Source organism: Phyllostomus discolor, chromosome 8 (assembly GCF_004126475.2).
Source record: "Phyllostomus discolor isolate MPI-MPIP mPhyDis1 chromosome 8, mPhyDis1.pri.v3, whole genome shotgun sequence".
Classification (NCBI taxonomy): Eukaryota; Metazoa; Chordata; class Mammalia; order Chiroptera; family Phyllostomidae; genus Phyllostomus; species Phyllostomus discolor.
The window spans coordinates 48,603,087-48,670,128 of record NC_040910.2 but is presented as its reverse complement, the minus strand read 5'-3'; the positions used below and the strand labels follow the sequence as shown (position 1 = coordinate 48,670,128).

Below are 67,042 nucleotides of genomic sequence, written 5' to 3'. Positions count from 1 at the left end.
CTTCTGGGCCAATGTTTGTGAAGTGGGCAGAACAATCAACCTGCTCCATGAAGTTCTGAAGAATAAGTTTGTTTACACTGTCCAACCCGCGGCCCACCACAAAATCGTAAATTTACTTAAAATATGAGATTTTTTTGTTGCTGTCTTCATTAGTGTTTGTGTATTTAATATGTGGCGCAAGACAACTCTTCTTCCAGTGTGGCCCAGAGGTGCCAGAAGGTTGGCCACCCCTGGTTACAGAGTAGTGCTTGGCTTACAGTCACTAGTGCCCGACGTGTTTATTATAGGTTAGGGGATGGGGCAATTGAGTCTCGGACCAGAAGGAAAGTGGCACAGGTGGGATCTGACCTAGGTGGTCTTCCTCTAGGACTGGAGGTATGAGTACTTTTTGTGGGGTCTCCCTTTTAGGTAACTGGGAGTTCAGGATTTTCCAAGCACCCCCCCCCCAACATCCTATTCTCCCATTTTGCAGAAGCTAAGGTTTAGAGAGTTTAACTTACTGGCTTGAGGTCACAGCCTTTTAAGGAGAGGACCTGGGTTTCTCCTCTCCAGACTCCTGACTGCTAGGCTGCCCACTTTGGGTTCCTCTGGGTTTTGCTACTGAGCGTGTGTGGCCCAGGACACAGAGCAAGCTGGGCTGGTAGGCATGTACTGAATGCTGACTGTACCCAGTCCTGCTCATAAGGTGGCTGAATAGCAAACAGGTACGAAGAAGGAATACTGTGTGCCCACAGTCCCTTGGCCATCAGAGTGGTGCCTCACCATCTGCATGTTCCCTCTAGCCCCGGTCAAGTGGCTGCCCACTTGAGACTTTTAAGAGCTGTTTTGGGGTTTGATTTTTAACTTCACCTGACACCACTTTCAGGCAGGCATTTCAGGAGGCACCCCAGAAGTAAGGGCTGATGCTAAGAGGGTGTCTTGACACAGTGGAGGCCAAATGCCATGTTTTGGGGGTAAAGCTTAACTATTCAGGAGAATGAGTCCCAATTTGGGTACCAATTTGCCACCCTGTGACCTCAGCCAAGTCTTCTCCACGCTTTGGCCTTTACCTGAGGTACTGTGATGTGGGTGCATTCATGTCAAGGAAACCTCTCCCAGGGCAGAAGTTGGAAATGTTTGGGGATTGAACAACAATGACGTGGTTAATACTCAAGTATGCCCTGAGCAGTTCCCAGCCTACAGAGAAGGGGAGGTCCAGGGAGATTGCGAGATCTGCACAGGCTATGTTTACTGTCCCTTCTGTTGCCAGTTGTGTGGGGTTTTTCCCTACACTAACCAATTCCCCAACTCTCCAGCCAGCAGCTGAGTTCCCTACAGTTTAGTTCTGAAACTGTTTACCTGGAATTGGCATAGTCCCCACATGAAGGGCTCAGTCCTGCAAGACTGCCCCCAGTGGTATCTATAGCTCAGTGGGTTGGGCATCATCCCACAAACCAAAAGGCTGCCAGTTTGATTCCCCGTCAGGGCACATACCTGGGTTGTGAGCCAGGTCCCTGATTGTGGGCATGTGAGAAGCAACCAATCGATGTTTCTCTCTCTTCCTCCCTTGCCTCCTCTCTAAAAATAAGTAAAAGCTGGGCTCCCTTTATGTGGCTTTGTGGATTGGGTGCAGGCCTGCAAACCAAAGGGTCACCTGTTCAATTCCAGGTCCAGGCTCATGCCTGGGTTACGGGCTGGGTCTCTAGTGGGGGTCATGGCAGGGGCAGCCCATCAAGTTTTCTCTTTGTACATTGATGTTTCCTTATTTTTCTCCTTTATCCTCTCTCAGAAAATAAAAATTTTTTATAAAAGTTAAAAATAAATAAAACCTTGAAGTTCCAACCCACTAATCTAGCCTAGATTTTTCTGGAGACCAATCTGCAGCTGGCCTCTTGTCCTGGCACCTCCCAGTGGCTCCCTAGGGAGGCCAGGCAGAGGCCCCTGGGCCAAGCTGTTGTGACTTTGGCAGGACCCTGCTGAGCTGAGGCCAAAATGTGTGTCAGCCCCAGCCCTGCCAGCAGTGATTCACACCAGGCCTCTGTTTAGCCCCAGGAGGTGACTGGGGATGGCAGCCTCACTTCCGTCTCTAGGACTGTGGCTAAGACTTAATGCCCATTTCCATCAGGCTGTGTGTAGATCCCAGGGTGTCTTGGGCCTAGCCCCACTCTGAGGAGACTCCATCCTCAGAGACAGACACAGATACCAGCTGGCCTTCTAAGAAGTCAGGCCCTGACTAGTGTGTCTCAGTTGGCTGGGTGTTATCCTGCAGAGTAAAAGTTTGCCAGTTCAATTCCTGCTCAGGGCACACGTTTAGGTTGCAGGTTCTGTCCCAGTTGGGGCGCTATGAGAGACAACTGATGGATGTTTCTCTCCCTCTCTTTTTCCCTCTCTTTCCCTCTCTCTAAAAATAAATTAAAGAATGTAAAAAGAAGTCAGTTTCCTTTACTCTAAACCCTGTAATGGCTTCTGGGCGCCTTCTCTATAAAACTGAAATTCTCCTACTGCTCTCCAAGGTCCCACCTGTGACCTCGCCTCACCCTCTTCTCTTTCCATCGATACCAGCTTCCTGTGTGTTCCCTCATTATGCTCAGCTTATTTCCATCTCAGGACCTTTGCCTGTACTGTGCCCTCCCCCTGATACCCAGCCCTTCACCTAGCTCTGCCACAGGCAACTCCTTCTCTGTGGGTCAGCCCATCCCACCTCCTTTGGTCCCTTCTAAGTTTCACGGCCCCAAATTATTTGAGTTAGTGTGTTGTATCCCCAGGCTCGGATCAGGTCCCAGCCTTAAGTAGGTGGTCAGCAAATTCCCAAGGGGTGAGAGACTGAGGCTGCTTCCAGACACATGGAGGTGGAGATTTAGGGGTCATTTCTGTGCTCAGAGCCCTAACTTCTCAGGATGGGCAGATTATAATACATCACAACCACCATGATTCTCAGTTCTGACCTGGGTCCCGCCCCCCACCGAGTCTGCCTTGTAGGACTCCCTCCAACTAGGAGCCTTCAGTGATTGGCTGGAACTTGGTTGTGAGTCACAAAGCCACCGTGGCACCAGGGCTGTAAGGCTGGTCATCCGGCTGGTGGGTTCAGCTTCAGGGGCAGGTGAGTGGGGCTAGTGGAGGGCTTCATGGTGGGTATATAGGGACCTGCTCATTCTTTGGCCCCCAGTGTCCTCAGAGTCCCCTTGGGCTTTTCAGCCTCTCTGAGAGGGTTTGGCATCCCAATCCCTCACAGCAGGGGCATTAAGTTTCCCTAAAGGCCTGATGGTGGGTTTGTCTGCCTGGGGGCCCAGCCTGGAAAGTCTATCACATCTTGGAAGCCTGGGAAAGTAGGCTTAGTGCATGTGACACATAGGGAAATGGGCTTAAAAGAGTTCACCCAAAATTGCCAAGCCAGTCATTCACCTTGTGTGTCAGGGGCCCCTATTCTTCCTTCTTATCCCCTGTAACCCTACTTCTCTTACTCTGTTGTCTGTTTGTTTGCTCATTCTGGTTGAATTCATCGAAAGGGCTGAACCATGTGGTTGATAAAACCCCAGGGTGGACCAATTAGTCTCTGAAGCTGCCAACTTCAAGTCTGAAGCTTGGGCTATATCCATCCATCTCATCTATCCATCCATCTATCCATCCTATCCATGCAAGCACAGATCCATCTAGCCATTTATCCATCCATAAACATCTATTGAGCACCTACTGTGTGGACTGTTCTAGACTCTGGGAATCCAAGAGCAAACAAAAGAGACAGACATCCCCACTGATGGGTAGCTCATAGTCTAATGGGGGAGGCAAATCAGAAACAACATAAAGAAGTAAGTCACAGTATGTTGGCTTCTCCAGACCTCAGTTTCCTCCTCTGTGAAATGGGGACAATGACTGTCCTCCTCTAGGGGAGCTGGTCTCAGGCCCATTGGGTCTTATGATTCAGTTCTCATTGCCCCTTTTTCTGAATGGGCCCTTCTGCCTTGAGGCTGGGGTGAAGACTGAGCATGGGGCTGGACATTCAGGCCACCACACAGGTGAAGCCAGATTGTTCATCATGAAAAGAGAAATGCATGGGCCTTTGAGAATGAATTGATTCTGGTCAGCCCTATCTCAAAATGTCTAGTCCATTTTCATCTCGATAAATGATATGGCAGATTGAAGTCTACCATTTTACTATTATTCTTTCTGTTGTACTTGAGTTCTAGTACTGTATTCTCCTTCTTCTGCTTCCTTTGGGTTATTTGAATCTATAAATGAACCTCTCAATATGTTCTCTGTGAAAAAGGAGCTCTTTTGATTGTCTCCTTCCAAGTGAGTGTGATGTTAACCTTTCTCAGTAGAGGGCACTGTTGAGACATTGCTGAACAAAGAGGCTCACTTGCAAGAAGGGCCAGTATGGAGACTCCAGGTGGAACCTGCCTCAGTCATGAGTACAGATCATCATTCCTCTGCAACTTTGAAGCCTTAACCTGATGGAAACCTTTCTCCAGCCTTCTTGACCCCAAACCAGAGCCCTCATGGCAACCCATGCACTGCAGGCCTCCTGTCCTCATCAGCACCTGCACTCCCAGCATGTGCTCACATTGTCAGTTGCTGATCACCTGCTTCTCCAACTTTTCCTTGCCCAGCAACTCCAGAACAGCTATGGCCTGGCCAAACCAGCAAATATCTCCACCATACAGTCTCTGCTAAACCACATCTCCAAGGAGGTCCAAATCTGCTCCAAATTTGCTCTTCCTTGGAAACACTCCCTCAGCTCTAGGAAACACTTAGAGTTTCATTTTACCTTATGGTTAGTCTTTTATCATCATTAACAATTCTTTATGTTAAACTTCCCTGCTTTAAATAGTTAACTACTTCCCTATTAGTTAAATAGTTAAATAGTTAACTATTTAAAGTAAGGAAGTTTAATATAAACTCTGTCTCCTGATTGGGTCCACAGCAGAGTGGTTCTACTGTCTTCTGGCTTCCATAGTTTTTGATAAAAAGTTGGCTGATCGATGAAGTTGCTCTACTGGGTGTTACATATTATTTTCTTCTGGATGCTTTCAAGATTTGACCTTTGTTTTTCAAGACATTGACTGGATTGAGCCCAGGTGTATAGTCTTTGTATTTATCTTGCTTAGGATTTCATGAGTTTTTTATTTTATTTTTTATTTTTTAAAATATTTATTTACTTTTAGAGAGGGAAAGGGACAGAGAAAGAGAGGGAGAGAAACATCAATGTGCCGTTGCCTCTCGTGCACCCCCTGCTGGGGACCTGGCCCACAACCCAGGCATGTGCCCTGGCTGGGAATCAAACCAGCGATCCTTTGGTTCACAGGCCAGCACTCAATCCACTGAACTCAACATCCAGGGCAGTTTTTTAAATCTATAAAAACATTTTTTCAACAAATTTTGGTCATGATTTCTTCACATATTTTTTTATGCTTTTCTCTTTTTGGGGGGACCCCAATTATATGTGTTAGGCCTTCCGATGTTGTCCCAGAAGTCCCTAAGTCTTGCTTTAAGGCCCATTTTCCTTCTCTGTGTTCTTAGTTTGGATAGTTTCTATCTCTTTATATTCAAATTCACTGACTCTTCTGTCATCTGCACTTTGCTGGTTAGCCTATCCAGAGAATTTTGAAATTTCAGGTATTGTATATTTTTAATTTTAGAATTTTCACCTGTTTTTTCCCCCGGTATCTCTTTTTTCTATTTCTCTGCTGAGATGCCCCATCTCTACACTCATTATGAGCATACTGGTATTTTCCTATTAATCATAATTATATAGCTACTCTAAAATCCTTGTCTGCTAATTCCAACATCTGGGGTATCTTGGGGGTCATACTCTATTGATAACTTTTCTTTTTCAGGAGAATGAATTGCATTTCTGTGTTTATTCATAGATTGAGTCATTTTGTAATATAGCCTAAGCATTGTGAGCATTATGTTGCAGAGGCTCTGGATTCTGTTATATTCTTCCAAAAAGTGTGGTTATTTTTGTGTTAGGCAACTAACCTGGACTCTTTATCACATGCATTGCAAACATTTTCCACAGTCTTTTGTCTTTGACCTTGTTTATGGCATCATTTGCCATACATTTTTTCTCTTTGTGAAGTCAGACATTTATCTTTTTCAGATCTTTTGAGTTTCCTGTTTAGGTTTATGAGAGCTCCCTAATTTATATGTTACACATTCTAATAAATACACACATTCTAATAAATGTTGTCATAATTTAAAAAATCTTCCCCTGATGATATATCCATTGATTTGAGGGAAGGGGTGGGAGAGAGAGAGGAGATCAATGTGAGAGAAATTGATGTACATGCCCTGAAGGGGATCAAATCTACAACCTCAGTATGTGCCACGATCAGTAATTGAACCCACAAGCTTTTGGTGTATGGGACGATGCCCCAGCCAATTGAACCACCAGCAAGGACAATGTTCTCATAATTTTTAAATTCATCTGGATTTTGTTTTTGGACTATGTTATGAGATAGGGGTCCAAGTTCTGTTCTTCCAGGTGAATTGCCTTGTACCATTTGCTTGTACCTCATACTATGATTTTTATCTCCTGAATTAAAATACAATGTACCATTGCTACACTGGGATCAATTTTGGTTTCACCGTTCTGTCTCAATAGATTGTCTAGTTCTGGGTGGGTACCATACTGTGATCATGATGGCTTTCCAGCATACTTACATGTCTGGCAAGTCAAGGTCCTCTTTACTAGTCTTCTCATCCATGATCTTTGCTGGTCTCATTTATTCTTTCATTTGAACATTGAAAACATTCCTTCCATTTTCAGAACACTCCCTGTTGGGGTTCTAATTGAATATGAACTGCCCTCTGTGAATGTGACATTGTATAATACTAATTTACATGACTTCTTTCTTCCTAACCTTGTGGTCTGTCTTTCAGATGGCTTTCATCTCCTTTCTGGACCTTCATATAACTCCTTTGGTTTTTGTGTAAAATTTGTTTCTATGAATTGTATAATTTTTCACATTATTATGAATGGTATTTTCCCCCATTTTCATTTCCAGCTGATTTTTTTGTCAAATACAGAAATGCTGTTGGTATTGTATGGGGTTACATGCCTAGGAAAGACAGGAGATAAAAATATATAGACACAGATTTATATAAATATATAAGCTATATTTAAAAATCAAAATATTAATAATAACATATTTAAATATAGAATATATAGATATATGAGGGGAGACTCAAAAAACCCTCGGAATTATCTTCTGGAGGTGGGCCCCTTGTGGTACAGACTTCCCCCAGTAGGTGAGTGTTATAGACCCCATCTGTAACAGTGTGCCAGCTGGCATTGTTGTGAGAGGCTGCACTTGGCTTCAGTGAATTTGTTTTGAAGACTCTTTCAGCGTGTTTGCCCATTTCATGATGGGTGATTTATGAGTGCACCTGCCCACACCATGCTGAACGTTCAGCAGTTTTTGACCCAAAACGACATGACCCTTGTGCCCCACCCTCCCTATTCACCCAATCTCGTCCTGAGCAACCTTTTCTTTTTTGTTACCCGGGATGAGAAAGCCCTAAAAGGGAAATGTTTGAGGTGAAACAAAAACAACAGAAGCACTAAAAGGCATCAAAATTGTTGAGTTCAAAAACTGTTCCGAGCAGTGGAAAAAAATGTCTTGATAGGTGTATTGTATCAGATAGAGAGTACTTTGAATGTGACTGAAGTTTAAACATGTAAGAATAAATACAGTTTTTTACAAGTAAATTACAGGCTTTTTGGGTCCCCCCCATCATATATGTTTATGTAAATATATATTTTAAAATTAGAATATCTTGGTTCTTCTAAGTAGACTATCCCTACACCAGCTAGCTCTCCTATTGAAATGTTTACACTAATCCTTCTAGTCCTTGTCATCTCACTTGCTCTAACCACCAAGAGTGATGCCTGCAGTGAGGGTGGCCAACTGTGCATCTTGTTCTTTCCTTTAATAGAAATGACTAGGATTTCACCACTGAAAGTGGCATTTGTTGTGGTTTTGTGGTTAGCCTTATCGTATTTATATACTATTCTATTTATTTTTATAAGTTTTTATTATTAGAAATAGCCATTGCAGACTCTGGCTGGCTAGCTCAGTTGTTTAGAGCATTGTTCTGATATGCCAAGGTTGTGGGTTCAGTCCCTGGTCAGGGCACGTACAAAAATCAACGAATGAATATATAAATAAGTGGGGAAACCGATGTTTCTCTTTCCCTCTTCCTTCCTCTGTCTCTAAAATCAATAAATAAAAAGTTTAAAAAATAGCCATTGCATTTTATAAAACACCTTTTAGGTACTTTTTGAAAAATCAATAGGCTGTCTTTTAACTTCTAGATGTAATGAATTACCTTGGGGATTTAGAGATATGGAACCATTCTTATATCTTTGCAATAAATCCTATTTGGCTATAATATTCTGTTGATACCTGGTCATGTTTCTTTAGGATATCTGCATCTTACCTATGAGTTTGCATTTTCACAATCCACAGAAACTCATGTGACTGCCCCTAAAGCCTCCTCATGACCCTTCCCAGCCACTCATAGCCTGTCTTCTAACAGCAGAACTTCACTTCCTCTGTTCCCTTTTTAATTTCCTATACTTGGAATAACCAATTTGTCCTTTTTTTAAAAAAATATTTTATTTATTTATTTTTTTTAGAGAGGGAAGGGAGGGAGATAGAGAGAGAGAGAGAAACATCAATGTACGGTTGCGGGGGGTTATAGCCTGCAACCCAGGCATGTACCCTGGCTGGGAATCGAACCTGGGACACTTTGGTTCCCAGCCCGCGCTCAATCCACTGAGCTACGCCAGCCAGGGCAATTTGTCCTTTTTTATCTTTCACTTAAAATAATGTATCTGAGATATGTGTATATTGCTGAGCTCATTCTCCTTGCTGTGTTGAATGGTATACATTGATTTACAAATAAATCAACATTCCTATTGATATTTATTTATACTGATATATTGTTAATATATAGTTGATATATTCATTTTTCTGTTGATGGGCATTTGTATGGTTTCTGGTTGGGGATGGGTATAAACACTTAAACCTCTTTAGTATATTTGTCAGCATGGATTGAGTTGCCTTCAAGAAACTATTTCCCCAAGTGGTCCATATTTTTAATTTTAGCTGTTCTTTTGGGACTAGACACCATTTCTGATGGCTGGCTAGCATGCTCCTGTACAAGTGTTCTATTGATGAATTTAAGAACCTCCTGTTGATAAGCATTTGAGTTGTTTTCAGTTTGAAAATAATTCTTAATCCTCACCCAAGGATTTGTTTATTGGGTTTTTTTAGAGGGAGGGGAAGAGAGAGAGAGAAAGAGAAACAGCGATGTGAGAAACACCAATTGGCTGCCTCCCATAAACGCCCCAAGAGGGAATTGAACCCATAGGTGTGTGCCCTGACCAGGGATCAAACCTGCAATCTTTTGGTTTATGGGACAATGCTCCAACCAACTGAGCCACCCAGCCAGGGCTGTTTTCAGTTTTTTCTCTTCTAAACAATACAGTGATGAAATTCTAGAACAACCTTCTTTATGCATTTGTAACGGAACCCCTGTCAATCACCTTTTTGGTTATTTCCAGTTGTTTTGTTTTTATGCACAAAATATCACTGGAATCAACTTTCTTGTATATTCATCTTTGTGGGCTTAAAAGATTTTTTGTTTTCTTGAGATTTTAGATTTTTTGCCTTTTTAAAAAAGATTTTATTTATTCATTTTTAGACAGAGGTGAAGGGAGGGAGAAAGAGAGGGAGAGAAACATCGATTTGTGGTTGCTTCTCACATGCCCTATATTGGGGACTGGCCCACAACCCAGGTATGTGCCCTGACTGGGAATCGAACCTGTGACCCTTTGGTTCACAGACCAACACTCAATCCACTGAGCCACACCAGCCAGGGCTGCTTTTAATGTCTCTTCTTATGTTGGTTTTGAGGACAGAGCCAGCCCAGGGAGTGTTGTACATTGCATCGGATGAAGGGCTGAAGGCTGGTTACTCTTACAAGCTGGCTTCGGAGATTGCACCTTCTTTTCCTGCTCCTCCTCCAACTCTATGACCCCTCAAGGTATGAAGATGCTGGACAAGGGTCTAGCTGGTCCAGTCAGAAGGGGGGAACTTTGGCCAAACATAGGCTCCAAGTTATGCATCAGGGTTGCTTGACAACATCCCAACTCTCTCTGCAGTAAAGTACTTCTGAAAACTACAGTCATCTCCTCATTCTTCCTTCTACCCATCCTTCCATCTGCCATTTATCTGTCAGTCATCCACCATCTATTCACTGATCCATTCATCGGTCCACCAATGGTCTCTTCACCAATTCCTTCAGCTCACTCCACTCACACACCTATTTATCTACTCAGATTTCATCTGTCCATTCACCCATCCATGTATCCATTCATTCATTTATTCCTCACTCCCTCTACCCATCCTTCCAATCACTCACACATTCATTTATCCATCCATCCATCCATCCATTCACCTGTCCATCTATCCATCCATTCACCAATCTACTCATCCATCCATTCATGTACTCATCTACCCATCCATCCATGTATCATTATTCCATCCATTCATCCATTCATCCATTCCTCCTACCTACCTACCCACTCATTCATCCATCTACCCTTTCATCCATCCATGAGTTCATTTCTTTATTTATTGATCTGTTCATAAATCTATCAACTTCATTTACTCATCCATTCTTTCACTGAACCTTCCATCCATCCCTCCAACTAAGGGTTCATCCACTGATGTACCTTACCAGTATTTAGTCATGCATCCATCTATCCATCCAACTTACTTTTTAAAAGATATTTTAAAAATTTATTTTAGAGGGGAAGGGAGAAAGAAAGAGGGAAAGAAACATTGATGTGTGAGAGATACATGAATCAGTTGCCTCTCGCACACCCCCAACTGGGGACCTGGCCAGCAACCCAGGCATGTACCCTGACTGGGAATCAAACCAGCAGCCTTTTGGTTCGCAGGCCAGCAGTCAATCCACTGAACCACACCAGCCAGGGCTATCCATCCAACTTTCAATTCACCCATTCATTTATTAGTCAAGTTAGTCACTCACCCAATACCCACCCATTCACAGCCTAGAGCCACACCCTATGACTGAGACGAGGTAAAATAAGTGACTCAGACCTGTTTCTTGCCCTCTAGAAATTTATAGTCAATTAGGAGAGGCAAATAACAATAACGCACCCACACAAACAGTATGATCAGTGCTGTACTCATAATATGTTCCAGATTAGGTGGCCAAGAGGCCAAGACAGAGAGGGCATGTAATGAATGGGAGAAAGATTGCAAGGTGCCAGGAACAAGGTCTAGGTCCTAGGATGAGCACTTGCTCCAGCCAGGACCCCTCTTGTCTGCATGACTCCACTCTCTGACCACCTCCCTGCCACCCTCCACAGGCAGAGTTGATCAGCCTAGGAACCAAGACAATGCAGCAAGCAACACAGTTACAGTTGTTACCCAGTGGACAGAGCTCCTCCCAGCCCCAGCCCACCCCCAATTTTCAAGACAAAGCGGGGACGCTGTGTTCACAACCTCAGTGTGAGCAGCCTGCATCCAGGGAGACCCCCCTGCAACAGCCAGATAAGGATAAGATGGTGCCTCGCCGCATTCCACGCCTCCGGGCCGTGGTCGAGAGCCAGGCCTTCAAGAACGTCCTGGTGGATGAGATGGACCTGATGCAGTCTCATGCAGCCACCCTCATCCAAGCCAATTGGAGGGGCCACCGGCTCCGGCAGAAGCTGACTTCCCAGATGTTGGCAGCTAAAGCCATCCAGGAGGCCTGGCGACGCTTGCATACCAGGCGCCTCCTCCGGTCTGGCAAGGAAGTGGAGAAAAAAATGAGCACGGACGAGGGAGATATCCCTTACCATCCCCCCCAGCAGGTGCGGTTCCAGCCTGCAGAAGAGGGCAAGCTCCTCCCTGCCCCACCTGTCATGGTGAGTAGGGAGACCCAGGCTCCTTCTGCTCCCGTCTCAGCTGCCTGCACCCACCAGCTGACCCTGGGGCAGCCTCCAGGCATTCCACAGCCTGGCGTGCAGGCTCCGTGTGCCACTGGAGGCCCAAACGTCACTTTCCAGCCACAACAGACTGTCTCCATGAGACTTCCATGTCCAGCGAGTCCAGATGCAAAGAACCACCCGCATCTGCCAGCAAGAACTATCAGAAGTACCAGTCTTATCCACACAGAAGGTGACACAATGAGAACCAAGCAAGTGATTACCAGAGCCAACAAGGGAGGAGCCCTGGGGCCACCACCATGTGGAAGGTGTGCCCAGGAACTTCACAGACCCCTCAAGACCCAGACCCAAGGCCCTGTGGAAGCAGAGGTCCTCAAAGCCCCACCCCAGACAGGCCAAGCATCCGTGATGACCAAGACCCCACTCCAGTCGTGTTTGGCATCCATGATGAACAAAACCCTACCCCATCCTTGCCCAGCACCCACAGTAACAATAACCAAGACCCCACCCCAGGTAGACCAAGCAACTCCAGTGGTCAAGACCCCGCTCCAGTCATGCCTGGCAGCAATCTTGAACAAGAACTCAGCCCAGCCATGCCCGGTACCCTCAATAATGATAACAAAGACCCCACCTGAGCCGTGCTTGGTGGCTCCAAAGACCAAGACTCCAGCTCAGATGCGACCAACAGCCTCGATGACCAACACTGCATCCCAGACACAACCAGCTGCCATGTTGGCCAAAATCTCACCCCAGATATGCCTGTTGACTTCAATGATCAAGCCTCCAGCTCAGACATGCCCAGTGCCCATGGTGGCCAAGACCCAGCCCCAGACATGCCAGGTCCCTGTGATGCCCAAGACCCCACCCCAGACATGCCAGGTACCCATGATAACCAAGACCCGGCCCCAGACGTGCCCATCAGCCACAATGGCCAAGACTCCACTGCAGACATGTCCAGTAGCTACAATGGCCCAAACCCCATCTCAGACACTCCCAGGGGCCTCGATGACCAAGATCCCTCCCCAGACACGTCTGGCAGCCATGATCACCAAGACGCCAGCCCAGTTACGTTCAATGGCCACCATCCTCAGGACGCTGTGCCAGACCCCTTCTGCAGCTGGAAATCTGAAGGCTTCACCTCCAGCAGTTGTGGAAGCTGGGATTCCCAACACTTCATCGCATACATGTCTGAATAGACCAAAGGCCAAGGCTGTGGTGACTGGGAGGCAGACAGCTGGCATGGTCAAAGTCTCATCCCATTCACACTTGACTGAGGGAAAGGTGAAATACTGCCCCCCACCACATTTGGGGGCTGGGGCTCCCAAGGCTCTGGCTAGGCCTTCTTTGGAAGGTGAGAAAATGAAGGCCTTCTACCAGAAACAGGTGAAAACAGCAACCATGTCTAACACCAGTGTGGCCAAGGACAGGAGCAAGGTCTCATCGCAGGCACAGCTGAAGAAAGATGTTGTGAAGGTTCAGTCCAAGGTGTACACGCCTGTAGAAATGAATGTGGTTCTACCCCAGGCACAGCTGGGCACCCGTCCAGCTAAGGCCCTGCCCCAGGCACAGATGGCCACCTGTTCAACCCCAGCCTCGTCCCGTGGACATCTGTTTGCCAAGCTGTCTGTAGCCCTGCCCCAGGCAAATCTGGGCACCTGTATGTCCAAGCCCCCACCCCAGGCACATCTACCTGCCAAGCTAAGTAAGGCCCGGACCCTGGCCCATCAGGGCACGTGTCCAACCAAGACGCAGTCCCGGACGTATCTGACCACAGGAGTGATAAAGGTCCAGTCTCAAGCAGATCTGCCAACCAGGCAGACCAAGGCCCAGTCCCAAGCACCGCTGGTCCCAGAAACAGCCAAGTGCCCCTACACTGCCCATCAGGCCACTGAAGAAGGCAAGACTCAGTCCCAGCCACCCCTGGCTGGGTTCAAAGCTTCTGCCCGGCCCTGCCAACAGGCTGGCCCTCTTGGCACTTTGTTCCGAGCCAAGCCAGAGGACAGACTGACCCAGCTCCCAGCCCATGGCTATGCCCAGGGTAAAGCCCCCCAGGGCCCACACCAGGAGGCCTCTGAGACCCAGAGCATGCTGGTGCCTCTGCTGGCATCCAGTGGACATCTCACATGCAATGTTGAATCCTGTGGTGACAGCGGGACTGCCTGGGCCCAGCCATCAACCACCAGCCCAGCTGTACCCTGTCAGGAGGAGCTGGTGGCCTCCCAGCTTGCCTCACTGTGTGCTGAGCTGGCCGCTGTGCTGGGCTCTCAGGATGACCTCCGTGATCTGCTGGCAAAAGCTCTCTCCCAGGGGGAAGTGAGGGCAGCACTGAACCAGGCCCTGTCCAAGGAGGTCCTGGGCACCATGATGGCCAAGGTCCTGCCCCAAGGCATGCTGGGCACAGCACTGGTGAAGGCGCTGTCCTGGGGCGAGCTGGGCGCTACACTGTCCCGTGCCCTGTCCCGGGGTGAGCTGCGGGCAGAACTCACTAAGGCCATGCAGGGCAAACTGGGGGATATGCTCAGCAAGGCCCTGACGGAAGAGGAGTGGGCCACCCTGAACCAGGCCCTGTGTCAGGGTGAGCTGGGTGCCATCCTGAGCCAGTCCTTGTCTCAGGCGGCCCTGAGGAGTGGACTCATCCTTCCTAAGGCTGCCTCGAAAACATTGGAAAGTGGGATGATGGTGACACCGGCCCCAGTGGAGGTGACCTACAGGGGGACCCCGTCAGCTGCGTGGGCGCCCACCCTGGGCTGTGTGAGACCACAGACCAGCAAGGTCAGGGTTCCCCTGGGTGGGGCCTGGGAAGGCTTTGTCACAGGCTGGCCAGCTGGGCTGTTGGAGGAAATGGGGGATGGGGCCCTGGTTTGGGGGTCACCCTGCTTGTCCATGGTCTTGGTGGGCACCTCCTTGGTCAGTAAGGTGATCACCACCATTCTTTAATTTCCCCTGATCGCTGGTTTGGACCCCACTCTGTCATGGGAGATGGGGCTCCCCAGGGAATGCTTGCACCCAGGAGCTGGCAAACTGGCATCCTATCTCAAGCCCAGGGCAAGTGATGCAGGCCCCAATTTGCCTGCGTCACTCCCCCTGCAGCTGCCCCACCAGCTGTGGCAGCTGCTCATTGCCAGTGGCACGATCCCAAACACCAGCTGGTCATTGGTGGCTGGTGGCATGGCCCCAAGCTCCCACAAGCCACATGTGGCCAGCAGGGTGGCCCCACATCTGTTGGTGTCATTGCGGGAGGACAGGGTAGCCCCAGACAAGCTTGCCAGCTCTACAGGTGGTAGGAGGGCCATCCCTTCTCACCAGTGTGCCACTGCCTATGGGGGTCCTGCTCGTTGCTCTCAACCCTCTGGAGTCACCTGGGGGACCCCTGGGGTGTATTGGCTATTAGCAGCCAAAAGTCTGCAACAGCCATTCGTGGTCTCTGAAGAGACCACGCAGAGGACTCAGTCCCTAAATCATAAACGGGCCTTTGTTGGGCAGTAGTGAGATGATCCACAAGGTGACTTCAGATCTGCTGAGGGCCACCGCAGTGAGCAATGTGCCCCTAACCCAACCACAGACCCTTAAGGCCTGTGACAGAACCCCAGCCCCTCTGCCTGGCTCCATGGTTCCTGGTCATCATGGGGCATCCAAGAGTCAGGGAGAAACCAGGCTGTTGGAAGCCTCCCCAGGAAGCTGGTTAAAGCCCACCCACACTGCCATCCCTGGGCAGGAGAAGAGTCAAACACAGGGTATCGTTTCTGGCCAGTCTGGGCCCCTGAGGTGGATTCAGATCTATCATCATCAAGAGTGAATGCAGTGGCCCTTGTCTGTGCAATTCGTCCTTTCTGACTGAAGTCACCTCAAATATACCACATCCATCTAGGGCTGGCAGCACGGGCCAGGGGCTGAGCCAGCTGTCTCTGGTCACTGGAGCAGATCCATGTCCAGATCATCTGATGGATCATGAGGTGACCTCAAACTTCCAGGCCCCTAGGCCCAGGGAGGTGTCCCCTGGGCTTCATCATCCACTTGGTGTTGGTAGGGGGTGTCCAAGCACAACAGAACATTCTGCTGTTACTGTTTCACCCCCAAACCTCTGCTAGGCATTCTGTGGGCAGTGGAGAGGACTCTTGTCTAGGCCAGGGAACCAGAATGTCTCAGGGCTTTCTATTCAGGGGCCTGGCTATAGGCACATCTCAGGGCACTGTGGCTGCTGGCAGGCTCCCAAATATATCTTGGGGGACCCTGGCTGATGGCAATTTCCCAAGTGTGTCTCAGAGTCCTGTGTCTCCTGCCATTACAAGGAGTATGTGCCAGAGAAGTGTGGCAACTGCTGCGGGCCCATGGCAACCTCAGGTGGGCAGTGTCATGGCTCCCATGGCATCCCGGGCCTCTGTGACAGGTACCCCTTGGGTTCATAAACGAGCCTCAGGGGTGGACCCTGACTTCTCTCAGACTCTAGTGCCCAATGGACTGGTCTGAGGCCACCTAAGTTCTCCCCGGCCACTGGGGGCCCCAGCGTATCTCAGGTCAGTGTTGATCTCCCAGTACCTATGGACCACCAGCGTCCTCCTGTGCCCACAGCCACCTCATCCAGTCATCAACAAGCAAATGCTTTCAGCCAGGAGTCTGTGACAGGCATGGCCAGTCTCCTGGTGCCAGGTTCTGTAGCCAATAGGATGACCACAGCCATGACCTTAGGTACTGTGGTTGGTGGCATGGCCCCCAGCCCTCCCACAGGGTCTATGATCAGGGGTGTGGGCCGGAGCCTTCCTGTGATCAGTTGTGTGCCCCCCAAGCTTCCATTAGGTTGCACGGTCAATTGTGTGGCTCAGACCCTACCCTCAAGCTCCCGATTAGTGACATGGGCCATGGTCTTCCTCCAGGTTCTGTGGTCAGAGGCAGGAGCCATAGTCTCCCTCCGGACTCTGTGACCGGTGGCATGGGCAAGGGCTGTCTCCCAGATCCCATGGCCAGTGCTGTGTCCCACAGCCTCTCTCCAGGCTCTGTGATCAGTGGTGTGACCCAGAGCTTTCCTCCAGGTTTCGCAGCCAGTGGCATGGCCAGGACCTGACTAGGTTCTGTGGTGAGCAGCATGCTTCCCAGACTGATTACAGCACCTGGCGCTGGTGGGAGGAAACAGTGTCTCTTTGTAAGACCCTCCACTAGGCTAACCTCTCCAAGCCTGCTCCTAGGTTCAGTGGCAAGTGGGATGGGCCACCATGTCTCTTCCAGTTCTATGGTGGCTAGTGTGCTTATGACTGGGGAGCTGAGTCAGGGCCTAGTTCTGAGGTCCATGGCTACGGTAGCTAGTCTACCCCTCACAGCTGGAAGCGTAGCCTACAGCCTTCCCCAGGGGTCCACGCCCACTGGACTCACCCCTTGTCCTTACCATGGAGCCCTGGCTGAGGAGGGGTCTATAGTTCCCTTTCAGGCGTCCTATGCCACTAGTGTGGCTCAAGCTCATCCCCATGCCTTAGAAGCTGGTGGCAGAGCTAGAGGAGTGCCCACAGTTCTGCAAAAAGCCTCACAGTTGAGCCACCTCTTGGGACAATGGCCGTTGGGACCAAAGACGGCCAGGCCAGGATGAAACTGGAAGACCTGAACGAGGCTCTGTCCCAGGGGTCTGGATCCACAGGGAGTCCATGGTCCTTGAGGCAACCCCACGGATATCCGAGAGCCCCCAGGCACCTGATGTCAACTATGGCCATGAATTCCTGGCAGAGGACAAGATTGTTCCCAAAGGCCCAAGGCTGCCATTGGAGGAGGTGGCTCCCCGCCAAGCCAGGTCATGATGAGTGGCAAGGACCCTGTCCCTTCCCAGCCCCCCGAGTTTTACCAAGCACCTCAAGGCTGGCTGTGTCATCCCAACTCTGTAGCAGAGGTCAGCAACCAGTTGGGGGACTTAGTTCCCACTTTGTGACTTCTCACGGGGCCTCCCTTGGTTCACCAGGTATCAGTGACTCACATCATGCCCCAGAGCCCCTTGGCCACTCCCACTGTCCCCAAGAGCCTGTTGGCCACCACCACAGTCCCCTGCAGCCCCGCAGCTGCTCATTTCCCCTGGAGCCCCTTGGCTTCTCACATGCCCTGGAGCCACTCCCAGGAGTGGGTGACTTCTGCTAGAATGTCAGGGGCACCCAAGCTGGGCCAGGGCAGTTCTGTGGCATCCAGTTTGCACCTGGGGTCTGTGTCTGGGATGGGGACCGCAAGCACTTCCTGGAGGTCACCAGAGGTCAGGGGCCACCAGTGTAGCCGCACATATGCTGCCGTGTCCATCTGAGGCCAGTGGCATGCTATCCGGTGGGTCCAGGTGGAAGCTGTCCCTAGTGCATTTCAGGGGCCAATGTCTGGGAACTGGCTCAGGGCAGCCACCATGAGGTCCTTGGCTCTGGAAAGTCCTCCAGGTCCATGAATGGAGGCTTTGTCTCTAGAGTGCTAGACAGTTCTGTAGCCAAGACTGGGTCCTCCCAGCAGGTTGGGGAGCATGCCTCCAGCCCCGCACAGGAAGGTCCCAAAACCTCCATGGGCGCACTGCCAGACATAAAGCCTGTTATCTGTATTGGTGACCTGGCTCACAACAGGGCCGTCCCTAGGTTGCACCACAGGGTTTGAGGGATATCTCTTGAATCTTCATCAGGTGGTTCCCATTGGTCCCTTTGTAACCAGGAGTCACTACAGGGACCTCAGGATTTCCACAGCATCATTGCTCCTGTGGACAGTCACAGGGCACCCCTGACTTCCACTGTACTACAGGGCCCCGTGGATGCCGGCGTGGTTGGTGGCCAAGCGTGGAAGCCCGCTGTCCCCAGTGTTGCGGTCAGACCCATGAACAGTGCTGAGGCTTGCCGTGGAGCCTGGGCGCCAGCCGGGTGCACTGCGCCGTGGGACGCCATGGGCAGCGGGGCAGTGGTGGATCCAAGACGGCTGGGCGAGCTGGTAGCGTCAGTGCAGACTGTGGAGAAGATAATAGTGCAAGCTGTGATCACTATACAGGCATGTGCACGTGGCTACCTGGTTCGCCGTACCATCAGGGTGTGGCACCGGTGGGCTGTCATCATCCAGGCTGCCTGGCGTGGTCACTGCACACGGCGGAACTTGGCCCAGCTCTGCAGAGCTGCCACAGTCATCCAGGCCACCTGGCGAGGCTACTTCACCCGACGGAGGCGAGCCCAGCAAATGCTGCTCCCTGCCACGTGGGCTGGCGTGGGCAACAGGGTCCGATCAACCTCCAACCACCGCTGCTTCCAGTCCTGCCAACCAAAGGCCTGCACCCTCTGCCAGTCGCTGAGTCCCCGGCTGGGGAGCCTGCCCAGTGCAGTGATGCTTGTGGGTTCCAGCCCTCGCACGTGCCACATGTGTGGCCAAACACTGCCCACACGGGTGGTACAGGGCATGGGCCAGGGCAGTACAGGCCAGGCGGGCACGCCACGGCGGGCAGTACAGGCCAGCCGTGACACCCAGCTGATCCCCCAGAGCCCTCGGCGGCAGCTCCTTGGCCAGAATAAGGCAGCCATCATCATCCAGTCTGCCTGGAGGGGCTTCATTGTGCGTCGCCGGCTGAGGCAGCAGCAGGTAGCAGCCAAGATGCTCCAAGCCACCTGGCGCGGCCACTATACCCGGGCTTCCCTCACCACAGATGCACTCTTGGGACCGGCGGCGTGGGACAGCCCACAGAACATGCAGTGGCCAGGAGTCTAGGACCTGGCCTGGTGGGGTCACAGCAGGGGAGGTGCAATGTGACTCTCTTGGTCTAATGAATAAAGCCCTCCCCAGCCGGGGTCTTGGTCTGCCTGTGCTCCTACAGCTATCTTGGACATGGGTGTGGGGAGATGGGTGGAATCTAGAACACTGTGGACTGGGAGGAGACCCTAAACTTCTAACCACACCGTTGGCACCCACGGTCTCTGTCTGAGATGGGAACCCAAGCCCTTCCCAGAGGTCAGGGGCTTCCAGTGTGGCTGCTGAATCTGTCCATGCCTGGTGGGGTGGTGTCCAGTCTGATTTAGATGGAAGGTGTCCCTAATGCACTTCGGAAGCCAGTGTCTGGGAACCTGGCCCAGAACGGCCACCACAAGTCCCTTGGCACTAGAAAACCCTATGGGTGAATGCATGGTGCCTTTTCTTTTAAAGGAAATTCTGGGGGTTCCAGCCATGTATGAATTTGGTGAGATGCTGGGCTTATCCCCAGGGGGATCCAGTCTGGGTGAGAGAGAACTAGACAGAGATGTTCTCAGCCCATGGGTCAGGGACAGGGAGGGACAGGGCATGGAGGGGGAGAGGGGGCTGCAAGCACCCAGAGAGGCAGCCTGGTTGGAGGAGGGGCAGAGAGGGTGATGGCATGGGTTTAGGGCAGCTATGGAGGCGGCCACAGAGTGGTGGGGGCTGTTGGGGGAGGGGAACTGGAAGGAGCAGTAGTGTCCTGAAGGCATGGGCAGAATCTCAGGGCTTGGGGGTCATGGTTCAGGTAGGATTTTTAGGCAAGGTGGGGGTCAAGTGTAAAGGTGGCCTGGTATGGCACCCCTGAGAAATGTAGCACCCCCATAGGCCCCGTGTCCTGAGGCCCCACCTCTGCCTCTCCCCTGTGCAGGTGTATAAAGCAGCCAGCTGGCCATGCACCTGGCCACTCATGACACCCGTGCAGAGCCTGGCCTTCACCCTCCCCAAACTGGACTGCTGGGCTCCCAGCTGCTACCGCCGCTCCTGCTGCTGGCTCTGGTGCTGCTGCTGCAGCCCCACGTAAATTTCTCTGCTTCGCTGACACCCCTACAGGTGAGAACAGGTAAGGAAGAAGATGGGCTTCTAGAAAGCTGGAGGGGTGCATTCTGCCCAGCCACACACCTGGCATTTGGGCCTCTTCCTCAGGCCACACCGGTCTGCCAGCCACCCACCCCAGAGGGGTGGCTCCTCCCAGAAGCAAGGTGGGGGGCTCATGAGAACAGCTGAAGCACCTCCACCCCTGCACCCCCCATGCCCACTCTGAGGCTGCCACTTCTGCAACTGCAGCCTAACCGGAGAAAGTAAGAGGCTGTGACTGCCTCATACGCAGTTTGAGGTTCCATTTAAAACCCGTTTCTGCTAGCCAGAACCCAGGACCATGGGCATGGAGGACAAGGGCTCACTTCCTGGTCACTGAGCATCTGTGGCTCCCAGGAGAGGTTCTTGGCACCTGACTAATTTCTTCTGCTGCCCTATAAGATGGTTCCAAGGGCGAAGAACTGAACTTCTTTTTTCTAAAATTTATTTTAAGTTACAGTTGATATACAATATTATATTAGTTTCCGGTGTACAATATAGTGATTCAACAAGAGCTGAACTCTTGCCCTGACTGACATGGCTCAATTGGTATTGTTCTGCAAAGTGAAGTTCGCTGGTTCAATTCCCAGTCAGGGCACATGCCTGGGTTGCAGTCCTGGTCCCATTGTATCTGTGTATCTCTCTCACATTGATGTTTCTTTCCCTCTCTCTCTCTCCCTCCCTTCCTCTCTCTCTAAAAGTAAATAAATAAAATCTTTTTTTAAAAGATCTACTCAGGACAGAGTGGACAGGATGGGGCAGGGAGAGACTGGTGAATGAACCTGCAAGCAGCTGACGTGCCCGGCAGCCTGGGACTGGGAAGGGAGTAATTGTGGGAGGTGGCCCATGAAATATTTACCCGCTCTCAGCCTGGCTCTCAGGCTCCATGCCTGGGAGGGGCTTCAGACAAAGAGCTTCAAACAATGGCACCTCATTTCCCACTGTACTAAATCCCCCAGGTCCTCACAGGGAAAGAAGGCATCCAGAGAGGGGACTGGGGCTGAGGCCATCCACCCTTGTTCCTAATCATCCTCTCCCTGTCCCTTCTGGTATTTTCTTTCCAGAAGTTACGAGAGAGACTGAGACTTCAACTTCCAGACTTTGGATTGCTTTTCTCTCCAGCCACGGCTCTCCTAGTTCTGTGGGAACTTCCATCAACCACTTAAGCCTCTCCCACAGCCCCCAGGCCAGCTGCACCATCCATTTCAGCACCCCTAGTTCAGGGGCAGACTCTACAACCTCCCCCCCCCACACACACACAGCCCCTTAAATTCAGAGCAACCCCACCAGCAAGCCCAGTTCTAGCTCCACAAGTGTAGGGCTGGTGCCCACCTCCCCACAACCAGAGACAATCCCCCACCCTAGTTCTGGCTTTCCAGTTCAGAACTCACCCCCATCTCCCACTCCAGCTGCTTGAGTTCCACCTCCTTGACCTTGCACTGGAGGCCGACTTCCCCCAGCCCCAGAGTAGAGTCCTCCCTGCTCTTGGCCACAGCTAAGGGTACTGCTGTGGCCTCGGGGGCCCAGGGCTGTTTGGCTTGTGGGAGTGTGGAGCATGGCTGGCATTACTGGGCTGCAGTTCTGGGATCTGCCTGCAGGGAGAGACACAGACTTGAGAATGTGCAGGGAAGGGCTGCAACCCTCCCCCCGCCCCGCGCCGCCCCCCCTGCCCCGCCCCAGTATTGCCTGAAGCTCTTCAGAACTCCATTTCACGCACACTTATTAAGTGCCTAACGTGTGTCTCATGCTGTGGGACACAGCTATGTTGGAAGAGAGGTTATGAGTAAATTTCGTATTTGTTTATAAAAGAACAAAATAAAACAAAATAAGAGGTAGGGATATGAGTGCAAATAGTTTGATGTTTTTAAAAATTGGTCAGCAAAGGTCTTGATTTGAAGGAGGTGAGGGAGGAGCCACGAAGTTATCTAGGGGGACAGCAGCCCAGGTAACAGGCACAGCCTGTGCAAAGGTCCTGAGGTAGGACTGTGTCTGGTGCATCTGAGGAAGAGTGAGATGCCTGGAAGTTGTTGGGTAGGGTACTAGTGGGAAGGCAACGAGGGTGGAAAGGTTATAGGGTATGACCCCCCAGGGCCCCAGGGGCTCAATGAAAGCCAAAAATTTTTAGAGGTACCTAGAAAAATTTGTTACTCAAACTAACATGTCTCCAAAGTGTCAAAGAAGAGTACAAATGCAAAGTGTGATGATCCTTTGCTTAAAGTCACAGGATATACACCATCTTTACAAAGTGTCTCATTTCAGCCCCCGGCCAGGTATCGGGAGCGTTGTCCCAATACGCCCAGGTTTCAGGTTCCATCCCCAGTCAGGGCACATATAAGAATCCACCAGCGAAGGCATAAATAAATGGAACAACAAATTGGTCCCTCCCCTCTCTCCCCCTTCCTCTTTCTCTAAAATCAATACATACAATTTTTTTTAAACTGCAAAGTGTTTAATTTCACACGTATCCCCAGAAGGCCACTGCGTTTGTAAACAGTTCTAGATTTTTCTCACTTTGCAAGAACCCCTGAGTGTAGCCAATGAGAGCTGTGAAAACACAGCAAACCAATGAAATCCTTGAAGACAAATACACTCAAAAGCAAAAGGATAAAAATGTACCTTAAAAAGGTCAGACAACAAGCAGAGAGGGAAGTAAGCATGGCTTTCTGGGAAGGGACTGAAACGGTTCTGGGACCTCGAGTGTGTCTCAGCCTTAAAAGGGGTGGGGCCCTCCGTGGGACCCTCCCCTCAGCTCCCGGTGACACTGGAAGGCGGGCTGGTAGTGGCGTGTGTCTGTGGTGTCCGTTTTGCTCAGTGGGTCTGTATCTCTGCATCTTCATGGGGCCCTCGGACAACAGCCAGGGGGTCAGATGACGTCTCCAATGGTTCTGAAGACCACAGTCACAGGCTGGGACTGGGGCCAGGTCCCAGTGGCCTGTGTGTCCAGGTTTGCTGCCCAGGCAGGGAAGTTTCTCTGTGGAGGCGATAACTGAGCTAAGACCTCAAAGCGGGGAAGGAGCCTCCCTGGGGAAAGCCAGGAGGTTGCCCCAGGAATCAGGCACAGAAAGTGAAAAGGCCCTGAGGTAAAAAGAACTTGGGGTGTTTGGGAAACAATCAAGGGGTGTATGGTCCATAGGAAAGAGTATGGGTTATAACCTGAGTGCTACGGGAGAGTTTTCAGCCAGCAAATGCTGGATTCTGGCTGATCTTCCTTCAGGTCTTTAGGGGCAGATAGTGAATGAGCAGGGAAGGATTTCCAGGAGGCAGGGACAGCCCTGTGCAAAGGCTTAGAGGCAGGAAAGCCCCAGAAGCATGCAGAGAACAGGTAGTCAAAACGCCCCCTCCCCAGCGTTCAGTCCTGCTCTCCAGGTCTGAGCTGGACCCCACTGTTCCCCCTCCCATTGGACAGGAGGGAAAACCGAGCCTCAGAGCTGCTGGCCTGGGGCTGGAGACAGTGGCAGTCAATGAACTCTTCCTGCTGCCCACTCCCCTCCCCACCAGGACTGCCAGGCTTCCCTAGCAGGGACGTGGAAGCTCCCTGCCCCTTGGCCATGCCTGGGCCTGGAGCAGCCCCCTCAGGGCTGGGTTTACCCTGCTGTGACAAGAGTGGTCCGGGAGGCAGAAGTCAAGGTCACCAGCACATTGAGAAAAAGCCCCCGGAGGGAGGGTCATGCTCTAATGATTCTTGGGGGCAGCAGGTGGCAGTTCTGGTGAAACATTAACTCGAGGCTGCTCGGGAGGCTGCAGCACTGAGGGAGCTCCCTTCTGAGGGCCGTGGCCCCTCATCATCTTTCCTGGGGGGCCCGGGTTTCCTCTGCAACTCCAGCCCCTGCTGTTGTGGATCGGTTACTGACCAGAGGGGATCACTGATCTGCCTGGGGCAGCACAGCATGCCAGGGGCCCCCCAGGGCCACCCCCGCACCCTTGAGAGCTCTGCTGCGGAGCGCAGTGTCCTGACCTCAAGCTGGTAAAACCCTCCTGTTCTTACGTCAGAGCTGCACCTCTCTCTCTGTCTCTCTGTCCCCCTCTCTGCTCTCTCTGTCTGTCTCTCTGCCCAGTCTGCCTCTTTCCTCTCCCTTTCTCTTGCTATTACTCTCTCTGCCTTTGTCTCTCTCTGCCTTTCTGGCCCTCTCTCTCTATCTCTCTGTCAATATCTGTCTCTCCGTTTTTCCTCTCTGGCTCTGTTTCCATTTCCCTCCTTTTCTTGTAAGCAAACACAGGACAATGAAACTTAACACCCACCTACCCTGTCCCCTCCCCCCACACACACTTGGTCACCCTCCTGGCCACTCTCTCTCTTACAACCATCTTTGTGACATTCTCCTGTCCTCCTGGTCACTCAGTCCACCACCTCCTGGCTCAGTCCTAAGGGCGGTGTGGAGGTGTGTCTACTCCGGGCCTGGCGCTCAGACAGTTAAGGGGATCTGCTGGGGGGAACCCTGGACCGCCCTCTTGGACACGTCTAGTCCTCCTGCACCCTGTTCCCTGGTCAGTCACAGGATTCAGCGGTGGCAGTGAGTGCCAAGCCTGCCTGGGCCTCACAGAGCTTGCGTGAGTCTGGGGCATTCTCAGGTGGTGGGCTAGGGTCTCCAAGCCTTCAGAGCTGGTCTGGGAATTAAATGTCTCCTACATGGGACCCAGGGCCAGGGGACTTCTTCCCGAGGGACCCAGCAGGGAGTGAGGAGGGGGCTTGCGGGCACCCAGCCCCTGTTTCTGGATGCAGGCTCCTGCAGAGAGGTTCACGGGGTGTCCCACATGGGCCCCTGTGCTGGGACCAGGCCTCGGCTGAGCATCTGTGGGCTCCGGGGGAAGGTTGCAGTGTGTGGGAGTGATCTCCCCATCGGTGGGGGTGTGGTTGGACCCCTGGGACCTGGGGCGTTTCATATCCATCTCCCCAGGTTCGGAGACGCCTGCGGCATGAGGCGCAGCAGAACGGCGCTCTCCTTCCTGCTGAGTGAGGTGAGTGGTAGGGGGTGGCCTTATGTGGGCCATGCGGGAGGGGTGCCCAGTGTCCCCCTACTTGGAAACACCCCAAGCTGTCTGGAGACCTACTTACAGGTTGGGAAACCAAGGCTCAGAGAAGGCGCTGGAAGCCTGAGACTCAATCCAGGTGTCCAGCCCAGGACTGCAGCCACTGCTTTTGAGAGCCAGGGACCAGCAGGGCAAGAGAAGCAGGGACCCTTTGGATCTGGAAGCAAGATTATTGATTTTCCAAGGAAAGGAGACCACACCTTTGGGGCAGGGCTAATGGCCCCATCTGGGAAACTAAAGCAGTGTTAAAGACTGGTGAGCCCTGCTCAGCTGGGTTGTCCCCTACACCAAAAGGTTGTGGGTTCGGTTCCCATTTGGAGCTTGGAGCACATATGGCAGGAAACCGACCTATGTTTCTCTCTCACATCGATGTTTCTCTCTCTCTCCACCTTCCCTTCCTCTCCCTCAAATCAATAAACAGCCTTGAGTGAGGATTAAAAAAAGACACTAGTGAGCAGGGTTTCGGTAGTGAGCTCATCCAGCAGGAGATGGATTTGGATCCCAGTCTGGTCACCAATACCTGAGTGGCTGGTAACCTCTCCAAGACTATTTTCTTATGTAAAAAAAAAAAAAAAAAAAAGGGGGCGAAAACTGTGTGGCTTCAGAGAGGTCAGGATGAGCCGGCAGGCAAAGTCTCGCACACAGTAACACATTTATCCACGTCCCATCTCTGAGCCACACCTTCCTCCTCTGCAAAGTGGGGGCCTCTTGGCACTCCCCCAAACATTCAGTTTACAGCATCAGTCACTCCCTTTGCAAATGGGGCACCTGCTGTGTGCCTGGCTTAGTGCTGGGGAGACAGGTGTCGAATTAAGATGAAAACTAAGGTGTGGGGTGGGTGAATGTGGGTAAGGCTGTGCAGACTGGGCTGGAAGGGCTCTGAGGAAGTGATGACTGAGCTGAAGAATGGATGGAAATGAGTAGCCAGCCTTGGGGAGAGCCGGGGGAAAGGTATTCCCTGCAGAGGGCACAGCTCCTGCAAAGGTCCTGGGGCAGGTGTAAGGAGCAGGTACAACAAGATGTTGCTGAGGCTGGGGCACGTGGAGTGAGAGGAGGTGGAGGAAAGCGAGGGTGGGGCGGAGGGCAGGAACTGACGCAAGAGGGGCCTCAGGGACTGCCGTGAGGGGTGTGGATTTTCTTCTAGGGTCACTGGGAGCCACTGGAGCAGGTGAGGGACAGATGTAGGGTTTGTTTTAGAGGCAGGACGTGAGGTTGCGGCCAGGGCCAGAACATATCAGGGTCTCCAGGATGGACAAATCAAAAGGCAGCTTCTCAGCCTCATTCCAAGCCTTTCCCCACCCAGGCTCTCCTCCCCACCCCCCCAGGCGTTTGGTCCTCGCTCCAGCCTCTCAACCAGGAAAGCAATTAGTCTGGAGTGGCAGGCTGATGAATGCTGCAGCTGCGAGGCCAGAAGGCTCCTCCCCTTCTCAGCCTGCAGCTCTGAGATACCCCATCCTGGCCTCACCCTGATTCAAAGGAGGGAGGGGCAGCAGGCTGGATCCTGGGAGTTTCGGGGAGCACCTCCTCATCAAACCCATTGCAGGTGCTGTCGACTCTTCCCCTTGGGGTCTGTCTTGTCTGCTTCACCCCCAAACCAGCCGCTCCTGCAAACATCTGACTTCCTCCACTGCTCTCCTTGGGGGGAAGGGGGGGTCACATGAGACTCCCACCAAATCTGAATTGGCCCAGGTATTGGTGCTTCCCCCAAAATATTCCCTATCCAGGTAACTGTGACTACTAGTTAACTGGAAAGTGACTAGTAACCCATTATTAACACTAGTAACCCTTGAATACCCTTGAACATCCTACAGGCATGCTCCATCTCTCAGCCTCCAAAACATCCCAAGTTCACTCACAGGCCCTACACTGGTCCATGTCCCACCATTTGCTGCCCAGCCTCGGCCCTGCCCCCTAAAGTCCCTACTCCCTGAGGCAGGCACAAGATGCTTCTTAAAAGCATAAAGTAAATCACGTCCCTCAAAAGCTCTCAGTCCACTCCCAGAGTTAATTCCCAACTCCTCACCCCACCCATGAAGCCCTGTGTCTGCTCCAGGCTCCACTCCCGCCTTCTGCTCCTCCAGCCTGCCAGCCTGCTCCCGCCTCAGGGCCTGTGCGCTTGCTGCTCCTCCCGCCTGGGGTGGTGCCCCTCTCAGACTTGCTCCTGGGCAGCTCCTTCTCCTCTTTCAAGTCTCAGCTGAGTTACCGCCTCAGAAAGGCCCCTGACTACACCTGAGTGATAGTAGTATGCCTTCATCACTCTTTAGGTCCTTCCACGGCCTTCGTTTTTTTCCAGCACTATGAGAACTGTTTTTCGTATTTGCTGAGTAAATAAATGAACATGAATGTGGGCAAGTGGTTTTCCCACCTGGGGCTCAGTTTCCCCAAGCAGAAAATGGGGAAACTGACCTGAGTGGGTTTCCCGTCATGGGAGAGGCCTGCTGCCTGCACACACCCCACCCTCTGCTTTCCGCAAACACCCTCCCAACTGCTGGGACACTCCCTTCCTTCCTTCCTGGGGAAGTAATCAAATATTGATTACTTAGATTTTTTACATCAGAATTCAGGTGCCTGTGGGAGAGGGTGCGGATGGTCTGTTGTGCTCAAATGGGGGAGGAACGGCCAGGAACCCTGGGTCCTAGAAAGATTGAGTCTGTATAATGAGGTGGGGGTGGGGAGCTAAGCAGCCCTCCGCTGTGTGCCCCCCGGCCGGTCATTTCTCTCTGAACATCAACACCCTCCTCCGCGACACGGAAGTAAGAGGAGAGAACAAGCAGTGCGGTTTCCCTGCACCGACCGGGGTTCCGGGAGGGCGTGAACCGCGTGCGCGCCTCTCAGCTTCTTTCCGCCCCTCTGGCCCTGGCGCTGGCCTTTGTCAGCCTTGGGGTCTGGACCTCAGTTTTCAAATCTGAATGCGTGGTCAGATGGTGAAGACGAACTCATTGGCGAGGCCCAGGGGCAGAGCAGGAAAAGGCCGCCCTTTTGAGTTCCACTTCTCCTGCGTCCCCATCTACTATTTCGACCCCTGGCACACTCCCCGTTCTCTGGGTTCCAGTTTTGGTGCCACTCCCGGGGGTCAGCACCGCGGACAGTTCCCAGCCTGTGAATTGCAGCCCCCTGTCCTTTTATCACCAACGACCCAGGGGAATTGGTACCATTTTCACCCCACCTTCACAAATGGGGAAACTGAGGCATGCTGGCTTTAGACCACGCATCATGAATTGAACCCACTCCCCATCTGTTGGGTTGGAGAGCTTACACTCCCGACTCAATTCAACCTGATTCTGTTTGGTTTTTAAATATCTCAAGAGTTTACTCAAGAGCATGCTTGCAAACAACATCTCATTTAATTTATCTTTTTCAGTCCTTCCTTCAAGAAATGAACTGGGACTCAGAATCCAGAATTCTACCTCCACCATTTTATTAAAAAGATTTCATTTATTTTTCAAGAGCGGGGAAGGGAGAGAGAAAGAGGGAGAAAACTATGGATTGGTTAGTTCTCTCACATGCCCCAACTGGGGACCTGGTCCACAACCCAGGCATGTGCTCTGACAGGGAATCAAACCAGAGACCTTCAGTTTGTAGGCTGGTACTCAATCCACTGAGCCACCCCAGCCAAGGTTCTACCATATATTTACCAGCTGCAACTTTGGGCAAGTTACTAATGCTCTGAGACTTAGTTTCTTTCTTTGTAATACAAAGATGATGGTATAAAATGGTTTCATTGTACACTCATGAGCTGATCGATCCCCAAGGGGTCCTTAGAACAGCACCTATGTGAAATGAGTGTGCAAGACAGGTTAGCTATTGGTGCTGTTGTTATGGTTAACTTGTTTACTTACTGCATGTCTTATGTATTTATTTTTAAAAATATTTTAAAAGATTTTATTTACTTATTTTTAGAGTGAGAGGAAGGCAGGAAGAAATAGGGGGAAGGCAGGGAGAGAAACATTGGTGGTTACTTCTCACATACACCCCAGCCAGGGACCTGGCCTGCAACCCAGGCATGCACCCTGACTGGGAATAAACCAGGGGCTTTACCATTTGTGGGATGATGCCCAACCAACTGAACCACACCAGTCAAAGTGCATGTTTTATTGTTACATTTTAATAAATAATATAATTGATGAATACCATTAAAGTGCCCATTAGCATAACAAATAGCAGTATGTGTTATATAATGTGATCGATGATTAATATACTTTGTACTAATTGATTAAAAATAAATGTTGCTGTAATGCCTATTGTGGACCAGGCACTATTCACATTTTGCAAGGTTGAGGTCCATCTCCCCATTTTATAGATGAGGAAACTGAGACTCAGAAGTAAATTAACTCAGGGGGGGAGTAGGAACTGAGATACAGTTCCCTGGGCCAGTCCAGGTGTCTAGGTGAAGGAATCTCAGAGCCCCATTGTCCCCAGAGTACCAGGAAGGTCCCATGCCCAGAATCTCACTCATGCCTTGTCACTGTCTCCCTAGCATGTCCGAGAGTCTGTGGATTCTGGCTCACACCCCGCGAGTCCCCTCGGCAGTGGTGTCATCTGGAGACGTTTCTCAGGAACCCCGTTGCTGCCCCCGCTGTCGAGCCGCCTTGGGCCCTCTGGAGAAACTGAGCCCAACGCCTCTGTGGTGTTCACCATTGGGGCTCGAGGGACAGAGCAAAGCCATGGTTCATCTTCAGGCAGGTGAGGAGGCAGATGGGGACTGCGGGAGCCAATCCCAGGAGAGGAGAATGCCTCGTCTGGCTGGACCTTTTTTTAACTTGTTCATGAAGCCTTTATTAAGCAGCTACTATGTGCCAGGCCCTGCACTGGAGACACAGCCATGGGCAAGCAGATACTCACAGGCTGATCGTGGAGACAGATTAATACCAATGGGAGAAATGAGGGTGCCATGGAGCCCAGAGGAGGCTTCTGACCCAGCATTGGGGGGTAGAGGGTGAGAAAGGACGCTTTGAAGAAATGGCATTTAAGGATGAAGTGGAGGCTTAAATGATGAAGAGAAGTCATCCAGGAGGGGCACAAGGAAGGGTATGCCAATTGGGAGGGACAGATTGTGCAGAGCCTCCAACTCAAGAGGATCAGGTACCTGAGGAATTGAATACAGATCAGTGTGGCTGCAGAGTGGGAGGGGACCCGGGGGAGGTGGGCAGGGGCTGGACCACACAAGACCTCATGGGATGTAATGAGGAGACATGTGTGGGTTTTCAATAGAGTGAATTGATATGGTTGGCATTTTAAAAAATTCCCTCTGGCTGCTTTGGGGAGTACTGTCAGGGGCAGGGGTGGAAGCAGCAGGAGCCCAGCATGGAGGCAGTTCTGGGAAGGAGATGGTAGTGCCTGAAGTAGGGCGGGAGCCACGGGCTGGAGAAAAGTAGGCAGGTTCGGATTATGAACTGGTCACACCAGGCCTTGGTGGACACCAGCAGAGGGTCAGAGAGAGGGGCGATTGGTGTGAATAGCTCCTGGCCTTCGACCCTTTCTTTACATGTGACAACATTTTCATCCTTGCAATGATGCCGAGATGTGGGGACACCATCATTATCTCCACTTCCTAGAATAGAAAACAGGTTTGGGGAGGGGAAATGACTGCTGGCCAGCAGCAGAACATATGTCCCCCACCAGAGGGCCAAGTTGTCCCTCACTGTCAGTTTTGGGGGCCAAGAGACTGAGAAAGAGGCCAGAGACTGAGCCATGAAAGGAAAGGACAGAGAGGGGTCATTTGCTTTTCATCACCCGCCCAGCAAGACATAGCAGTACTGAGGCTTGAGCCCTGCTTGCCTGGCTCTCTGGCCCAAACATTTTCCACTTCTCCAACCCGGGGATACAACTGGAGTAGAGGGTAGAGTCTCCATGGGAAATAGCCTTAAAATATCCTCTGGGTCCTATGAAAAAGTCACGGCTCTCCTGTTCTCACATTTTCTGCACCAAGTGGCCTCAAAGGCCTCCCTACCCCAGCCCAGAGCCTACACTGCCCAGCCCTGCTCTTGTCTACATCTACTTCTGTTAACCTTGATTGAAAACATCTTCACCTCCCGTTGCCACTTCCTCAGAAAGTGCCCCTGAGATTAGAATGCCTGGTGCACTGCGCTTTGAGTTCCTAGACCTGTGGAAGGAAGGGCAGGCCTGTGACGTGGGGCCCGTGGTGTGTCACAGGGCAAATGAGATCCCGCCATTTTTGCTGAGTGTCTGGGCATTAGTGTGGCTATAAGAGGTGCCCTTCTCTACCCATTCTCACTGTTGGCATCCCTGACCAGAGGCAGCTTCTGTGTGCCCACCCCAGGCAGGCAAGTTTCTCTATCCTTCCAGCATCCCTACCCTCTGTGGGTGGAAGGTTTTAGGACTCCAAAGACACCCCACCTGCTAAGCCTACCTCCCTGAGCTCGGTGGAGAGACAGCCATTTGTGCCTGCCTCTGAAGACCAGAGTCCTTAACTCTGCTTCTAGACTCCTTGCTAACGTCACTGGGGATGGTTGAGGACCCGCCGCTGTTCAGCTTTCAGCACCTAAAGAGCGGACGGCCCACTAGTCTGGGGGTGCTTGGGAACCCCTGTCTCCCTGCCCTGACTTCAGCACCGACAGGTCGAGGACAGCAACTCGCTGTCTCATCCACCCTGAATCTACTACCTTCTTCCCTTTCAACACCAAAAGAAGGGACAGTGCCTTGGCGCTGGGGGGTCTCCCAAGCCTCTGTCTCTCTGCTCTCCATTCGGCAGCAACCGGGAGGACAATTTCTGTCTTCTCCACTCCAAGCCCATGTCTTGACTTTCTTCGCTCAGCACTAGAGGGAACGACAGACCATCCTCGGCGCTGGGGGTCTCCCCAGCACCTGCCTCCAATTCCCACGCTCAAGTTTTCCACTCCCCGACTTCCGCTATCCCTCAGCACCGCTTGGCACGGACAGCTCCTCGTTGTCAGCCCCACCTTGAGCCCCTGTTTTCCTACCTTCACCGGCGCACCACCGCTGGCGCGGACAGCTCCTCTCTGTCACCTCCCCCCACCCCACCCTGCCCCACCCCCGGCCCTGGCCGGACCAGGGCGCCGACACTGACACTCCTCGTTCAGGGACAGCTCCCGCGCCCTCCTCTCGCTGCTTCCCTCCTCTGGCGCATGGAGACCCCCGGGGTACAAGAAGGGGCGGAGGCACTCAGCCAGCGGAACCCCGCTCTCAGCCGCCAAGGCTTAGCCAGATACCCGAAGCACCTGTGGCGGCAGCCGCGGCGCCCTATCCGTATCCAGCAGCGATTCCACTCGGACCCGGACAAGTCCGCGGGCCACAGCGAGCCTGACCGGGGCCCGCGGCCGGGGCTCGAGAAGTCACGGCGTTCCTGGCCCACCTCCTTCCACAGGCGGTAGGTGGGCGGGAGCAGGGCCCTTCCGAGGCGTGGGGGAGGGGTGCAAGGGGTCGGGCGGTAGTGAGGGAGGGTACTTGCTTCTCCAGGGGCGGACGCCTCTACTGTTTGTCTGAGGCCAGTGCTTTAGAGGAAAAAGCTATTTTTACGTGGGGTGAGGCTGGAGGTGGTGGTGTGGTGATCGTTTATGGGTGTGTGTGCCCAGTGTGCCAGGTGCCGTTGCATCTAAGTGTGTGCGTGAGTCTGAGCGGTTGTGACCTTGTGTGTGCTCTGACCTGCTGTGTGAATGTCCACAGCCAGCTGCGTCTCTCTGGGTGACCGGATGTGCTTGGTTGTATGTACACCAGTTGTGTGCCTGCCTGCGTGTGTTCCCCCTTGTGGTCCTTGTGGGTGTGTGGACCGGCGTGACTGTCCTTGCTCTAACCTAGTCGAGGTCCCCCAGACCCTGGAGTGTCCTCCGGCGTTTGTGGGGTTGTGGCCACCGCGAGCCTCTGAGAGGGCCAGGTTGGGCTGTCCTCAGCCCTGGGGGGAGGAGCTTCCTCTCCTCCTGCCAAGGAGGCCCCCCCACCCGCCGCGCGCCCCGTCCCCTGGCCCCGGAAGGAGGAGGGGAATCCTCTTGGGGAGGCTGAGTACAGGACGTTTCTTCCGTTAAGAAAAGATGAGGTGCAGATGGGGGGATGAAGTGGGGAAGGGCTGCTTCTCCCGCCTCACGTGAAGGAGGAGTGGGACCCTGAGAGAGACGGAGAGAAACAGCAGGTGAAACAGGGGCCCTGAGGGGGCCAGAGGTGGGGGTTTCCAGCTGCTGGGCCAAGGTGGAGGGTCCAGGAGCCCCAGGCCCTCCTTGGATGGCCCTCCTTGGATATGACCTCGGGAGCCAGAACAGGTCATATCTAGAGTCCTGGGCTTGAGGTCATGCTGGTGACCCTGGGGGTCATTTTTCTCTCTAGATCTTCATTTTCTCTCACCTCAGTCCATGGACCTCCTGGGGCTCCTGGCTTCTTGATCAACAAGCCTGGCCTAACCCCTGCCCCCAGCCCCCCAGCCTGGCCCTCTAGCAGCACCAGGAGGCGCCTGAAGCAGCTGGGCTCTGTGGTCCAGAAGGGCTGGAGTTGTTCCCCGGTGTTCCAGCCGGCCCCCTGCCCCGTCTCCCCTCCTGCGTTCAGCTCCTCCTGCCCTGCCTCCCAGTGACTCATGATTTTCCATCGTCAAGAAAGAACAAACAGAGACTGGGTTTAGGTGCATCTAGGAGGAGAGCCCGTGGGTTCTGGAAGGTTCTGGAAGGAGTGTGTCCCCGCGAGTGTGCACTTGCACATCCTGTGCATGCATATATGTGCTGATGTGGAGAGAGGGGCTCAGCCCTTAGGTTCAAGGCCAACTGGGTTCAAGGCCAATCCGCTGGGTGCTCCCCGGCAAGCAGAGAGTATCAGTGAAATAGAAACACACATCTGTACTTTGTGCATTTTAACTTCCTGTGTGGAGGCCTGGTCCCCCACTGCCCCAGGTGGATCACCTTGGATCTGGGTGGGTCCTAGCATCTTGTTCAGCAAACATTTATTAGCTATCTACTATGTGTCAGGCTCTGTGCTAGGGGCGCAGCTATAGGCAGGCAGGTGCTCACAGGCTGACGGAGGAGATAGACTCATGCCAGCTGGAGAGAGAAGGCTTCTGACCCAGCTTTGGGGGTTGGGGTGTAAAGAAGGACTGTTTGGAAGAGGTGGCATCTAAGCTTAACCTGAAGGATGAAGAAAATCAGCCAGAGGGAAGGGTATTCAGGGAAGGGTATGCCAATTAGGTGGAGCAGGTTGTGTACAGCCTCGGACTCAAGGGGATCAGGTGTATGAGGAGCTGAATATATGTCAGTGTGGCTGAACAGTGGGAAGGGAGGCTCCCTATTCATTTCCCAAGCACTTATTGAGAACCTACTGAGTGCTGGGCCCTGAGGGAACAGCTGGGAGCAAGGAAGACTTGGTCCTACCTTTGAGGGGTTGGTGGGCAAGGCAGAAACAAATTAAATAACCATGACAGTAAACATGAAATTGTACTGGTGAGAGGATGCTGCTTTGAGAATATTCACCTAACCAGTCAGGGAGGACCTTCTGGAGGGGGTGATGCTCCAGCTGCAACCTGAAAGATGAAGAGTAAGCAGGCGGAAATATTCAGGCAAGGGCATGTGGTGAGAATGAGCCTGGCTCGTTCAGGGAACAGCAAGGGGAGGGCTGCAGCTGGAGGAGAGTGAGCGGAGAGGAAGGGTGTGGGGAGGCCAGCAGGGGTCCGGCATCACGGGGCCTCCAGAGGGTGTGGATTCAGAGGACAGGGCCGTGAGGAGCCACAGGAGGGTCTGGAGCAGAGGGGAGTGTGATCAAACTCATGTGAGCATCTACACGCGTGACACAGTTCCCACTCTCCTCTCTCTGTCTAGACCCTCCCTGGGGACTTGGGGAAGTCATTTCTCCTCCCCAGTTTGTCAAGTGGACACAACGGCACCCACATCCCAGCTCCTTGGGGCCACCTGGTGGCAGAAGAGAAAAGTGCTTGCCCAGGGCAGGGATGCTCAAATAGGAATGGAGACCGGGATGTGCTAAGGGCACCAGAGACTGCTGGGAACCTCCTCAGATCACGCAGCACACAGGGACAAAGTCCCTGAGGATGGGGGTCCTCGGGTCTACCCATCCTTCAGCCTTTGCCTCTTTCCCTGCGTGGTTTGGGGCCACTCAGGGTCAGGCAGGCCAGATTCCAACACTGAGTCTCAGTTCTGTGGCTCAGTTTCTCCATCCGAAAAGTTATTAATAACACATCACTGTAAAAACTGTTAATAAATAGTTAAGGTTAAATATATTAATGAAACATGAATATTAAACTATTGATAAAACAGTAATGTCAGAGGAGCCCCTGAAACTTCAGAAGGGATGGGGCCAACTGAGCATGAAGTGGGAGAAGACACAGGCTGGGTAGCCTGCTGTGGCTGTGTGACCCCGGGCAACTGAACACCTCTTTGCGCCTCAGTTTCCCCACCCCCAAAATGAGCGTAATATTCCTCACTTTCAACGGTTGCTCTGAAAATGAAGTGACTTTTACAGACACAGCCCTGGGCTCAAAGCCAGGCAAGGAGGAAGTGCTGTTTGTATTGACGTGCTTGGTCTTAACCTTCCATTTCATGTCTGTGACTTTAGGGGAGGGACTGGATCCTTCTGTGCCTCAGTTTCCCCTTGGAGACATAAGGCTATTACCAGCCCCTCCCGTAGGGCTGGGGTGGTGCCAAGGCTCCTCGGAGGGACCCTGGCCCCAGCATCACCACCAGGCCAATCTTGGCAGTCTCGATCCCCTGGGGACCAGCTATAATTAGGTGCAGCCACAGCAGCTACAGATGGTATTTCTGTCTTGGGGATAGCGAGTCTGGTTCCCACCAGGTGTCTGGTTGTAGGGCCTTGGGGGCAGGAGGAGGTTCCCAATCAGACCCTCGAGACTCCTTGTCTTCCGGGCCCCAGCATGACCCCTTTCCGAACCTCCATTTTTCTCATCTGTACAGAACAGACAATAGTGTGGTCAGGAGAAGGCTGGGGTCTCCTCACTGTGGTACCCCAGGCTCCCCCACTGAAGCCCTGACAGCCCCAAGCTGTATCTCACATTTCCCTAGGGGTACCCCACCACCGACACCATCTCCCCAGGGGCAAGGCCCAGGCACTGGGGGTGTGTTGTCCCACAGCAGGGGCACAACTGGGCTCAGAGTTTCTAGGGGCCTCAGCTGACAGACCCAGCCTCTCTGGATCTCAGTAGCCTCTGTTTGTGATGTGGGCATTCGGAGTCCTGCCGAGTGTGACCTGCTCTGAGACTTTCCTGTCCTGAAGTCCAGGGCAGGGCTACCAACCTCAGTATTCCGAGGGTAGAACACCTGGTTTAGGCCCCCAAACTCCCCCAGACACTGAAGGTGACAGCTCCCTTTTCAGGCCCCCCCGGGTCCTTCCTGGAGTGACGGTTGGGGGATGGGGGAAGGCGGTTGATGTTTCACAGAACAGAAGATCTGGCTGGAATGGAGTGCGGATGTTTGTCCAGTGGAGACAGCAAGAGAGCAGAAAGGATCCAGAGACAGGGCCTGGGGTGTGTCAGAGCAGGTGGGGGTCATGTGGGGACTTGTGGGGGAGGACTGGGAGAGGAGCTGGTTTTGAGCCCCGCTGCCCTGTCAGGAAACTTTATGTCTGTTACCACCTCTCTCTGCCTCAGTTTCCTCACCTGGCAAAGGAGTAAGTTTTTGTTGATTCTGGGCAGCCCCTTGGTGGTTCCAGGCCTCAGTTTCTCCATCCGGAAAATGGGCAGAGTGGAACTCGAGGCACTGTGTGGGATCGGGCAGCCCCTCAGCAAACCCGTGCCTCCGGTGCTCTGCCCATAACGGAGGTGCTTCCCTTTCTGACTTCTGCATCTCACTCTTTTCAGCCAGCTCAGCCCAGAGAGCTGCACTAATCTGAGACATGTTGGCAGAGGAAAGTGGCATGAGATCTGGGTTCTGGGCCCCAGGGAGCCACCCCCAAAGAGGGAGCAGAGAGTGGCACGCAGCTCCATGCCTCAGTTTCCTCGTGTGTCCCGGTAGGGGCCTCCCCAATGGTCCAGTGGTGAGGCGGGGCAGTGCTCCTTCTGCCCCCTCCCCGCCGGCCCCGCCCCCGCAGCTGTCCAGAAAAGGTTCCACCGCCCAGGATCCGTCCTGCCTCCAAGCTGTCGCGGAGATGCAGGGTGCCCCAGCGCCTGCCCCGGCTTCTGGGCCTGGCTCTCCTCGGGACTCCCCACGCGGCTCCCCAGGGCTCTTCAGGAAGCTCCTGGTGAACCAGAGCATCCGCCTGCAGCGGCGCTTCACCGTGGCCCATCCGCTGTGGTGAGGCGAGAGGAGGGCTGGAGGGGTCACCGGAACCGCCAGGCTGGAGGTGGTTAGGACACAGTTATGGACAGCTGGGGCCGGGTTAGGGGTCAGGGCATGTACGCTCAGCCCTCCCGCCCTTTCTCGGAATCTGTCTGCCCTTGTCCTATCTCTGTGTCCCTCCACCCGCTGCCTGGACGCAGGCCGGGGATGGGGCTGGCGGGGGTTGGGGGACCAGCCGGCTGTCCCTTCCCAGCTGTGAGGCCCAGAGCAGGATGGGCTTAGGCTCTCGTCTCCTCCAGACCCTCCCACCTGGGCAAGTGGCCTGAGTGTCTCAAAGGTGAGGGGAGAAAAGAGGGACACTCCTCCCCTTGGTCTGCTCCCCTTCATCCCTCCGGGTGCCGGCGACGAGACGATCTGGGGGCTTCACACGAAACCCTCGGTGTCCCCGGGCGAAGATCTGATTTTATGGGGCTCTTCAAGGCAGGGCATCCGTAGCAAGAGGAGTTGCCGCCCCAGGCTGAGCGGATCCGTGCAGGGCAGCTCGGTGGCGTCCTCCAAGGACTGGTGACCTCTCTGGGTTCGAATCCTGGCCCTTCAGGACGCGACTGTGAATTCGCAGGGTGTGGGGCGAGGCTAGGGTCAGAAATGTGGCCTGCGGGCGCGACTGTGTCTGGCACCTTGCGCCTGGTTTGTGCTGCATTCACACTCCCTTGAAAATTTGGCACCTGGCGGCTCAGACTGGAGGACCCTTCTCCAAAGTCACATGGCCAGTCACAGTTGGCAGGGGTGAATGCAGCCGTGGCCACGGTCCCTGATGGCGTCATTGCGACCCGGGAGGGGGTCCCAGCTTCCGGAGAGCGTCCCCAGGGCGCCCACCAGACGCCTGCTAAGGAGTTCTGGAGGGTCGTCCCTGGCGCCCTCGGGTCCCAGAAGGCGAGGCTGGAGGATGGCGGGTCCTTCCGAAGCCCCGTGCCTCGGTTTACCTGTCTAGTCATGGACAGACGCGCGGTTCCCACAGTCAAGACGGCCTAGCCCCGGGCGCCTGCGTCATGGAACCACACCCCCACCCGGCCGCCCCCAGCTAAATTTAGAGCAGAAAGAAAAACAGCTTCCCCAGCTGCGACCAGCCCTTAACCCTGCGCGCCGGCTCATTGAGTTCAAACCCAGCACCCTGTTGGCCTCTCCTAGCTTCAGTTTTCCTAGTTTTCCGTGGGTGCTCTTTCCCAGAACCTTTGCGGAAATGCGAGGAGGGGAGGGATCGCCACCCCTAGGTCTCCCCCTTGGAGGGCGCGCTAGTTTATCAGCCGCCAGTCCCCCCTAAGAGCGTCTCTCCGCCTGCCCCCCCCCCCCCCGCTCCCTTTGCTAAGCAGGTTAGGGTTAAGGAACCCCAGGCATCTCCGTGACGACGCGAGTCAGGAGCTCGAGCACCCGAGTGGTAGCGGCTTCTCTAGGCGCGGCTGAAGCTGCACAGGCGGCGAGGCTGGACGAGGCCGAGCCCGCCCGAATTCACCCGAGTGAGGTCGAACACAGCCGAATGGCCGAGAGTGTCCGAACCTGCCCGAGCGCGCTCGGACGTAGCCAAGTCAAAAAGAACTTCCTCGAGCGAACTCAGCGGGATCAGGCCCAGTAGAACTTAGTCAAACCTGGCCCTGTTTGACCGATCCCGCCCGAAACCAGCTGAAATGGACAGAATCCTCTCGAATTCCGGATGTGTGACTTGGCGGGGGATCAGGTGGACACTGGCCCTTGGCCAGAAGCCCCAAGTTGTGGGTGGTGTTTCCCTGTCTCCTGCCAGCCCGCTCTCAAAGCCTGTGACCCACAGGCAGCCCCTCTCCCCGGTGGCTAACTCTCCTGCCAGAACCTCTGTTCTGACCCACGCCCCGTCCTACTCTTTCTCTGACCCCTGACCCCAAGGGGATGAGCAGGAATTCCCCACTACCCAGATCGTGGCAGGAAGGAAGTGCAGGGCTGAGAGAACTGGGAGGGAGAGGTTGGAGATTGCTCCAGCAGGAGGTGTTGGCGGGGGGGGGGGGGGGGGGGGGGGGGCGGTGCTCCAGGAAGAGGGCACAGCCGGTGCGGAAACCCGAAGGTGGAAGAGAACGGGCAGAGCCTTCGGGCGAAAATGAAGCAGGGGAGTAGAGGACCGGGGGGCGTGGTCGACGAGACTGGGGCTGGGCCAAGCAGATTGAGGCTGACCGGGGTGGGGAGGGGGAGGACAGGTGAGCCAGGGCGTGGCCAAGGCTGACTAGGGGCAGGGCCTCTCCCGGCTCTAGGGAGCCTCGGAAATGGCGGGATCTAGGCACGACCCAAGACCCTCGAGAGGAGAGAGTCCAGAAAGTCTTTTCCAGCCCCCGTGAATTTACCATGCGACCCGGACCTCAGTTTCCTCCTTAGTAATATGGACTCCCAGTTGGCCTCAGGTGCTCAACTGTAGCTCCCTAAAAGCGCCCAAAGGGAAGACTCTGCCAGCCTGTACTGGAGACAGGGTGGCTGAAGTCCAGAGAAAGGTTGAGACCTACCTACCCATGATCACACAGACATTTAGGAACAGATCTGAAACTCACATCCTGGAGTCCAGATTGGCTCTAGTGGGAAGGCTCCGGGTACAGACATGGAGACCAGGACAGGAGGGGTGCTGGGTCCCTGAGTGGGTGTGACTGTGAGGCAGGTGGACACACTGTAGGCTACTCCTTCCTGGCCCACCGTTCTGGTCCGGTGAGGACGTGAAGGGACAGGTTTGCTCTGACCGTGCCTCCTCTACTTCCTCCAGCTTTGACCTGGAAAATGCTCTCTCGTGTGGGAGAAGCACCCTGGACCCCCAGGTCGGGCCTGGCCTTGGCCAGGGCGTCCAGACCTCTGCCCAACACAGCCAACGGCGCGAGTCCTTTCTGTACCGGTCTGACAGCGACTATGAACTCTCGCCTAAGGCCATGTCCCGGAACTCCTCTGTGGCCAGCGACCTGTGAGTCTGAGGCTGGTGGGATGGCACCTTCTCCTCTCTTCTTCCTTTTTTTATTCCTCCATTCAGCACACTTCCTTCAAATGGCCATTTGAGTGGGGCTTTGAAGTTTAAGTATGAGTTTGCCAAGCAGCCACTTACTCCGTTGAGCTTGCCCAGCATGGTATCTAGTGATCTGTGCTTGACTTTAGGTTGGGGTTGGGTGGAAATCCAGAAACATTAAGGACAATTGGTAGCAACTGAAAAAACACATTAATTCAAACTTCCTGGTAGTCATAATAAAAAGGGAAATAAAATAATATCGTCTTGTCTCTAAGACCCCTGCTGCCCCTGGGACTCAGTTTCCCCGTGTGTGAGATGGGGATAAAGGGAGTGAATGGTCGGGAGTGTGGTGGGTTTCAAGGAGGAGTCAGGTAAGGGGAGCCCGGGCACCAGTAGGGCACGGGAAGGAGGAGTCGAAGGAAATGTATGCTTACCTGAGGGCGAAAGCTGGAAGGTGGGGACATGCAGGAGATCTCCCTAACTGCCCTTTCTGATGTCCCATCTCCCCACAGACACGGAGAAGACATGATTGTGACCCCCTTTGCCCAGGTGAGCGTCCACTCCTCCCCCGCCCCTGCAGGAACCAAGCAGGCTAAATCCACCCCTCCATTTCCGAGGCTGACCGTCCCCCTCCCGACAGGTCCTGGCCAGTCTTCAGACAGTTCGGAGAAATGTCGCAGCGATAGCCCACCTGCAAGGCCTCAGGGCAGCCAAGTACACGGGCAGGGGAGGTGGAGCCGGGCCTGGCAGAGAGGATGACAGGGCAGGGCTGGGAGGAGGGGATGGGGCCAGGGTCCGGCAGATAAGGTGGGTTGGTTGGGGGAGGGGTCATCTGGGTGAGGCAAGCCACCCTGAGCAGACTGTACTGCAGGCAGGCATCTGTCGGGAACCCCCCATCTGGCAGTCAGTCCCCTCCACTTACAGGTAATGTGCCTGCTCCTACCCCTTCCTCCCACCTTGGGGCCGCTGTCAATTTCTTTTCCTTGGTGACCTCCCCAGTCCATGAGTCTTTAGGCCGTGCTCATTTTAACCCCCCAAAACACCCTCAGGGATGGAGTCTACCACACCCATATTACAGATGGGGAGGCTGAGGCCCAGAGAGGGGCAGAGGCCTGCCCATAGTCATACAGCCGCTTGGGGACGTATGTGCAACTCAAATCCTGGGGCCCTGAGTGGCCCCATTAGGAAGGGCTCTAGGGTCCAGATGTAGAGATGGAAGCATAAAGGGTGTGGGGTCCTTGAGGGGGGGTGGAGCAGGCCCCTGACAGCTCAGCCCCCAGAGGACACCGGGCAGAAGCTGGCTTTGGAGACTTTGGACGAGCTGGACTGGTGTCTGGACCAGCTGGAGACCCTGCAGACCCGGCACTCGGTGGGGGAGATGGCCTCCAACAAGGTGAGGAGCGCCAGACAGCTGAGGTCACTTGCCCCCACCCACAGTGCCGCTCACACTGTCCTCACCTTCCCCTGCAGTTCAAGCGCATGCTGAACCGGGAGTTGACGCACTTGTCCGAAACCAGCCGATCCGGGACCCAGGTGTCAGAGTACATCTCCCGGACCTTCCTGGGTGAGCTGTGGGGGTCGTCCCTGCCTGGGCAACACACAGAGGTAGGAGGAAGGGAGAAGAGAAAGACTCCGCTCTTACAGACCTCAGTCTGTGGAAGGTGGAGCCAGCTATGGTCACCCCCAGCTGCATGGGTGAAGACTGGGCCAGAAGGAGGAACAGGAAAGCTATGGATCTGAAGCATGAGTAGAAGTTTCCCAAGATGGAGACGGAGGAAACCAGACAGCTGGGTCTCCAGCTTGGGTGATAGAAAGGACATTGGGCTGTTTGGGGAAAAACACTGAGCCCCAGGTTCTCAGGGGCCATGTTCGTCATAAGGGGTCACTGAAGCAGCCATGGAAACAGGGGCAGCTCCAGGCCATACGGGGACTGTGCGCTGAGCTCACTTTGATCCAGGTAAAAAGGAAATAGGTTAATCCTGAGGCTTAGCAAAGTCCGGGACCTGAGGCTAGGCGGGACAACCCTAGCAGGTGAATTAGCTTCTCTCTCTGAGTCCCACCCTGCCCTCCCTCCAGACCAGCAGACTGAGGTGGAGTTACCCAGGGGGACCCTCACGGAGCCTCCGAAGCCAATGTCCCAGATCAGCGGCCTGCATGAGCTCCCCCACAATGCCAGCCTCTCCACAGCCACCACCCCACGCTTGGGGGTCCAGACTGACCAGGAGGGGCAACTGGCCAAGGTGGGTTCCCAGCCAGAATGCTGAGACCCAGGCTAGAGTCCCAGCTCTGTTTGGATGCCTTATCTTGAGCCTTGGTTTGCCCATTTGTATACTGGGCTAGTGGGGCTAAATATAAGATCTGGGGCCCAGGGGAGGGTGTCGTAGGGCTAGAGTTTGAGGAAGTTGGGCTGGGGTCAAGCTCCAGTTCTTCACGTTTTAGGAACTGGAAGACACCGATAAGTGGGGGCTTGATGTGTTCAAGGTGGCAGAGCTGAGTGGGAACCGGCCCCTCACAGCCATCGTATTCAGCATCTTTCAGGTACCTCCCATGCCCTTGGCTTCCAGTACCCCTGGGTTTCTTTCACCTCTTTCTACTTCAAGACCTCAGGGGACAGACTCCTCCCCAACACCCCTAAGTGGGATATTTGAACAGGACATTGATGGATGAATAGAAGTTCACTAGGCTGAATAGTTCGTTGCTGATTGTCAACAAGCCTCAGCCCCGGGTCCAGGCCTGAAGAGACCCAGTCTGGAGGGAACTGCTGTGGGGGTCAGGGATAGACCAGAGAGGAAGGACAGAGACCAAGTGAGTTCAGAATTGAGGGCATCCTGGAAGATGGGGCATTTGAGCGATGGAGAGAAGTCCAGAAGGAGAGAGCAGAGTGTAGGAGCAGAGTGTCCTGCTGCCCGGAGGCTGAAGTCCTAACTGGGGGCCTGTGATGAACCAGCAACGCGACCTGCTCAAGACGTTCCAGATCCCAGTGGACACGCTTGTCACCTACCTGCTGACGCTGGAGGGTCACTACCATGCCGATGTGGCCTACCACAACAGCCTGCATGCCGCCGATGTGGCCCAGTCCACGCATGTGATGCTGGCCATGCCTGCACTTGAGGTATGGCCCTACGAGCAGGCAGGGCGGGTGCAGGGTGCAGAGAACCCACCCCTCACCTCCTATGCCCTTGCCTGCTCAGGCCGTGTTCACAGACCTGGAAGTCCTGGCTGCCATCTTTGCAAGTGCCATCCATGATGTGGACCACCCTGGAGTTTCCAACCAGTTTCTCATTAACACCAGTGAGTCAGGGGTCCTGCTTCCACCTGTCAATCATAGGGTCTCTGGTGGTCCCATCCCTGCTTTGAACCTAGTGTCCCTGTTTGTGAAATGGCTATGGCAATCAATCTTCTGTCCCTAGGTACTCAGAGTGTGTTCAGGTACATGGTAGAGACTCAATAAGTGGGAGAATAACAAGGGTGGCAGAGCTGATCTGGACCACTAAGATTTTAAAGTCTGGGGCCCTTTAAGGTATCTGAAAAACTCAGTCAATAAGCAGTTACTGGGTACCTCTTGTGTACATCCCAGAAGAACTGAGGATGAGAGCAGAGCTCTCTCACTGGAGGATCCCAGAGTCTAACCGTACAAAGACTCAGTTGCTCATTCAGCCAGCACTTAGCACACACTGTCTCCCGCCACGCCAAGTCCTTACGGAGACTCCAGTCTCCAGGAGGCAGAGCAGAACACAGATGCCCCCAACCCTGTGGAGCCAGAGCATGGCCAGGGGGAGAGGCAGGGTCGTAGAAGGCTTCCTGCAGGAGGGGGCATTAGAGTTGAAGCTTCAGTGCATGAGTAGGAGTTTGCCAAGAGTTCACCAAACCTGCCTTTTGGTGAAGTGGGTTGGTTGGCAGATCTTGAGGCTCTCTGCTTTCCCCACAGACTCGGAGCTTGCACTTATGTACAACGACACCTCTGTGCTGGAGAACCACCACCTGGCCATGGGCTTCAAGCTGCTGCAGGCAGAGGGCTGCAACATTTTCCAGAACCTCAGCACCAAGCAGTGGCTGAGTCTGCGCAGAATGGTCATCGACATGGTGAGGCTATAGCGATGGATGGGGTGGGGTGATCTTGGCCAGGTTGAGGGTTCATTTGAACCTAGGCCTGCCTCTGCTCTAAGCCTGAGCTTCCTGGTCTATAAAATGGATAGAATGGAATGGCCAGGCCCTCAGTCCTGGCTGTGGTTCACACACGAGCGATGTGGAAACAGCTTTTTGGGTTTCTGGTGCAATTTTTTCTGAGCCTTTAGTTTGCCATTTGATACTTATTAGATTGGGAAACACCAGTAAGTTTTGGGGTTTTATGCCTCATTCATTCATTTTCCAAGCATTTATTGAACACCTATTGTGTGCTCGCACTGTACAATGACCAAGGCAGTTCTGGCCTTTCGGAGATTCCAGTTCGTGAGGAGATGGACATGTGGGTGGGAACCGTAATGGGGACCCCTGAGTAGAGCTGTGATGGGTGGCCCGCAGACAAAGCTGTGATGGGTGTGCTCAAGGTCAGGGAGGGCTCCCTGGGAAGGAACACTGAAGCTGGGGCCTGCCGGGTGGGGAGGGTGGGCTGGGAGGAGCACCCCCAGCAGAGGGAGTTGCATGTGGGGAGGACTCAGAAGACACCAAGGCTCCCAGTAATGAGAAATTAAAACTTTAGTGAGACAGAGTGGGGGACGTGGGTGGTGGGCATCATTTGGGGGCAGACCGGAGGTTTGGGAAAAAGTTTTGAGACTTTTGTTTGATTCTCAGAGAAGCCCGCAGACTAGGTGCGGGTTACTCCTGGGCTGGAGCCACATGGGTCCAGTGAAGGTGATTTTTAAACAGCTGTGTTTGGGGCTGAACTTCCTTCCAAATTGCTGAAAACAGCCCTCCCAGGCACAGAGTGGTCACAGGGAGATTCGGGGAGCATCAAGTCATGTCACCTCCAGCTTCAAGTTGACCTGTGGCTCCCATGGCCCTCTGGATAAGTCCCCCAATCCTCCCTGAGGCCCTCTCTGCTCCTGCCAACCACACTTGCTCTGGCCATAAGTGCTTCCTCTATGCTCCTCAGCTCATCCAGCCCCAGGGCCTTTGCTCAGGCTGTGTCCTGGGCTAGGCCTCACTGCTAACCTCAGGTACTTCTCACTTCAACCCCCATATTTAATCTTTTTTAAAAGATTTTATTTATTTATTTTTAGAGAGAAAGGAAGGGAGGGAGAGGGAGCGAAACATCAGTGTGTGGTTGCCTCTCTCACACTCTTCACCGGGGACCTGGCCTGCAACCCAGGCATGTGCCCTGACTGGGAATTGAATTGGCAACTCTTTGGTTTGCAGGCTGGCACTCAATCCACTGAGCCACACCAGCCGGGGCCCATACTTAATCTCTAACATGTGGGATGCACCCCATGAGCCTAATGAGCTCAGAGTTGGGACCATTGATTCATCTCCTCTTGTGAGCTGGGTGTGCAGCCAATTCTGTTATGTTCCCCCATTTTACAGATGAGGACACCAAAGCTCAGAGGGCTAAGCGTCTGAGCGGGTATGATGGCTGGGAATAAGGGGCGGGTGGGAGCATTGTATATACCCGTCATTCCCCCCTCACCCGCCCCCAGGTGCTGGCCACCGACATGTCCAAACACATGAACCTCCTGGCTGACCTCAAGACCATGGTGGAGACCAAGAAGGTGACAAGCCTGGGCGTCCTGCTGCTGGACAACTACTCTGACCGTATCCAGGTGTGTGGCTGGGTAGACCCTGGGGCTTTGGTTTCCACGCCTCTCATTTAGCTTCTTGCATTTGTAAGTGCTGACTGTGTGCCAAGCTTGAAAAAACAGAGGCACTGAGACTCACGTGACTGTGCCTTAGCCACTCCTTTCCCTCCCGGGCCTCAGTTTCCCCACCTGAAAGAGGGGTGCGTCCATGGCAGTGAGGATTAACCGGCCCTGAGGGAAGCCTGGCCTGAGCCCTCCCAAGCCTCGATCTCCCCAGGTTTTGCAGAATCTGGTGCACTGTGCTGACCTCAGCAACCCCACTAAGCCGCTGCCCCTGTACCGCCAGTGGACGGACCGCATCATGGCTGAGTTCTTCCAGCAGGGCGACCGTGAGCGAGAGGCGGGCCTGGACATCAGCCCCATGTGTGACAAGCACACGGCCTCAGTGGAGAAGTCCCAGGTCGGAAGGCAACTGGGTCAAGCTGGCGGGCACGTGGCATGGGGGAGGGAAAGAAGTGGCTGAGCCCACCTCATGAGTTCTGGCTTGACCCCAGGCTGGTCAATGAGGGAGTGTGGCCTAAGGCCATGGTCTGCCCTGGGCTGTGTGGGGTCAGGTTGGGGCGCCTTCTCTCTGGGCTGCAGGGAGAGGGATTTGCGTGCATGGGATTAAAAAATGTCTGCTCTGAGTGGCATAGGCTTAGGGGACTTGGAGGGGTTCTCAGTCTGAGGGGACACATACACCCAGCTCTGAGGGGTCAAGGCTGGGGTGGAAGGAAAGATTTAGGGGTTGGGGCAGCCCAGAGGGGCCAAGGAGGCTTCCTATGGGAGAGGTTGTTTGAAGAGGGTTTTGAAGAATGAGTTGGAGTTGGAAAATGACATTCCAGGGAGAGAGAACAACCTAGGCAAAGGCCCAGAGGCTGGACTGGGTCTAGGTTCCACGGGGACTCACAGCACGCTGCCTCTCCCCCACGACCCTGCATCACCCCACAGGTGGGTTTTATTGACTACATCGCCCACCCACTGTGGGAGACGTGGGCTGACCTGGTACATCCAGATGCACAGGACCTGCTGGACACACTGGAGGACAACCGCGAGTGGTACCAGAGCAAGATCCCCCACAGCCCCGTGGACACCACCATCCCTGAGCAGGGCGGCCATGACAGATTCCAGTTTGAGTTGACTCTTGAGGAGGCAGAAGAGGAGGAGGAGGAAGAGGAGGGAGAGAGCATGCTGGCTCAGGAGGCCTCAGAGTCACCTGACACTGAGCTCCTGTCCCCTGAGGCCAGCACAGACCCTGAGGCCTTGTACCTAGACAACCAGGGGACCGTGAGCAAGCCCTGCGTGGACCATGAGGGCAATGTGACAGCTGAGTCGTTTGGCACCTAGTGGTCCCTAATGAATGGGTGGATTTTCCAGGAAGAGGTCCCAGGTGACCCATGACTGGCCTTCTTCACACATTCAGAGAGACAGCCAAACTTTTAGTTATAGGCAAGTTTCAGGGTCAAATCAAAGGCAACTGGCTTGGGCCCACTCTGATCTCCCACTCTGTTGAGAGAGCTGTCCTTCAGAGTCAGCTCTGATGTTGGGGTTGGGTCAGGCTCAACTTCTACAGTGGCCACTCTTCAGCCACTTATTCTTTCTACTCTTTATCAGATATTGATTGGGCACCTATTGTGTGCCAGGCCTATGCCCACTATGTGCCTCTGGGGTAGCCCTGAGCAAGGGGTGAGAAGTCAGCACCAAGGAGAGGCCTTCCACTGGCACCTCCCTTTCGTGTTCTGGGAAGCTCCCTGCAGGAGACCGGGACCTTGAATGGGGAAATGTGGCACCGAAGCTTTGTGCAGTCCCAACTCTGGTTCTGGAGCTCAGGATGGGGCCGGTAAGGGGGTAGCAAAGAGAGGGCTCTGTGTGGGGACATCTCTAAAGACTGATGTGGCCTGTTGCTACTTGTATGTCAGTTATTTCTTTAAGTAGTTGTAACTTCTGTCTTCAGTAATGTCTCTGGGTGCGCCTGTTCTCTCTGGCCCCAGGACACCCTGTCGGTACCCTTTCAAATTAATCCTCTTATAGAACAGCAACAAAAGCACACAGTTTCCTTCAACACACACAATACCCTTCCTGATTCTGTGGTGTCCCAGACTCCCTCCAGGGCCAGTTTTCCCTCTATAGCCTAATCTTAGCATTTGGATAAACATTGGTTGAGGGGGAATGTCTGTGATCACCCTGAAATATCTTAGAAATTTTGTACATTTAATGTTTCTCTGGGGTTAAATAAACCCTATTACCCTAAACTAGTATCATGTCCATTTCATGGATGAGGACACTGAGGCACGGAGAGGTCCTGTTGCCTGCTTAAGGCCACGCAGCTGGACGCTGGATATTAGCCAGCGGCGCCCCCTGGCGGCTGAAGACGCAGCAAATTTGGAAGTCTTCCTGGCTAGCCGCACCTCCCGCGTTTCCCTTGTGGGAGCTCAGCCTGGGGCTGAGGTGGCTTTGCTGGGTGGGAGAAGAGGAGGTAGCTCTGTGTTCAAGTATCAGGTTTAGTTCCTGTACCTGGAAGGCTTAGTATTCCACACCCCAACTTGCCTCCCTCCCAGCATGCCTGAAAATTTATGCATGACACAGGTCCTCACAGCAGCCTCTGGCTTACAAAACAGCTGGCTTCATTACTAAATGATTCCAATAATTCATCATCATCATAATTACTATGGAATTCCACAGGGAGAATTAAATGTCATCTGGGTCATGAACTTGATGCATTTCCTTCCAGATCTTTAAAAGACAGAGATTTAGGAGATAATTATTTATAATTTTCTCCTTCCCATTTACTTATAAGTAATACGTATTCATAGTAGATAATTTGGAAATAATGGAAACATAAAGAAGAAAATAAAGTTCAATTATAACCTCACCCATAAACCATCTGCCTTCAGCATTTCACCTTATTTCCCTGTGGATTTTTCTTCACCCATTTGTAAGAACACTCATACATTCCCCTTCAGTTTGAGCCACAGGCATCCCTCCTACTCCCCCTACTGATGATACTCTACCCACACTCTAAGCATGGCCCCACCTCAGGACCTTTGCACATGCTCTGCACACCACCTAGAATGTTTTTTCCCCTTCTCATTCTCACTCTTTGGGTCTCAGCTCAGCAACCCCTTCTCTGGGAGGTCCTCCCTGATTCTTCACCCCAGGCTCTCATTGGTGGAAGCTCTGAGGGATTCTTTGATCCATGTCCACCATGCACTCCAGGTCGTGATTTCAGGATGCCTAGACCAGGTCCACTGCACCATCCTCAGTGTCCCCAAAGATGGACTTTGCCAACTTGAACAAGTCCTTAACATCCTGAAGCCTTTGTCATTTCACAGATGAAGTGGGCTCTTTGTGAGGGTCCCATAATTGCAAGAACAGTTAACATTTGAGGAAAGTGTGTCCTGAGCCATGCTCTGAGTAGGGTGGGCTTTGGGAGGGTTTGGGGCACTTCTCCCATCCAGTTCTGTCTCCCCTGCCATGCAGGAGACCCTTCTGGAGTATGCAGCCTCCCCATTCAATCATCCCTAATTTCAGAGCCAAATGCTGATTATTAGCAATAAAGGCTTTGTGTCATTTATATGTTAAAGTACAAATTTCTCTGGGACAAGCTGGTTTACACTGTTGTGGGGTTTTCCCCTGAGGAAAAAACCGGGTGTTTCCGAGTGCCACCCATGTATGAAGCCTGACACAGGGAGGTCATCAAACCAAGAGGCACGCAAGTCTTCACTTCCACCGTGAGCCTGGACCAGCCACACCTGGAGCCAACCCAGAGCTGGGATTTGATTGTGCATTTTTTTTTCTGAATTTTCCCAATTCTCCGCGGTGGGTTTGTGGTAAAATATAGGTGAAGTAGGGGAAAGGGGCAAAACTGTTACCTTGAGGTAAACAGATTTACCAAATACAAGCAGAGTGGGAGGGACATTCTGCACTTCCAGGGCGCTGGGGGGCATGCGTGGATTGAGAGGGCGGTCTCTGGCACAAAGTTATTCTGGTCTCTCCGAGCCTCCGCAGCTGGAGAGCTTTTTATAAAAAGGATAAGCACTCCCCCCAGCCTCCTGGGGAGCAATGGGGGGGGAGGGGCGACAGGATTTTCTTGGGGCCACACGCCTCCTGCTGGGTCTCGGGACCAGAGAGAGTTGGGGGCAGGGAACTGGAAGGGTCTCTTTCTCCAGGCCCCCGCAATTCTGACTTAACCTCCTCAAGATTTTGGGGAAAAAAAGATGGAGCATCTGAGCTCCCCAAGTCTCCACTCTGAGTCTTGTTTCCCCAGGATAGAGGGAGGGGGTTTCTCCGGCCCTGTCTTTAATTCAGCAACCAGGGAATGGTGAAGTCTCTTCCAGCCCCGTGTCTTTAGCCTCTCTCTTACCCTCCTTGTTTTCCTGTCTCTTGTCGCAGGCTTTGCGAGTGTAGGGAACAAGCAGTTTCTCTGCCCTATTTCCACCTTTTCTTAGGATTTTTTTTTTCTGGAAAATGGGGCGCAGGCAGGGGAGGGGTTGTCAGAGCGTCCATCACACCCTTCCTTTCTTATCTGGGAATTGATGGGGAGGGGTGACTCTCTTGGTGCCTATTTCTTCTTTCATCTTTGAAACAGTGTGGTGCATCTACCAGCCCAGCACACTTTGGGGGTCTTACATCTCAGAAAACGGGCAGGGTCTCTCTCCTATTTTCTCCTTTTCTCCTTTTGTACTTATTTTGCGGCCCATAAGTAGGGGGTATGGAGCAGCTCTCGATCTCTGTCCCTCTTTTCTGAAATTGGGGATTGGGAGCATTTGACGATTAGTCACACCATCCTGGCCTGGGTTGGGGCCGCCAGAGAGTCACACCTAGGGTGAGAGGCGCAGGGGAAGGGGAACGCCCCCTGACAACCCCAGCTCAGCCAAGGCCTCATCTGGTCCCCTACTGCTGGGGAGCCACCACTGGACAGACGGAGACGATAATAATCTATGATTGGCTACCCAGCCCGTTGCTCGACTGCTTAAGCCAGTGAGAGGTTGCCGCGCAGACCCGCCTCCATGACACTTATGAGAGGCGGGGCTGCCAGGTGATCCCTCCCTTCCTAAACGTTTCCGCCCGCTACTGGGTGTGCACACGGGGCCCCGCCCCACCTGTGCGTCGATCTGCATGGGAGCCCCGCCCCTCCTAGCTCTGCGAGCAACAGTGGGCCACTTCTTCCAGCGCAGCCCCGCCCCAGAATGGCGTCACTGCCATATCTGCATGTGAGGCCCCGCCCCACTCTTTGCAGGACGTCACCGCAGACTGCAGGGGCTCAAGCCGCTGCCGCGCAGCCCCACATCAACGCACTGGGGGCTCCTCACCGCCGCTGCCAAAAAAGTCGCCGTCTCTAAGGTCGCTACCGCATCTGTGCAGGGCAAGGTGAGCTCCTGGGCGGCCCGCTGCACTCTCGCTTAAAGCACCTAAGAAACCTTCATTTGGTTGATGGGTTGGCGGGGATGGTCGACGAGGTTGGCGGGGGTTAAATGGAGGGAGGATGCGGCGGTCTCGGACCTGGGTAGGAGACTCCCCTCAACTGCCGGACCCTCATTCCCCACCCCCTCCTCTGCGGCGGAGGAGGAGGAGGGGAGGTGAGTACCTTGCGGGAAGCTGTGCGTGTGCGTGCGCGTGCGCGTGCACGGAGTGTGAACATGCGTGTGCGCGCCCGCCTGTGTCGGCTGGTCTGCGTGTACCCTTGCGTGTGTACCTGGGTATGCCCACGTGATCCAGCGAGGGTCCTGACCCAAGTGTGTCTTTGCTGCACGCTTCTTGAGAGAGACGCATGGATTGTGCGTGTGCGTGCACGGCCGTGTTCGTACATACACGGGGATGCGTACCCGTGTGGGTTACGTACACACACCTGCATGGGTGGAGGGTGCCGTGTGCGTGTGTGGATTTGCACCTTTGTATATGCATGTCGGTGTGCAGACAAGTGTTTGCGTGCGTCTCTGTTCTGTGTCCGAATGAGTTCAACCCTTATGTGCACGCGCGTTCACGGGTGAGTGGGTGCCCTGCTGTGTGCACGTGACTGTGTGTACGCTCCACCCCTATTACATTATGCAGCTGCCTCAGCTTGAACTCCCCCAACCTGGGAGTCAGGGGGGAAGGGGGGCTACAGATGTGTGTCGCTGCGGACTGTCCACGTGTTCCAGCGTTGGGTTCTGAGAAACATAAATGATTGATGGGGGGCGGGGCCGACCGCAGTCACCCCCTCCCGGCGCAGCCGTAGGGTTTAGGGTTACAGCCTGACCTGGGGCACAGACCTGCTGAAGGGGCTACAGGGGTGTCCCCATACCGGTTTCTCTGAGCTCCTCCGTGAAATACCCTCCTCCCCCTCCTTTCAAGGTCACAGCGGGCCCTCTGCCCTGGGCTCCACAGTTTGTACTGGGGCTTCTGGTGGCACGCTAGTTCCTCTCCATGGTTCTGGTGTTTTCTCCATCCTGTGCCTGGGCTTGGGGATGGCAGGGGAACCCCTCACACTAGCCTGTGCCCTGCATCCCCAGATGGCGTCAGCCACAGACTCGCGCTATGGGCAGAAGGAGTCCTCGGACCAGAACTTCGACTACATGTTCAAGATCCTCATCATTGGTAACAGCAGCGTGGGCAAGACGTCCTTCCTCTTCCGCTATGCAGACGATTCCTTCACGCCTGCCTTTGTCAGCACTGTGGGCATAGACTTCAAGGTCAAGACCATCTACCGCAATGACAAGAGGATCAAGCTGCAGATCTGGGTGAGTCTAGTTGGGGGATTCCCAGCTTTACCATTCTCCCCTATGGGAAAAGTAGCCCCAGCTTTTCCTATCTTTCATTCATTCACACAACTGGGCATTACCATGTGCCTACTGAGCAGCAAAGGTACAAAAGAGAAAGCCCCTGCTCCTCCATCAGAGCCTAATTGGTTCGCTCCAGGGCTGCGGGAGGAGCCAGTGCTGGGTTCTTTCCTATACTTGGTATCTGCAGGAGCGTCACTGGACTTAGTGCCTCAATTTCCTCACCTGCAAGTTCTTTCATATGAGTCTGTTTGAGATTTCACTGGATGTTGGCCCCCAACCTCATTGTCTAGGACAGCCATGGTCACCTCCCCTAGGGTCACCTGGCTGCCTCCCACAACCCCACAGAGGCCAGAGGAGCCTGTTAGCTCCCAGGGCTCCCACCTCATGCAGGGTAAACTCCACACCCCTCCCCTGGCCTAGGAGACCCTGCCTGGGTCAGTCCCATGTCAGCGTCTTCAGCCTGGCTGTGCCCTCTGCCTGGATTGTCCTTCTCCTGATTGTCCCACGGCTCTCTCCCTACTTCCTTCAAGTGTCTGCACCTTGCCCCAGCCCACACTGCCTATCCCTGTCAGGCTTTGTTTCCCCCCTCAGCCCTTATGGCTCTCTGACATAGGATACATTTTATCCCTTTTATGGATTTATTGTCTGTTTCCTACATTGAATTGTCAGTTCCATAGGAGCAGCGATTTTTGTCAATTTGGTTTACAGCCAAATTATCTCTAGTGCCCAGTGTGTGGTGTATGGCACAGGGCAGTGCCTTGTACATGTACATTGGTGATTGAGGGAGCAATTCTGAAGGTACCAGACTCTGTAGGATGTTCGAGTACCATATTCTTGGTGCAGGCGGCTGGCTGGCTGTCCCTGGCCCCCTGTGTCTCTGGGCAAGCTCCTACTCCTCTCTGGGTCTTGAAGGAGCTGGACTAGATCTCAGGGCTCATTTCCATCAAGGATCTTACACCTGGGTCCTATCTGACCCTGTCTCTTCTTCTCCAGGACACGGCAGGGCAAGAGCGGTACCGAACCATCACTACAGCCTACTACCGGGGTGCCATGGGCTTCATCCTCATGTATGACATCACCAACGAGGAGTCCTTCAACGCTGTGCAGGACTGGTGAGCACATCTTCAGCCCTTCTCAGACCATTTTCTGAGCTGGGTTTGGTGCAAAGCCCAGGGTGTAAGCTGATGAGGGAACCCCAGCCCCCTGGCAGATATGTAAATAGCAACATTAGGGCCCCAGACCTGCTGTCAGTCTATAATCATTAAAACACAGCATCATTGGCTCAAAATAGTGGGAAAAAAGGATTTCAGGTAAAAAAAAAAAAAGAAACTAAACATACAGAAAAAAAATCAGGTGGGGGCAACGACAGAACATATAAGGAGAGTTTGCACAGGTTATAGAGGACAAAAACATTTATATTTCTGCCCAGAAGTAATGATACATTTTAAAAATTTTCCTGGTTTTGCTGAGAAAGGAGTTCTCTCTGGGGGGAGGGGTTGGGGAGGGGGGTGAAGAGAGGCTACTTGAAAGAGAGATTTCGAAGATCAAGGAAGTGCTGAAGCAGACACCCAGAGATAGCAGTTTTTCTGGCAGAAGAGAAACTAAACCTGCCAGGTTCATGGAATAATGGGGAGCTGGGGGCCGGGAATGGGATGAGGGAGTGGAGCTCATATGCTCCCAGCCCTAAACCGCCCCTGTTGCCCTGTCCTCCAGGTCAACCCAGATCAAGACCTACTCGTGGGATAATGCCCAGGTGCTGCTGGTGGGGAACAAGTGTGACATGGAGGATGAACGGGTGGTATCGTCGGAACGTGGGCGGCAGCTGGCCGACCACCTTGGTGAGTGCTCAGAGGGGCTGGACACCTTCAGGCTAGAAGAGGGACACTGAGGCCCTGAGAGGGGAGGGGACACACCCAGGGTCTTCAAACAAAGCCAGGGTAGGGTCTGGATTTGAATGCAGACAATTTATGCTTTCTGCAAACTGGCCTTGACCCAGGACCCATGTGAAGTAGATCTTGATAGGTTTGTAGTTCACTGTGCAGGAGGTTACTGATTCATTCTGACACCCTCACTGCCCAGCCTCATGCTGGGTGTTGCTGGGCCCTCAAGAGGCCTCCAGCTTTGTGAGAGAGGGGGACCCAGGCTGGGGAAGTCCCATGGGAAACGCCTACAAGAAGGCTTTGTGGAGGGGGGACATCGCATCTGGTGCTTGAAGAAAAGGTGGTCCTTCAGGCAGAGGGAACAGCTTGGGCAAAGGCTGGAGGTGGGAAAGATCCTGTGCATTTTACCAGGTATTTTTACACAGCTGCAACGTGAGGGTCGTTGGGATGAAATGTGGCCAATCATGCAGGGCCTGGCCATGTGCTAAAGAGCTGAGACTCTTTTGAGGGCAATAGGGAGCCACTGAGAGTGTGAATAGGGGTGGGCATGGCTGGATTTGAGTGTCAGAGGCTGCCAGGGACAGTGTATGGGACTGGGCTGGTGGTGGGGGCAGGGGAGTGAGTCTTGCCAGAGCCTTGGGGACCGTGAGAAGGGGACAGTTTTAGGGCAAAGCAAGGAGCACAGGAAATACAGGGCTGACCCAGCTCAACATTACTTCCCGAGGGACTTGCCAGTGCCTTTACAGTTCAGTGGGCCCTGGGAACTTCCAGGTATTTCTGGCCTCAGAGAAATGTTTCTGGGAGGGGGGTGCCCAGGGTCTTCACTCCTCCCTCCCCTGACCACAGGGTTTGAGTTCTTTGAGGCAAGTGCCAAGGACAACATTAACGTCAAGCAGACCTTTGAGCGCCTGGTAGATGTCATCTGCGAAAAGATGTCCGAGTCACTGGACACAGCTGACCCTGCTGTCACAGGCGCCAAGCAGGGTCCACAGCTCACGGACCAGCAGGCGCCTCCACACCAGGACTGCGCCTGCTGAGAGCTGGCCCACCCATCCCTGCCCTCCCCGCCCCCACCAGACCCCACCTGGCCATGGGCACAAGACCCCTGCCCCAACTTCCCGACTTAGCCCTTCACCCTTATTTATTATTGTAGCTATTTATTTATTTATTGGAGATGTTCCCTGGGGGCTTGACTCCATCACCCCCTGTACCCCACCCTGTACATACAGCCCTGCCTTTGCTCTGCCGTGGCTTGTTGTGGCCCTCGAATTCACCCATTGCCCTCTTCTCCAGACCCCACCTTTTTAAAATTCACCCCATCAATAGTTCTCAGATTTGAAGAGGGGGCCAGATGTACCTGAGGGCAGGGTGACCAGGTGATGGGAGGTAGCCAGGCCTGCCAGCCCCTTGGTGGGCCAAGGCCATGGTGGGGTCTCAGCAGGGACCACAGGGTGGGCCAGAGCCCCACAGTGGCCCACCTGGCTCCTGGCCCCCAAGTCCTACCTTTTTTTGGAGAGGGGGCTGCTGTGGTTACTCACCACCCTGAGAACACACCCCTCCCCCCACACAGAGACTTGTCTGATGTCATGAGTGTCAAATGTGCCCCTAGGAGATGTCATGACAACACTACACACACCCAATAAAACAAATGGACGATGTTGTGTTGATGAGTTCCGCCTGCCAGTGCTGGCTGTGGTCAGTCGAGAGACTTTCGATTAGAGAGAATTTAATGAAGTTTACACAGTCCATGACCAGAACAGAACCCTGGTGCTGCCTGGCTCTGCCTAAAGGTCCAGATCCTGGGGGCCAGCTCCAGGCTAGGCCCTGCTCACAGAAGACAGGCGATGTTCCCACCTCTCTTCCAGGGCTCAGAGCCCAGCCCACAGCAGTGTTGAGGGGCTGGGTCCAAGTGCTGAGGATGAGGCATCCTGGTCAGAGGCTCCCAGTCAGGAGGGATGACTACATTTTCATGGTTGCGTTCCAGATGGGGAAACGAGGGCTTGGAAGGAGCAGCCCAACCAGGTGCCTAGGTGTGAGGGTGGGACTGGAACTTGGCCGAGGACCCTGGCCTGCTGCAGACCCATTCCCCTTCCTCCCCAGGTGGGTTAGAAGTCAGTCTGCCCAGTACCACTCATGCTGGGCGTGTCAGGCGGCCAGGGATCTGTCCACACAAGAGGGTCACACACCACATTCATGCCTTCAGGCTTCTCACCAAGCCCTCCACTTGCCTGGGGTCAGCCTCGCCGAAAAGATGCTGCAGAGACCTGGCCGAGGTCCTGTTAGGCAGTTGAGAGGGGCTCAGTCTTCACCCTGCTGGTGGGCAGCTCCCCCTGCACCCCTACCCCCACCTGCCCACTGTGGGGTGTGGTGTGTCCAGGCCACAGGAGGCTCTCACCCTGGAGGGGGGCTGTACTGCCATTTGGGGCTCACACGTATGGCCCCTGAGAAGCCATATGGCTCCTGGGTGCCTGGTCTGTCCAATGTACTCACCCGGTACTTCAGGTAGGAGAGGTATGTGTCCCAGCCCAGTGTCAGGCCATTGATGTAGGTGACTCGGAACTGGGGTGGCACAAAGAGGAAGTTCACTAGCTGCGCAGCAGGCCACACGCACCAATCAGCCTGTGGGGAGGGAAAGAGTGCAGTAAGGGCGGCAGCCAGGAAGCTGTGAGGGGTGGGGTGGGACAGAAGTAAGGGGAAGGTGAATGAATGGGGGTGGGGGCCTGGGATGACATGCCCACCTTGTAGAATTCCCAGAACTTGTCCTGCAGCTCCTGGCAACTCTCTTCCAGGGACTGGCCCTCTAGGCTGCCAAGACCTGGCAAGGAAATGAGAGTGTCAGAGGCTGAGGAGTCCCACTGATGGAGCCAGTGGGGTGGGACCCCTCAGGGACAGACGGTTCCAGGCAAGGGGACCTGACATTTAACAGCCTTGCAGTGGAAGGGCAGTACAGCAGGTGGCGGGTGTGGGGAAACAACACGATCAAGTGGGTCCCAGTGAGCGAGATCCGAAGGAAGATCCTAAGGAGATTCCTTAGGTGCATCCAAAAGAAGACATCCTTCCTGATGCTGAAGCTGTTTTTTTAAGTCACGTTTTATTGTTATTCTGTATGGTTGTCCCAATTTTTCCCCCTTTGTTTCCTCTGCTCATCCAACCCTGAAGCTATTTTATTACCTGTCTTTCAGCAGATGAGGAAGCTATGCCTAGAGGGTGGGGAACAGGTGAGGACTTTCTTCCCAGAGGCAAGGGCTAGGGTGACTGTGCCTCACTGAACCCCAGTCTCTGCTCCTCTTCTTTTGGCTGTTCCTCTGCCTGCTGGCTCCTTCAAATCTCAGCTGAGTTCCTCTCCTTTGGCAACCCTTCCCAAACCCCACCCCAGGCAGCCCCATTAGACACTGTCCTCATCCCTCCTACACTTAGCACCCTTGTTTTTGATTCTACCATTCACACCTGTCCCCACCAGGTCTTTCCTGTCACCACTGTGACCCAGCCTCCAGTCCAGGACCACCTGCACAGGAGGTGCATCAGAATGGGCCTCGGCATCCTTAATGCAAGGCTGGCTCTGCTCCTCCTGACCTATAAGGGTTTGCAAAGCTCAAGCTCAATGAGGCTCCTTACCCAAGAAGTACCAGACACCCAGCAGGGGAGAGGCCACCAGCTGGTCGATGAGGACCTTCCTGAGGACGTTTGGAAGCCCACGAAGGCCAGATGCAGGGAACAGGCGGTCCAGCCAGAGATACCAGTAGTGTAGGAAGGGGCCCATGCTGCAGCCCACAGCAAACATGCTCACTGAGGGCAATCCAAGAGTCAGGGTGGCCATATCAGTCCCTTAAAGTCCCCAGTGCACTCCCTCCCTGGGTAAACCACCCCCTAGGAGGGGATTCCACCATAGCCCCTATTTCCAGAGGAGGAAACCGAAACAGAGGGTAGGGAACTCTGGGGCCAGGGCACAATCCCAGGCTGTCGGGGTCCAGATGCTGCACGCCCTTGATTACCCCAGGTACAGCTTCCCAGGCTTAGTGCTGAAGCGTAAGAGGGGTTGGGCGGGGACGAGACTCCAAAGGTGGGAATGGACAGAAATCCCAGTTATGGAAGGGGAGGAAGACCCGGGGTGGGAAGAAGCGGAGAACTCAGGGTTGGAAGGGAGACACGGGTAGGGGCTGTCAGGTTATAGGATGCACGTAGAGATCAAGCAGGACTCAGGCCACGGATTAGGGGTTATGGCCACGGGCCTGGTCCCAAGGTTTCCAAATCTGAGGTCGGAGTCAAAGGTTCCCCGGGATCAAGGGTGGGAACGGCCTCCTTACCTGAGCGCCTTGGGTCGAATTTCTGGCCGGGCCGAGCGCGGATCTCCCAGGACTGGCGTGCGCCGTCCCCAGCCGCCATGAGAACGCCGCAACCCAGTGTGTTGGTAACGAGCAGCGCACGGCCTTGGAACATAGGCTGCCCCGCTGCCCATAGGCCACGCAGCCAGCGCCAGCCACCGACTGCCATCGCGTGCGTGGGGACCCAGGAACTGGAGCGCCGGACCAACAGCCTGTGCCAACCAATCAAGCGTCCGGCCGCGCCCGGGACGCCCAAATGCTGACCAAGCGCCAACAGCTCGGTTCTCCACTTTGCCCGCCCCGAGAGATATTAGCCAATAAAAGACTGGCATTCCATTCCTTAGCCAATCGGTGAACGACGTCGCGCATAGAGTACAGACCAATCAAAGCAAGCCTAGACCCCACCACACGTGCCAATTGCTCACTTGCGTTTCCTTGTCCCTTTCTGCACCGGCCTCTGGGTAGCAGTCACCTCCCTCTTATTTATTAGTTCAGTACCGCATTGGCCAATCTCAGACCACAGTTACGCCAGTCGTCCCGCCTCCCGCGTTAAAATGGCCAATCTTAGGCAGTTACCACAAGCTCTAGTCTAGTAGCCCTCCAGATAGACACCCAGATCCCCACGGCATTCCTGAGAGGGAATTCAGACCTATGTCCGGGTCAGCTAGAGAGAAGTATTGTATAATCCCGCAAAGACTCAAGGTATTGGGGGGAAGCCCAGTGGGTGTCAGGTCCAGAAATTGACTTTGGTCTTGACTTTAGCTGAGTATCTGACCTTAGATCCAGAATAATAAATAAAAGTGTTAGGCACTACTCGGAGCACAAAACGTGCATTAACTTAATTCGCAGCAACCCTTCTGCTGCACAAATCATTATATACCCATGTTATTTCCTTTGTTACTGTAAGGGAAAATGTGAGTTTCAACGGAAACCTATGCATTATCCACAGGAATAGCGTGTCACAAATGCAAACTACAGCCTGAGGGCCAAACCCTGTTAGTACCTCTTTTGTGAGGCCCACGAGCTAAGAATATTTCTTACATTTTTGCATTGTTCAGGAAAAATCAAAATATTCTGGGTAATGTGAAAATTATGTGAAATTCAAACATATGTGTCATTAACATACAGCTTTATTGGAACACAGGCATGCCCACTTGTTTCTGTGTTGTTTCCTCTCCGTACAAGGAGTTGCAACAAAGGGTATGGCCTGTAAAATCTAAACTAGTTATTGGATGGAAATTTACAAAAAAAAATTGTGCTATATTAAGAGTGTAGGACACTCTTCAGTATATTCCAATTCTGATTCTATGGGAACTTTTTATAAACTCGGTAGTTATACTTGATAACAGCAAAAAATAATTTTTGCCTATGGACATGCAAATGTATTCTGTCAGGTGGAGAGACAGTCTCCCCCAATTATTTTTGCCTTACTTTGCATGTTCATTTAAATATTCCTGATTTGTCTGCTCTTTGGATCTCCTTTAATATGGTGTTAACACCTGAACAGTTCTCATTAATAATCAGTTAATAATTTTTAACATATGCTCATTTTGACATCTGTATGAGAGTCATGATTTTACCTTTTTTTTTTGAAAAATTACTTTCAGCACTTCCTATTGCTCTCAAGTACCTCAGCCTGATATTCCAGACTTTAGATTTTACTGCATCTTAATGGAAATCCTCCAACATGGTTAAAAAAAAAAACTTTGTAAGCCCTGGCCGGGATAGCTCAGTGGATTGACCGCCAGCCTGAGAAACAGGGGGTTGCCGGTTCAGTTCTCAGTCAGGGCAGATGTCTAGGTTGTGGGCAGCCTCCCCTGCACGAGTGCGCAAGAGGCAACCACACATTGATGTTTCACTCCCTCTCTTTCTACCTTCCTTCCTCTCTCTAGAAATAAATACATAAAATCTTAAAAAAGAAAAAAATCAACAAACTTTGGCAACCACATTCAAGAAAACAAGTTTCACTTTTGAATGCTGTGTTACAAAATCCTCATAGGAAAACTTGTTCATACCTGATTCGCAGTCTGCCTTACAGGATGGTCCTGGCCCTCCGCGGTCCTTGTAACGTTTCAGGGATATCAAGAGGCATAGATACGGCAGGTGAAACCCGGTAGAATTTCTCACCTTTAGTTAGCCAACGATAGAGGCTTTTCAAAGTCCAACCTGAGATTTTTTAGTGGAAACTTCCAGCAAAGCAAGCTGAATGCTTGCGGCACCTATGTAAATTAGCCAAGCAAATCTAATTAGACCTGCAAAGGAAGTTCTTTCTTTGAGATTCTTTTAAACAAAAGGGACAACACAAATCTTATTTGACCATAAAAAACAAGAGAAGGAAATCCTGTTATTTGTGACAACATGGAGGAACCTGGAAGACATTATGCTGAGTGAAATAAATCAGACAGAGAAGGACAAGTATTGTATGATCTTACTTATTTGTGGAATCTAAAAAAGTAAAACTCATAGAAACAGGAAAATAGCAGTTGTCACAGGCGGGGGTGGTAGAAGAAATGAAGGGATGTTGTCACAGCATCTGGAAAGGTTTATTAAGCTCATTTCAACGTAGCACCATTTTTGGTGGGGCAAGATTCTTGATCTTGGGGCAAAATTTTGAGTTGGACTTCATGGAATGTGTAAGTTATCTAGATCGAGAGCCATAGCTGGTGAGTCAGGGATCAGAAAAATGGGGGCCAGTGGGAGCTCATTCTTCTTCCATCAGTTCCCTCCAAGGACCGAGGCAGTCCTCGGTCAGACGTCCAAGGCCATCACTTGAGGCAGACGTCCCTGTGGGAGCTGGCCATGAGTGAGCAGGCATCCGGCTTCTTACCCTGGAGGAGGCAGTCATGAGTTGGGGGCCTGAAAGGAGACCTAGCCCCACTCGCTGGATCCCTCTGTTGCCTGTGTGACTTACCTGGTACAACTGGCACACAAGGGGTAGGAGCTGGCTCTTCTCACCCAAAGGTTTCTGCACAAAGCAAGACCAAAGGTCACCAGTGCCACCTGCCCTTACCAACCATGCCAAGCCCAGAAGGGGCTAAAAATGGCCCTGAGTCTGGCTGGCCCTGTCTCCTGCCTCCCAGACTGGTGAGCACATCCATTACCTTGGTCCCTCCCTGCCTGGGGGCTGATCAGAGGGCTACAAGTGTTTCTTACCCCATTGACGACGACCCAAGGCACATACTCGTGGGGTGGCTCCAGAGCATCTGTAAGTTGGGCGTTCACATGCAAGAGCTGTGTGCCCCGGTCTCCCATTGCGCACTCCATGATGCTATCTGCGGACACATCTGGGGCATACACCTGCAGGCACTGAGGACAGAGGAGGGCCAGTGAACCTCAGCTCTCTCCCTGTTATCTCCCCATTGGCCCCCAAATCAAGTTTCTGTTTCCTTAGTGGCAACAGGGGCCAGTGGGTCCACAGCAATGCAACAATGCTTGCAAACAGCAAGTGCTTCATACATGCCTGAGTGGGGGTCCCCTATGCTCCTGAGTCCCTTATGACCAGACCAGCAGCCCTTGACCTCTACGTTTTCCTCAGAGCTTCCATCTATGCTATTCCCTCCACCAGGAACACTCATCCTTCAGTTTCCTCAGCCTCTCCTGAGGGCTCCCTCCTGCTCTATGCTCTGCCAGCCCCACTATGCTTCTGCAGGGCTGCGGTGTCTTAAGGTGAGGCTTCTTGGGTGGCCTGAATGTTTGATGAATGAATAAATGATCAGGGCAGATGAGTCATTCCTTTGGGAGATCTTTTTCATAATCCTCCAGGGAGGTGGGTAGGCCCGTCCTGTCATCCCCATACCCCAGAGGACAATCATCGTCTGTGTCCCTGCACATTCTTATTCCTAGGAGTCCTGCTCAGAGGCTCCCCCTAGAGAGAGCACTCTCTGATCTCCCCATGCCCCCAGAAGATCTTCCTTCCCTGGATCCAGAGATTGAGGCTTAGAGAGGGAACAGTATTTCCCCGGGCCTACACAGAGGGTAGTGGTTGGGGCCAGGGCTTGAACTGGGGTCTGAGAGCAGGGAAGGCCATGGTCCCCCAACACAGGCCAAATAAGGGGTGTTACTTACTGGCTTTAGATTTTTCTCCATTTCGTCCATTACCTCTAAGCAGACAATGGTTAGGAAAGCGATGTCACTCTCCAGCTTGTCCAACAGGCAGGCCTGGGGGTGGGGAGTGGGCAGGCAAAGTCATCAGGGGGGCACAGAGCACCCCAAGGTCCCTCTGGTAATAATCATGGGGGTCCAATAATGAAGCAATGGATGGAGTTATGGTAAAATGGAGGCACACAGGCAGGGGAGGGAGCTGGTTCCAAGCCTCTCTGAGTCTGGATTTCAGCTTCGCTACCACCTGCAGCCTCCTGGGCCTCTGTGCCCTCCACACAGACTGGGGGCACTGCTCACCTCCACCTTGTTGAGCTTGCACTCCTCCTCCCCATGCTGGCACGTGAACTCCCACCTGCCGCTGACATTCTGCTCCTGGAAGGCAGTGGGGTGAATGCTGGCCAGCTGGCCAGGTGCCTCCCAACCCTGGCCACACGCCTCAGTTTCCCCAGCTCCCACGTACCCTGGCATTTCCATAGGGCACCAGTGTGACGTTGAGGATCTCCATAACCATCAGCCATGTTGGGAACAGCTCTCGGATCAGGAAGTACCGGCAGCCAGGGCACAGCGCCTCGTAGTAGAGGCTCACGTTGACAGGTGGTGAGTTGGACTTCCCAAGGGACACCTGTGGGCACAGGGCACCAGCCTGTGCGGGAGGAAGAGAAGGGAAGCAGGTGTGGCCTTGCTTGGTTCTCTTGCAGAAAGGGAGCTGCAAACAGTAAGTGCTCCATCCTGAACGCACTCCTGACTCTAAGGCTTTACCGAATCCCTAAATCTGTTAGGCTTCAAAATGGACACAACAGACTTGCATACAGTAGGCACTTGCATAGCTCTTACTTTCTTCCAAGTGAGGTGAAACCTCTGGCCCAGGGGAACCTGATGCAGTAAGGACTGGAGGCAAGCACACTTGAGATCTCTGACCTCAGTCCTACCTTCCTGGAGGTGCATACCACAGGAGACTAATGGATGATCTTATGTTGCCACTTCATGCCCAGAGCCTTGGCCATACACCTTCTCTGACTCCTCTTCCTCCCAAGGGGCCCACATGAACCCCTCCCAAGTCCCCTGCGGAGGTGGCACCTAGTTAAGTACCAACTTCCGGCTCTAGCTAAAGGGCGGCAGGCGCCCAGATTTGTGAGCAAGTCGCTCAGCCTCCCGGGCATGTTTGCTGAGCACCAGAAGCACTGGAGCTCTTCCCTGGCCGAAGTGCATCCGGTAGGCAGCACCTAGTGGGTGCGGGTGCCATAGGCAGGCTTCCCCTGGCTTCCAAGGGAAGACCCCATTCCCATATCAGATGTACTCAGCAGGTGCTCAAGCACCCTCGAGCGGGGCGAGCGCAGCGGGAGACGGGGTGGGGACAGCGGGGCGTCCTCAGCCTGAGATGGGAAAGCGAAAGGACTCGGAGAGTATGGCCACACTGCCTGGGATTACCGTAAATAGGGGGGTTTCCGCACTGACGGCGCGTGTTCCCTCCAGACCCCAGGCTGCCCCGGCCACGTCTGGGGATAGGAAACGAGCTGCCAGCCCGTCCCGGGCGCCGGTCCCCGCCCACCCACCCGCAGCGTCGCTGCTCCTACCTTGCAGGGGGCTGTCCCCTCGGGGAGTGTGCCCAGCGGGGACGCGTGCGCCGCCGTGGGGACTTGGAGCAGCAGCAGCAGGGCCGGCAGGAACGGCAGGAGTGGCAACCAGGCCATCACAGTGTGGGTACAGGCGCGGCGGCGGGAGAAATGCCCCGGGGAAGGGACGGCCTTTAATCGCTCGGTGGCCCTGCCCCTAAGCCGGGCCCGCCTCCCGGGGCCCACGCCTCCAGGGGCCGACCTGAAGTGGCTTGATGTCTACACTTCTCTCTCCGGGTGTCCCTTTCCAACTCCGCCCCCGCCCCTGCCCCTGCCAGGTGCTGGGCCAGCAATCCAGGTCACCTGGCCTCTCTGCCGTTTCCTCACCCCCACTCTGTCCCTGCAGTTCCCTGGGACCAGACAGGTGAAGCTGGGGTCGGAGCTCCTGCAGAGGATGTGGGGTGGGGGCTTCAGGGACAGAGACACAGAGACACAGGAGACGAAAGGGTCTTCTCACGCCACAGACCCTTCTGGGCCAGCCAAGGTTGTCCAGCCCCTGCCCCTAGCAGGGGGACACGGTGCACTAACTGAGCGGGGCAGGCTCTGGCTGTGCAGTCCTTTTCCCTAGCCCATCACTCCCAATCCACTGGCCCTGCCCGTCTCCCCACTTCCTGTTGGGCTCCCCAGCCCAGTTGCTAAGTCCCGTGGAGTTGACTCAGACTTGGCCACAGCTGGGCTAGAAAGCAGAAGCCAGAGCAGTAGGGATGCTCACTTTTCTTGGCCCCCCACCCCTGGCTCATGGGGTAGGTAGAGGAAAACTGGTGTTCCTTTTCCCTCCGTCAGAAGGTAGGGGAGGGGTTGCACCCAGCCCTCATTGAGCTCCCTGGGGAGAGATAAGCAGGGGCTGGAGCAGTAATTATGGGAAACCTGGACTATGTCCACGGGGTGGGGGTGTGGGGTGTGGCTGTGTAGGACCCAAAGCAGCAGAGTCAGCCAGACCCCATCTGCCCCAGGACTGTACTGAGCCCCTCAAGTGATGAAGCTTCAGTTTTCCAATCTATAAAATGGAGAAGAGGGAGGTTTGGGGAATAAAGGCACCGTGGAGGGCTCAGAGGCAGAGGGAGAGTTAACCCAGACTGGGGGACAGGCCGCTGGACTGTGACCCTGGCAGGGGCTGACAGAGGAAGGACAGCAGTGCAGGCAGGCAGACAGGACAGCCGGAGTGAAAGATCGGAGGCTGGGGGTACTGGGGGAAGGACCAAGAGTCACACTTTTCAGGGCCTCAGTGTCAGTCGTGACACAGGACGGGGTCCCACAGGAGGAAACGCCCACACAGCCTGGAATGCAGCCGAGTCTCTGCTTTCCCTGAAGCCCCCATGGCTGGATGACTGCCCCCCCCCCCATACCATCCCTGTGGACCCTTAGCAAACCCACTTCCTTCCTGAAGCCTCTACAAATCAAAGCAACACAGCTTTGGGAGCTGGCTGAGTGCTCTCCCTGTGCTGGGCAGCATGGAAGCAGTCATGATAAATATTGCTGCAATTCTGGATGGACTCCCACATATAAGCCCACCCATTTTATAATGGTACCCTCATAGATATCCTGTTGGGGGCCAGGTAGCAATTAATAACCCCACTTGGTAAGAGGAAACAGGACCAGAGAGGGGAGGCAACTTTACCAAGGAAACCCAGCTTGGGGTGGAA

General features: G+C 53.6%; 5 protein-coding genes across 12 annotated transcripts; 3 read left to right on the top strand and 2 right to left on the bottom strand.

Annotated features, from left to right (window-relative positions):
* Window positions 1-11,361: 11,361 nt before the first annotated feature.
* On the top strand, window positions 11,362-19,821 carry IQCN (IQ motif containing N). Its single transcript, XM_036032598.1, has 2 exons — window positions 11,362-14,719; window positions 18,689-19,821. Exons 1-2 carry the CDS (start codon window positions 11,417-11,419, stop codon window positions 19,631-19,633), a joined length of 4,248 nt encoding a protein of 1,415 aa, XP_035888491.1. The 5' UTR covers window positions 11,362-11,416; the 3' UTR covers window positions 19,634-19,821.
* Window positions 19,822-25,620: 5,799 nt separating this feature from the next.
* PDE4C (phosphodiesterase 4C) lies at window positions 25,621-51,595 on the top strand. Of its 4 annotated transcripts, none has more exons than XM_036032570.1 (16): window positions 25,621-25,684; window positions 30,234-30,439; window positions 40,721-40,912; window positions 41,464-41,500; window positions 41,592-41,665; window positions 41,823-41,858; window positions 42,209-42,344; window positions 42,422-42,515; window positions 43,028-43,191; window positions 43,391-43,489; window positions 43,899-44,063; window positions 44,143-44,242; window positions 44,880-45,034; window positions 46,585-46,707; window positions 46,961-47,143; window positions 47,674-51,595. In XM_036032570.1, exons 1-16 carry the CDS (start codon window positions 25,643-25,645, stop codon window positions 48,067-48,069), a joined length of 2,202 nt encoding a protein of 733 aa, XP_035888463.1. In that variant the 5' UTR covers window positions 25,621-25,642; the 3' UTR covers window positions 48,070-51,595. The 4 variants fall into 4 exon arrangements, with proteins under 4 accessions (XP_035888463.1, XP_035888461.1, XP_035888462.1 ...); XM_036032568.1 differs by having other exon boundaries at window positions 41,823-41,875; window positions 42,232-42,344; window positions 47,674-48,069; XM_036032569.1 differs by lacking the exons at window positions 25,621-25,684; window positions 30,234-30,439 and adding an exon at window positions 32,849-33,104 and having other exon boundaries at window positions 41,823-41,875; window positions 42,232-42,344.
* A 339-nt stretch (window positions 51,596-51,934) lies between these two features.
* Window positions 51,935-57,027, top strand: RAB3A (RAB3A, member RAS oncogene family). Of its 3 annotated transcripts, none has more exons than XM_036032591.1 (5): window positions 51,935-52,065; window positions 53,214-53,441; window positions 54,477-54,595; window positions 55,197-55,321; window positions 56,210-57,027. In XM_036032591.1, exons 2-5 carry the CDS (start codon window positions 53,214-53,216, stop codon window positions 56,398-56,400), a joined length of 663 nt encoding a protein of 220 aa, XP_035888484.1. In that variant the 5' UTR covers window positions 51,935-52,065; the 3' UTR covers window positions 56,401-57,027. The 3 variants fall into 3 exon arrangements, with proteins under 3 accessions (XP_035888484.1, XP_035888483.1, XP_028375381.1); XM_036032590.1 differs by having other exon boundaries at window positions 51,935-52,087; XM_028519580.2 differs by having other exon boundaries at window positions 51,936-52,092.
* Window positions 57,028-57,054: 27 nt separating this feature from the next.
* Window positions 57,055-60,681, bottom strand: MPV17L2 (MPV17 mitochondrial inner membrane protein like 2). 3 transcript variants are annotated; one of them, XM_036032588.1, is made up of 5 exons: window positions 59,668-60,681; window positions 58,979-59,149; window positions 58,102-58,178; window positions 57,759-57,982; window positions 57,055-57,389 (listed from the first exon to the last, which is right to left on the bottom strand). In XM_036032588.1, the coding sequence occupies exons 1-5, from the start codon at window positions 59,852-59,854 to the stop codon at window positions 57,323-57,325; spliced, it is 726 nt and encodes a 241-aa protein (XP_035888481.1). In that variant the 5' UTR covers window positions 59,855-60,681; the 3' UTR covers window positions 57,055-57,322. The 3 variants fall into 3 exon arrangements, with proteins under 3 accessions (XP_035888481.1, XP_035888480.1, XP_028375386.1); XM_036032587.1 differs by having other exon boundaries at window positions 57,055-57,639; window positions 59,668-60,674; XM_028519585.2 differs by having other exon boundaries at window positions 57,055-57,639; window positions 57,854-57,982; window positions 59,668-60,668.
* Window positions 60,682-62,209: 1,528 nt separating this feature from the next.
* On the bottom strand, window positions 62,210-65,552 carry IFI30 (IFI30 lysosomal thiol reductase). The gene is made up of 7 exons (XM_028519579.2): window positions 65,361-65,552; window positions 64,247-64,429; window positions 64,084-64,158; window positions 63,751-63,843; window positions 62,839-62,991; window positions 62,597-62,650; window positions 62,210-62,513 (listed from the first exon to the last, which is right to left on the bottom strand). Exons 1-7 carry the CDS (start codon window positions 65,475-65,477, stop codon window positions 62,451-62,453), a joined length of 738 nt encoding a protein of 245 aa, XP_028375380.1. The 5' UTR covers window positions 65,478-65,552; the 3' UTR covers window positions 62,210-62,450.
* Between the last annotated feature and the right edge of the window lie 1,490 nt (window positions 65,553-67,042).

Coding starts and splice junctions, on each gene's coding strand:
- IQCN (XM_036032598.1), top strand. CDS start 11,417: ATGCAGCAAGCAACACAGTTACAGTTGTTACCCAGTGGACAGAGCTCC. Junction 14,720..18,688: donor TGAGACCACAGACCAGCAAG/GTCAGGGTTCCC, acceptor ACTGTACTACAG/GGCCCCGTGGATGCCGGCGT.
- PDE4C (XM_036032570.1), top strand. CDS start 25,643: ATGAGGCGCAGCAGAACGGCGCTCTCCTTCCTGCTGAGTGAG. Junction 40,913..41,463: donor TCCTCTGTGGCCAGCGACCT/GTGAGTCTGAGG, acceptor ATCTCCCCACAG/ACACGGAGAAGACATGATTG. Junction 41,666..41,822: donor CAAGGCCTCAGGGCAGCCAA/GTACACGGGCAG, acceptor ACTGTACTGCAG/GCAGGCATCTGTCGGGAACC.
- RAB3A (XM_036032591.1), top strand. CDS start 53,214: ATGGCGTCAGCCACAGACTCGCGCTATGGGCAGAAGGAGTCCTCGGAC. Junction 53,442..54,476: donor GGATCAAGCTGCAGATCTGG/GTGAGTCTAGTT, acceptor CTTCTTCTCCAG/GACACGGCAGGGCAAGAGCG. Junction 55,322..56,209: donor GCAGCTGGCCGACCACCTTG/GTGAGTGCTCAG, acceptor CCCTGACCACAG/GGTTTGAGTTCTTTGAGGCA.
- MPV17L2 (XM_036032587.1), bottom strand. CDS start 59,854: ATGGCAGTCGGTGGCTGGCGCTGGCTGCGTGGCCTATGGGCAGCGGGG. Junction 58,179..58,978: donor GGGTGTCTGGTACTTCTTGG/GTAAGGAGCCTC, acceptor TTTCCTTGCCAG/GTCTTGGCAGCCTAGAGGGC. Junction 57,640..57,758: donor CAGTACAGCCCCCCTCCAGG/GTGAGAGCCTCC, acceptor ACTGCCTAACAG/GACCTCGGCCAGGTCTCTGC.
- IFI30 (XM_028519579.2), bottom strand. CDS start 65,477: ATGGCCTGGTTGCCACTCCTGCCGTTCCTGCCGGCCCTGCTGCTGCTG. Junction 64,430..65,360: donor AGGGGACAGCCCCCTGCAAG/GTAGGAGCAGCG, acceptor CCTCCCGCACAG/GCTGGTGCCCTGTGCCCACA. Junction 63,844..64,083: donor GCAAGCTCAACAAGGTGGAG/GTGAGCAGTGCC, acceptor CCCCACCCCCAG/GCCTGCCTGTTGGACAAGCT.